Source organism: Lycium barbarum, chromosome 1 (genome assembly GCF_019175385.1).
Source record: "Lycium barbarum isolate Lr01 chromosome 1, ASM1917538v2, whole genome shotgun sequence".
NCBI lineage: Eukaryota > Viridiplantae > Streptophyta > Magnoliopsida > Solanales > Solanaceae > Lycium > Lycium barbarum.
Window position 1 is genome coordinate 157,644,835 of NC_083337.1, and position 72,089 is coordinate 157,716,923.

At 34.2% G+C, this 72,089-nt stretch overlaps 6 protein-coding genes across 6 annotated transcripts; 3 read left to right on the top strand and 3 right to left on the bottom strand.

Annotated features, from left to right (window-relative positions):
* The first annotated feature begins 7,387 nt into the window (after nt 1-7,387).
* Nucleotides 7,388-8,288, top strand: LOC132623395 (uncharacterized). The gene has a single exon (XM_060338177.1). It carries the CDS (start codon nt 7,559-7,561, stop codon nt 8,030-8,032), a length of 474 nt encoding a protein of 157 aa, XP_060194160.1. The 5' UTR covers nt 7,388-7,558; the 3' UTR covers nt 8,033-8,288.
* Nucleotides 8,289-10,393: 2,105 nt separating this feature from the next.
* Nucleotides 10,394-11,158, bottom strand: LOC132623474 (oleosin G-like). The gene has a single exon (XM_060338267.1). The coding sequence runs from the start codon at nt 11,081-11,083 to the stop codon at nt 10,607-10,609; it is 477 nt and encodes a 158-aa protein (XP_060194250.1). The 5' UTR covers nt 11,084-11,158; the 3' UTR covers nt 10,394-10,606.
* Nucleotides 11,159-12,205: 1,047 nt separating this feature from the next.
* Nucleotides 12,206-15,657, bottom strand: LOC132600076 (uncharacterized). The gene is made up of 4 exons (XM_060313204.1): nt 15,141-15,657; nt 14,921-15,042; nt 13,543-13,707; nt 12,206-12,496 (listed from the first exon to the last, which is right to left on the bottom strand). Exons 1-4 carry the CDS (start codon nt 15,360-15,362, stop codon nt 12,376-12,378), a joined length of 630 nt encoding a protein of 209 aa, XP_060169187.1. The 5' UTR covers nt 15,363-15,657; the 3' UTR covers nt 12,206-12,375.
* A 1,056-nt stretch (nt 15,658-16,713) lies between these two features.
* On the bottom strand, nt 16,714-26,581 carry LOC132600084 (protein decapping 5-like). Its single transcript, XM_060313209.1, has 12 exons — nt 26,197-26,581; nt 23,396-23,496; nt 21,569-21,640; nt 20,589-21,485; nt 20,409-20,468; nt 20,255-20,317; nt 20,042-20,107; nt 19,842-19,901; nt 19,496-19,561; nt 18,440-18,640; nt 18,244-18,348; nt 16,714-18,117 (listed from the first exon to the last, which is right to left on the bottom strand). The coding sequence occupies exons 1-12, from the start codon at nt 26,324-26,326 to the stop codon at nt 17,968-17,970; spliced, it is 1,971 nt and encodes a 656-aa protein (XP_060169192.1). The 5' UTR covers nt 26,327-26,581; the 3' UTR covers nt 16,714-17,967.
* Nucleotides 26,582-47,545: 20,964 nt separating this feature from the next.
* LOC132623551 (piriformospora indica-insensitive protein 2-like) lies at nt 47,546-50,146 on the top strand. Its single transcript, XM_060338360.1, has 2 exons — nt 47,546-48,080; nt 48,784-50,146. Exons 1-2 carry the CDS (start codon nt 47,862-47,864, stop codon nt 49,966-49,968), a joined length of 1,404 nt encoding a protein of 467 aa, XP_060194343.1. The 5' UTR covers nt 47,546-47,861; the 3' UTR covers nt 49,969-50,146.
* A 1,214-nt stretch (nt 50,147-51,360) lies between these two features.
* Nucleotides 51,361-53,135, top strand: LOC132623642 (early nodulin-like protein 6). Its single transcript, XM_060338461.1, has 2 exons — nt 51,361-51,966; nt 52,673-53,135. Exons 1-2 carry the CDS (start codon nt 51,780-51,782, stop codon nt 52,990-52,992), a joined length of 507 nt encoding a protein of 168 aa, XP_060194444.1. The 5' UTR covers nt 51,361-51,779; the 3' UTR covers nt 52,993-53,135.
* The last annotated feature ends 18,954 nt before the right edge of the window (nt 53,136-72,089 follow it).

A 72,089-nucleotide genomic window follows, 5' to 3' on the forward strand; every position in this document is an offset into this window, starting at 1 on the left:
TAATAACAATTTCGGTGTTCGGTTCCGGTTCACCGATTCTTCGGTTTTTCGGTTAAACCGAAAATTTACTAAATAATTTTTACAACTCTCAGATCACTCAGCCCACTCCACTCACTTAGGCCCAAATTAATATATGCAAGCTCATCCCTAACATACTTTGCGAAGGTACAGGTTACATTTGTTTAATTCTTATCAAGTCATAAACACAAATACCACTCTGCCTATGATATGGATATACTTGAACTTATGCTTCTGACTAGCTCTTTCTTTTTCCTCAAATGATATTACCTCCTTTTTCATTTTTTTTAATGGTGCGTTCTGTGTTGGTTTTACAATGAATTCCTTGTTTTGCTTCTTTTTTTAAGGCTACTGCCTACTGTTCAGAATAAGAATTGAACGTCTACCTAATCTAGTACTTTGTCCAAAGTTTACAAGGATAGCCCATTTCAAACTAAGATATAAACATTGGATTGAATTGAACTTGTTATGATATATACATCCTGCACTGCAAGCACTATTCCTTTATGCTTTGGCTGAAAAAACTGTTGATTGGTACATTCCTAGCACATTTATCGTGCTGCCTATTTAACTAAAATAGCTCATTTTTAATTAAAAAGAAAATTTATTTTACAAGCAGAAAACCGAATTAAAAAAATCGAAATCGAATCGAACTGAACTTCAAAAAACCAAACCGAACAGAATAAATTTAGTGCGGTGTTCGGTGTCCACTTTCAAAAAATAGAAACCGAAAAAATCGAACCGAACGCCCACCCCTACTTCATTTGGGGTGGTCTTTAATTTTTGTCCTTCAAATTGGTGATAAGGCGAAGGATAAAAAATAAAGACCACCAATTTAAAATTAAAGACTACCTCCAGCGAAGAAGCGAAGGACAATCCTGCAAATTGCCCAAACACCTGTGGGGCCAGTCCACTTGGACTCAGACTCAGCGCAGCACACTTCCCATAGTTATCATTTGCCGGCAACGTTCTTCTAATAATTACGGCCGTAAACCCTTTGATAATAACTAGTTTAGGAACTTTAGCCTAGCTATAATTTTATTACCGAATAGCTCATTTCTAGGCAAAGCTTTAAACCCACTGGCTCACTCTGATCCAAGACGCCTCAGGGCGGGTATCAATTCACATAAATAGCCGTACACCAAAATATAATCAGCAAATGTGTATTAATAAATAATATACATTAAATATACAATTTTTCTATACATAATAATATACTATTTTTTAATTATTTTTCGTATATTTATCTAGCTAATGCAATTATTTTTGGTCGACTGGGCGAATTCGTAACTTGGCCTAATTTAAATTGTAAAAAATTATTTTAGAGTTAAGATATTTTTTGAAAGACATTATGATCAATTATTAATCAAATCAAAGTTGAGTACATCATGAATCAAAGATGGGGAATCTAGTATCCACTTCATAGCATTGAAGCCTGAGCTACAAATAGACACACTGGTTCACTGATCTTTTGACAAAAAACAAAAAGTTAAAAGCAAAGCCACACATGAATTCTTCACAATCATTAATTATAACTTAGAATTAGAATCACTATCTTGATGATATTTGACTACACGTCGTATACTTTAAGAATCATAAAAAGAAAATACTCCAAGAAAGGGAATATAACGCCACAATAATACTCTTGTAACTACTTTATTGTTGGCCCAGTATTAAGCATTATCCATTTATCTGAAGACCAATTATAAACAATTTTGGAAATGATTGGATGGAATGACAGAGACGTGCGGGAAATAGGGGCGGGCATTCGGGCCATTCGGATTGCATATGAAAGTTTTCATTTGGATATTCCAATTTCGGGTTAAAGAAATTACAATTCGAATCGATCCAAAAAAATTTGGATTGAATTGAAATTTTTAAGTTTGATTTTGGATTAATCGATTTGGATATTTTAGATTCCAATTTTGACTTTAATTTTGAGCCTTTAAGACAAACTATAACAATTAATATCCTCAATTCTCTTAATAGTTTGCTCCTTATAATGTATAATTTTCTACAGTTAATAAGGTTGAGGCCACCATGCCTCTAAAATCTTTTGGACCTTTGTAAATTGAACTTATTAGTATTGAGCACATATGATATGAATAGGGGGTGAATATAAGACACAAATTTTTGGTTATCCGAAAGTCCATAGTACTAAATCCGATATCCAATACAAAATCCATAAATTTTAAAAATAAAATCCAAAGTATAATCTATAATCCATAATCCAAACCAAATATCCAAAAAGTTTGGATTTCAATTTGAATTTAAGGTTGGTCCAGACTTTGCCCACCCCTAGCGGGGCTAGGAAGTTATTTGACCAATAAATTTCTTTCCTAAGTTGCCTTCAATTCTTAAGTTGGAGTTTATTGGAAATATTTTAGGCACAAATTTGTTTCTTAAAAAATTTCTGAAGAGTGACGTGTTTGGATAGATATTCTTGTTTAAGTTACAGTAACAAGAAAAGTTTAATTTTGGAAAAGTATTTAGTCGTGGTTTCTGATTAAACAAACGCTTCCGTGAAAATATCACAATAGATTACGCACTCCTAAACAGAGGCCTTGCTTCCCTGTCTATTTGTTACTCATTTAAGTTACGGAAAAGGTCCATATATGCCCGCGGATTATGCGAAATTGCACGCATTTACCCGTCGTTTAAAGGTTAGTCCGCCCATGCCCCTAACGTTACGTTTTGCGTCACCTATGTCCTTGAGTTAACGAAACCTGACAAAAGTATTGCAGGGCAAATTTGTGCAGTTCCGCATAGTATAGGGTCATATTTGATTCACTGAAATTCCTAAATATTATGGCACAAAAACAACAATATGGCACAAAATATCATTGCATTCCAAACTATAAAAAACATCTGCAATTACAATTCATGCATCTACCATTACATTACATCTAAACTATACAACTAAAAGATCAAATGCAATTACATCCATCTTTTAAAGATTATTTTTCACAAACAAGAGCACCATTTTACCTTTTCAAAAGATTTGTTTTACTAATGATAACATCTTCTTCTTTTTTCAATTAGTTAATGACATGGATAGTTCTTTTTAGATATTTTTCGTCTTCCCAGTCCCAATATCTATACGATAATGCATGCAACAACTGCCGCACAAAACATAAACATAAAAAAAATTCATTACAGATCTGCCACAAAAAAATCACAAGGAAAAAGTGATAACTTACATTAGACTTATGACACATGAAAAAACGTCTCCTGCAGTGCTGAAATTTTGATAGCAATAATAGAGTGAATATTACATTTTAGGGATTTATATGGTCTTACATAAAATTTAATGTGGTCTGGCCCTTTCGCAAATTCCACGCATAACATAAATTTAGTAGAATTAGTTGGAGTCCATGATGTGAGATGGAGTGACGAACCCTTCCACAACTATTTGAAGAACTCGAAGCTTCCGACTTTTCATAAACAAGTGAAAGAATAAGAGAGCAAAGTGTGGGTTGCACGATAAGTGTGGAGTTTTAAAATGCAGTACCAAAAAATCGTTGGCTAGCATAAAGTGCACTATAAAAAAAATCTAAGAACTATTGGTACAATAAGAAGTTGTTGCATGCATTATCGTGTAGATATTGGGACTGGGAAGACGAAAAATATCTAGAAAAAACTATCCAGGTCATCAACTAATTGAAAAAAGAAGAAGATATTATCATTAGTAAAACAAATCTTTTGAAAAGGTAAAAATGGTGCTCTTGTTTGTGAAAATAATCTTTAAAAGATGGCTGTAATTGCATTTGATCTTTTAGTTGTATAATTTAGATATAATGTAATGGTGGATACATGAATTGTAATTGCAAATGTTTTTTATGTTTTGGAATGCAGTGATATTTTGTGCCATATTGTTGCTTTTGTGCCATAATATTTAGGAATTTCAGTGGATTAAATATGCTCCTATACTATGCGGAACTGCACAAATTTGCCCTCCAATATTTTTGTCAGGTTTCCGTTAACTCAAGGGCATGGGTGACGCAAAACGTAACGTTAGGGTCATGAGCGGACTGACCTTTAAACGACCGGCAAATGCGTGCAATTTCGCATAGTCCGCGGGCATATATGGACCTTTACCGTTTAATTTATAATATTAATAAGAAAGAAGAATGAGAGAACCAAAGATCACTAATTTAATTTTGTTATTTGAATTCAACTTTGAGTTTCCACAGTCTGAGTCGAACATTTTAAAAGAAAATAAAATAAAATAGAAGCTAAGACCTAAGAGCCAGTAATACCTAAACTTGAGGGATCAAAGCGTACTTGAGCGGACTACGACTATAATCTTATAAAAACTTGCTGTTAGAATGACATCTACATTCTACAAAAATATGACGTTTCTTCAAATTGGATTAGGTGCCAAATTCAACTTCACCATATAAAAAAATCCCATGTTATCAAAAGAATGACGTATATATTTACTGTATGTATTTCTAGGTCAATTGGGAGTTAAAAGCTTGAATAATCACTCAACTTTGCGTAATTGACCATCATACTCGTTCAGCTTTGTTTGTCTTCTAAAGATCACTCTACTTTGAGTTAAAAGCTTAAATGGTCACTCAACTTTGGATAATTACACATCAGAGTCACTCAACTTTATTTTGTCTTTAAAAAATCACTCAACTTTGAGTTAGAAACTTGAATGGTCGCTCAACTTTGGGTAATTGGTCACCATAGTCACTCAACTTTGGATAATTAGACATCAGAGTCACTCAACTTTGTTTTGTCTTTAAAAAATCACTCAACTTTGAGTTAGAAACTTGAATGATCGCTCAACTTTGGGTAATTGGTCACCATAGTCAGTCAACTTTGGTTTATCTTCCAAAAGTCACTCAACTTTGACTAGTTAGCTTCAATGGTCAAAGGTGAGTGACTTTTGGAATACAAATCAACGTTAGGTGATTGAAGTGGTCAATTACCCAAAGTTGAGTGACCATTCAAGCTTCTTACTCGTGAACTAGTGGTTTGCACTTAGTTTACTTCAATATCTTCAAATATTATTTAAATTCTGAAACTATAGAAGTAGCTATTTTTAATACTTTTTACTAGCGTCCAGATATATGAATTTTATTACTAAAAAACTTATGTATAAATTCGCACTAAAATTAGAAAGCAATGGAGATTGCAGTTCTCCACAAGAAAAGGAAATGGAATTGAGATCGGGAATTTGGGGGACAATTGGGATTTTTGGGTGAAATGACAGAGAAGTATCTAATAACCGACAAGGATCGTGATCGAGTGGTAAGTATTACTTCAGCATTAATCAGAGATCTCGGATACGAGCCGAAGTATGGAGTTACCTTTGATAGGGAGTATTTTAGACTTTTTTTTACACGAATTCACATCTAATCGGCACCAATATTGATACCAAACACCAGGTGAAAATACAAATTTATTTATACCGATCACAATACACTCTTGAATATGTAACTTGGTGTCTTATCTTCTCACATAAACTTTAACGGCCTGGGCCCTTATGAATGTGTCGCTGATGCTGATGCCTTAATAATATGGAAGTATTAGAGCACCTATGCAATGATAGACGGGGGGAACAAATACATTTTATATACTCCATTGATGTGCTATTATACTGCCACAAATATGAGACATTATATATCTTGTAAATACTTATTAGTACGAGGTAGGGTTCAATGGTTTTGTAAAAACCGACTTAACCGACCGAATCGAATCGTACCGAACCGATTAGAAATTCTTAATAAAATCGACGGTTTTTATATAAATTTCTAACCGTATCGAAAAATTGGGTAGGTATTTTATTGTATAAAAATAAACCGAAAAAATACTGAACCGTACCGAATATATTTATATGTGTAATATATATTTTATTTATTAAGTTTAAAATTAATAAACCATTAAATTTTTCGCATTGTGCCTTGGATGATGGAAATGATTACAAGTCAGCGACAAGTAATTAACACTAATCCAACTACGAAACCTGTTATGTTACCCCCATTGAAACTAAATTAGTTCTAGCACCTCAAGTAGTAACTAATTATAAGGTATTCCAACAATCTTTAGTAACAAGCTACAAGGTATTAGATATTTTTCCTTTCTTATGATTTAAATTCTTTTATTGGATACCGAATCTTATTAGACTCAGTTCTTGTCTCATTACTTTCAGTTCGTGTGATCTAAATTTTTTGTCTTTATTTAATATTATCGTATCGTACACTACTATAAAATAGTGGAATGGATCTCTAGTCTTGTCGTGATTCATATTTTCTTAATTCTTCACCTTTTAAACAATAAAATGTCTAGAGAGTTCTTGCCAAAGTCTTATACAAGTATGCATGGTATCGTGTACAACTTCTACTTGTGACTTTTATATGATGTTTTTTTAAAAAAATATCGAAAAATTAACCAACCCGTACCGATACAGAAGAAAAACCGAGATGATGGGACTGTTTTGAAAAGTCCAATTTTGGTTATACAAAATGAAATAACCGAAAAATTGGTATGGTATAAATTTTATAAAATAACCACCCGAACCGTACCATTGACACCTCTAGTACGAGGTGTTAATATTAAATTAAGCGATTTAATGTTAACAGTAAATAAAAAAAAAGTAATATTTTTCTGTCTCATTTTATGTGAACACTTTTTTAATTTGTCCAAAAAGAATATTATATTTTTATATTTAAAAAGGATTTAATTTTAACTTCTCATTTTACACTTAAATGAGATGATTTATAATTACACAAACTCTATGACTTGTTGATTAATTTAGACTAAAGTTTCTAAAATATTTTTGTAGTTTTTAAACCTCATGTTTAGTCAAACACCAATACATAAATTGGAACCGGAGTAATAATGCACATCAATTAATCATGATTAAGTCAAATTTTTATATAAAACATGTATTTTGCTCTCATAAATTTGAATGTATAAATACTAAGTGCGAGAAAATTTTACTCTCTAAACTTATAAATATCGTACTCGAAATCCTTTTTTTGTCTTTTTGTTTATAATGTTTTTCGGTGTTGAAGGAATGGAATACGTGTAAAATGTTTTAAATAAAGCAATAAAGTCGCTGGGCTCTTGGTGACCGAGCCGAATTCAGGATTTTGAGAGCAGCAGTTTCTATTTGGTTAATTAATTTAAAAATTTCTTTTGTCAATATTAAAGTAATATCTTATGCTTCGCCAATGTTTCAAAAGTGTTTTGAGTGAATATCTTTTTTTTTTTAATTTCTGAAAAACTATTTTTGTTATGACTTAAAACACTAATTTTTTCTTCAAAAGCTTAACTAAACATTTCAACTTTCTAATATAAATATATACTTTTAAACGCTTTAACTTTCCAAAAACTTGGTCAAACATTCTATTGGTACTTTTTAAAAATTTAAAAGATCAGCACTCTTTTAAGGTATTTCATAAACAAAACAAATTCCATAATCCATCAAATATCCGTAAAACAAGTTAACCATCTATCTTGAGTTAACCACTCTCTCTCTCTTATAAAAAAAAAAATACCCTACACCACTGGGTAGGCGCTACCAATGAAAATGGTTCTCCTAACACCACCCCCTACTCCCGCTCCCGCTCCCGCTACCACCGGCATCTCGTCAAATGGGTTTTACGTAACCTTAATAGGCTCAATGCATTCCTTGTTGGCTTTGTGGAAAAAGAAACCTAATAGCCGAGGTACTACAACCAAAAAATTAGGTGACAATTCATCGCTAGCAAAACCAAAGAAATTTCTGGCGAAGATAAGCAATATTAAAGCGAGGAATAGAAAAAAGGCTAAGAATGAGGAAGAGAAGGAAGTTGAAGATGATGAGGAGTTTGGTGATGAAGGGCTGTGGCAAAGAGAGATTTTGATGGGCGATAAATGTCAGCCGTTGGATTTTTCTGGCGTAATTTACTACGATAGATATGGGAAGCGTTTGCCTGAGGTACCAATAAAATCGCCACGGGCTAGTCCTTTACCTAGTTATCTTTACGCATCATCAAAATATGCAGACCTGAAATAATTAATTAAGGAGTGTGAGTTATTATATCATGCATTTTTTTTGGGGGGGGGGGGGGTGTGGGTTTTATGTGATTAGGAAGTTAGGTTTATTTTTGGTTAGGAGTCAAAGCCACAGAAGATGGAGATGGGTAGCTTGTTAATAATTTGTGTGAATTCTTCATTTAATTAAAGGCTGTTGAATTTGTGGGGACAAATATTTCAGCTATAGTTGATCGATTGTTAACTTAATGTACTTTCTAATATTTCTATTTCTATTTTAATTAAGTTTCTCGATCGCAAAAAAAATAAAAATTGATGCAACTAGAGAGAGTAAAAAAGAGTTGTGAGTCATAGTTCTACTTCTATATAGGTCCACTCCACCAACATTCCATCTTTTCTTCCCTAACTAATGATGACGTAAAGTTTTTGAGCTTTTGGCTAGTAGTTACTGAAAAAATCCAACGAAATGAATTGATCTAAAACAAAATGGGAAGGTAGTGACTAGTGAGTGAGCCTTTATTAAGTTTTGAGCCTTTGGCAAGTAAATACTTCCCTCTGTTCCATATTTGTCATGTTTTATTTTTTGAAAGTTAATTTGATTAATTTTTATAGATAAATTGGATTAGATTAATGTAATAGTTTTAAATTACAATATAGAAATTTAAAAACAACACGAAGAATACTCTAAGCAGGAGTTCTTCTCATACCAATATGATGAAAAATTATATTTCAAAATCCCGGTCTATGTTTTATCTTTAAGAGTCCGATTACTATGACTGTGGAGTTTGGAACTTCCAAGTTTCATGTCAATTAGACGTTTAACTGAAACTAAGTTGGAAAATTAGCAGTTAGAAAATTTAGCAATAGCACAAAACTTCACGGGGAACTACGCGACATAATGTGTTTTCAGTGGAGCATTACGTTATGTTATCATCATGTATGACGTTTTAACTTTTAAGTGGTCCATTCTTTTGGTTTAATCTGTTCCTTGCACAGTAAAAGATGAGGGAAAATAGTTAAAATTGAGAAAGTCACTAATCTCCCATGGATTCCTTTTGTAAGTTTTGTCACATTTAAGATTTTACATTTGGAGTATAAATGTTTTTTTAAAAAAATAAAAATAAAAAAAACTTTTTGAAAGATGCATTGATTATGAAAGATCCAATACCTTTAGCTTAAGGAAAAAATGAATGCTTTCGAAATGTCGAAAGGCCACATTTGTTTCTTGAAAATTATATAGTTCCTATTATTGTATCATGCTTAAAGATTTCGTGATTTAAATGTTTTGTAAATGGAAATGTCGAAAGGCCACATTTGTTTCTTGAAAATTATATAGTTCCTATTATTGTATCATGCTTAAAGATTTCGTGATTTAAATGTTTTGTAAATTCGATTTTTGAATATGTTGGAGTCTGGATAGAAGATAATGAAATTTGGATCATTGAGTATCTTGGAGTCTGGATAGAAGATAATGATCACTATCAACGACATCATCAAGAGTTGAGTCCCTTTCAAAGTTCTCCGTGTGATATATCACCTGTGTTCAATTATATTGTTTATTCAAATAACAGAACCTTATCAAAAGAGATTTTTTATTCAAATAACCGAAATAAAGCAGAAACTTAAAAGATGTACGGAAAACTCGTATCATATGGCTTTAATCCTTGGATAAACTCATAAAAGCATAAAATTTAATTAGTCAACTTTGTAGTACGTAAGCAAGATGTTAATCCTATGGCCTACCCCCAAGAACCTTTATTTAAGAATCTATAATTAGTAACCAGGAAATGTCTACTAATTAAGATAAATTCTTAACTTGTACAGTAGTACGTATGGAATAAATAAAAGAGTGTCATTTTCATATGCGAAATTCAGAATTTCGCTTAAGAGTGCGATTCCCCATCGACTGATCCAACTTTTCCCTTCTTTTTTCGTTTTAAAAAAATCTCTCATCAAATTCTTTTTATCCAAATTTTCTTCTTGTTGGACAAAACATAATACTTACAGATTTACAGTCTGTAGCAGAATCTGTTTGAGAGAAAATCGGAATAGCCGTCGAAACAATCCTTTATTGTTTACATTTTGCTATATGGAAAAATCTGTGTTTATTGATAGTTATTCACTTGTTGACATTTAAAATTTTGTATACCTGTAGGCTGTAACTGAACATCGGTAATCGCTGATCTCAAACCCATTTTTTATAATCCTAAATCGTTACACTCTAGATAGTGAATATATTCTATGGAGCATTTGAATAGATTTCAATCATTACCTTTCCAGTTCGTATCCAACTTATTCAATTTACGAAACTACAAAGCGCGCAACGTACATGGTTAAATTCAATCAAGAATCTTACAAAATATCACACGGCAGCACCCTAACGAAAACAAGAACGTTACAAATATATTTGATCGACAAAAAAAGGGCAATGTTACACTCCAATTAAACAAACAGGTGCATGTGAAAAGCACAAAAAAGAAAAAAAAGTGAATGCGACAGTTTAACACAGGTTTGAATTTTTTTCCTTATAGAGGTGAGGGTTCGATTACGTAATCCTTTACGCATTTTACCTTAGCAAAAAAAACTAAGGTATCAATTAAGCACCAGGAGCTGTATCCTTCATTTTACCATGAAGGTAACCACCATATTCTCTAGCGTAATCTTTCACATGGCTATCAGTATCATCATCTACCATATTCCTGCTTCTCCTGAAGTACCTCTGCACCCAATTTATAGCAGCAAATGCCGACGCGCCGAATCCACACACGGATAAAAATCCAGCAATGCCAATGAAGAGAAGGATACCAATAGGGACCCATAGAGGACTAGATATGATGATCAAAGGGGTCAAAAAAATTAAGCCAAGTATTATAGCCGTGAGAGTGAGGCCAGTGAGGAGAAGCAAGATTCCTCCAGAGATAACAAGGGTTAAGAACCCCATGAGTTGAGTGGAATTAGGGACATGAGGTTGTAGCAGCTTGCGTAGGAATGAGGGGACGTAGCTTGTGTGAATAGGTCTTAGTGGTGGTCTATTTTGAGTACCATTGAAGAAGTTGGGTGGCCGAGCAGCCATTGCAACAGAGGAGAGTTGAGTGGATTTGTTTGGAGAATGGTGGAGAGGTGGTTTAATTTGGAGGAAAAAGATGGGAGTTGAGTGACATGTGTATAGGGAGATTGGTAATTTTCTGCATGTAACATGCATGGCCACACGTGGCCGTGGGGAGGATGGAAGAGGTTTTGAAGTTTATTAGCACTTCTTGATATGCTGTTGGGAAATTTAATTTGGATTCGTTCCTCTAATGTCAGTCATCAGCTTTGGAACGCTGAATTAAGGATGTGTAAATTATAGTAATTCAATTTAGTATTCATACCAAATTAATCATTTACTTTAAGCAACTAGGAGGGATAAAATTAACTCATAAAAACATGACTCGTCCAATTTGTCTAATTAAATTTGGGCGGATTAATGATATATCCTGATATGTTGTATAAAAGGAATTTTTTATTAGCTTTGTTTACTACAAACAATAAGGTTACCAACAAAGAGATTAAAATTAAAATTCGGTAATTAATAGTTGGTGGATTGGGTTACCCAATCCAATATTTAACCCATCTGAACCCAGTTCATCTTAAACTAAATAATCTTTAGGCAGCTCAACAACAAACCCTTTTATTAACTCAAATCATTTAATTTTGGCCATCCAAATTCAAACCAACGTACCTATTTAACTCCCTTGCATAAGAATTGCAAGTGAAAAAGATAATAAATATCAATTAATTATAATTAAGTTTTAATTAAGTGAGAAAGAGTTATGTATAAAATATCTCTTGCATTCATTTGTGATGAAAACACTGTTAGCGAGTAAATTTCTTTCTTATTTCAAGTATTGCTACGCATATCGTTTATAACACGCTTTCAATTTCATTTTACATGATGATATTTGATTCAATATAACACGCTTTCTGCTCCATTTTACGTGATGATATTTGATTCAGCATGCGATATACTTCCATTGTGTTGCCTACATAATACTACTAGTATCTAACATATTACAGAGTTTATGGAAAGAAAAAGACCTCATTGAACACAACTTATTGCATAGTTAATTGTAAAGGAAATATCTTAGATCATTGATAAAACTCAAACGCTTAAACACCTGGCCTCATTGGGCTCATGGTTGGGCAAATTAAATGATACCCCAAACTGACATCCTTTTATTTTTACTTTTTAAAAATTTTGTACAACATTTTCCCCTCTTTTTGTTTAACGTTATCTGGGTCAAACCGGAATGTAGAGTTATTTCTGCCATCACATAATACAATGTGGAAAAAATGCATATATATTCCCTCATTGAAATTACAAAATTATTCTGAATTTAGTTTCTTCTTGACCATCGATCTTCTTGATCTTCCTGATCTCCAAATGATAGAATGACGATCTGGCCAAACTTGGTATGGAATTTTTGGATGAATAACTTCTGGGAAGCTGCATATGTGTCCCACAATTCAATAGTCAGTGGAATATAATCATAACCTTTTGTTATTATTTGCTTTATATTCCACAACAAAAATTGATTGAAGTACTATATATAGGTGACCTGAATTGTACTACCTAGTAGATTACAAATGAGAAATTTCCATGTTCTAATTTTTGGAAGTGCTCTTAATTAAAGAGAAAAGACATAACGAAAGACAGCAGCTTCAATATGGATTTTAACTATGAATAGTTAGTGAGTAGTATCCAGATATGCTGTCAAATTGACGTGTAACAAATTGTTCTTGATACCTTTTGCCTGATATGTAAATCCTATCCTTCACCACTTCTCTATACAGCTGTATATCCTTATTTCACCGCTTCTCTATACAGCTGTATATCCTTACTTCGTTATTTATTCATGTTAACATCATAATAACTGGCAAAACATAGCCAATTGGAATTAAGTTGTATACCTTGAAAATGTAGTTTGTTTTATACTATTACTGTATTTTAATCTATTACATGGAGTCACTTACTATTTTTAGTGTTTTAACTTATATATATATACATCAATAGTGTAAAGAAATTCTACACTATTATGACATTTTTATCTATTGTAGTAGGTAACTTGTCTTATGTCAAGATTATACTTTCACATTAGATACATTATTTTGAGTTACCTAATATTGTAAAAATTTCTTTACATGGTCGGTACATATATATAAGTTAGTCTCCTATTTTATTAGGTTGCAACTATAATTACCTTATAAGTAACGTAATTGTATATTCATTTTTACACTATCAATAGATAGAACTTAAACTCTAGTCCGTTCAGTAAAACGCCCATTTCATTTACTATTTTTGCCTAATTTTTCGAATTTTCTAGCTTAAACTATAGCTACAAACAGGATATTCTACATTATCCTGCTTCTAGAACCCAGAGGAAAGTAGAGATTACCATTTAAAAATTTTGTGGACAGCAGAATATAGTACATGGAGCAGGTAAGAGACTCGGGTCCAGAAATAAAAGAATCATTATGCATAGTATTACGGACCTGAGTGCATCAATTTCAATTTGCGAGAAGTCCATGTTGGTTGAACTATCTTGAAAAGAAATGGTTCTTGTTCTTGTCCTTGTGGTCATTGGCGGTGTTGGTTGCTTGATGGCTAGAACTTTGCAATTCAAATTGCTTGCAATGTGGTTGTGGGTCATGGCCAAACTATGCAACAAATACAAGGAAAACTTATTTTAGTTCCACGATACAAGGTGGAGTATTTATTACCATAAAGTTTATCAGGGACTCCACTGAAATCTGTAGATAAAGAAACATATTAGGGGATTAACCGGCATATTCCATCAACCAACCTTAGTAGATATCAGCATCGTTCATGTACGTACACATAACAAGTAGGTCAACGTAATTTCATTTACAAAACTTATTAGTTCCACTTCCCTTGGTTCGTGTGAAGGACATGAAACATTAATTAGCTGACAATAAGAGAACCAAACAAATGTACGAACCGATAGGGATGGACAGTCTAGCACACACCACATTCAATAGACATCATCAGACGTTAATAATGAAGTTTAAAAAATGGACAAATCCTTATCCAATATATATTTTAAGAGAACGAAGAACTAAACAGAATTAGAATAAATGTAGAACTAAATAGAGTTTAAGGTTGAATGTGCCATAAAAAATAATGCTAGTTCTTGCCAGTTGCCAGTGTGGATGTAACGTGCTATGATAATTTTCTTTATAACTACATCCAAGTCAATATGGCGCACCTTAATTATTTTACCATTTGCTACATGTCACAAACACAAATATCAAATAACTTTGTCCACATAACGTGCTATGATACTTCATTCTTACGGATTTATAATTGGCTGCTAATCCTTGCTAGTAACCTAAGTCAGGTAGATTTAAGCATATAATTACAAGGTCCAGAAACATCACATGCATGCAGTTATCAACCGTGATTCTCTATTCAATATAGACTCTTAACTCAACTCTTAGTAGACTCAAGAGGGGAAAAAAGGTTGGAAGGGGACAATTTTAGCCCCAAAAGTAAGAAAAAATGGCGGTTGACCAACTATATTGTTGTTGCCTGTGGAAAAAATGGCGGTTGACCAACTATATTGTTGTTGCCTGTGGAAAAAATGGCGGTTGACCAACTATATTGTTGTGGCCTGTGGGTCTTTGGTGCTAGAATTTTTCTTATCCTTTCTCAATTATACAGCTGGATCAATTCAATTCACAGAACATTTACTTAATCATTTGATCAACTATTGACAGAAGATTGGAAAAGTAAAAGCAAATGAACCATGATACTAACAAAAGATTAATCTTTCCGAGAAAACAGAATAAAACAGAAGATTACAAACTTGTAACAAATATCCAAGAAAGTAAAGGGGGACATGAAATTTACCTGTAAAGAAAGCTCTGATCATGAAGTCCAGCAACAAGAGTAGAAGCACCAATTTCTCTAACCATGGCAGCAATCTTTCCACCATCTTGATCCCCTTGTGTCACCACTATCTCTGTCTTCATCTGTAACACAACCCTTCTATCATCAATTGGATCAGTAACATACAAAAAAAACTTAGCAACATCGCAGAGAAAATAGAATGAACTCGAAAATAACATACATTGAAAATATTGTTGCAGAGGTCTTGGAAAGAGAGAGCCAATTGGAAACCTTTGACGCGTAAAAGCCTGAGCTTCTTCTTGCTTCTTGATCTTGTGATAGAGAATACGTGGAGAAGAGTAATTATATCTCCATATCTCAGGAGATTGTGAAGAGTCCATTGGAGTGCAGTTCTTGCTATGTCCACATCTTCCACAATTACAACAATTTTCCTTACATCCATATATATTTAACCCCTCCAAGATTCTTTGAATTCCTCTCTGTCTCTGTTTTCTTGGATAAAAATTGAGATTTTTATCAACTTCTAGGGCCAATCATAAGTTTCTTGGTGAGCTACAGAGTTTCTGAAATCTCTCCGGATGATCACAAGTTGAAAGTAGTTACATCACACTCTCTATTTATGATATTTTTGGAATGGTATGTACCTGCAAGGGACCGAGTCTTTCTGCTTGCAAATGGAGAAGGAAGTTTCTTATTAATGTCTAGTATACGGTAACTACAAAGCTGAAACTAGTATCTGGCTAATATTTAAATTCAATTTTGTGACGTGTGATACAAGAGGTCCCATCTTTGATTAAACATGAAACTAGTATCTGGCTAATATTTAAATTCAATTTTGTGACGTGTGATACAAGAGGTCCCATCTTTGATTAAACATGAAACTAGTATCTGGCTAATATTTAAGTCAATTTTGTGACGCGTGATACAAGAGGTCCCATCTTTGATTAAACATTCATTTGCAATATATACTACTTTTTATTAGAATTGTCCTAATGGATTTGGTAAATTTAGATAGTCATAAACGTAATAAAAGTTTCCACTAGTTATAATTCGGAAAATTTTATGTGCTTAATTCGGTTATCAAAAAGGCAAAATTAGCTAAAAAGAATTGCAAGATAAGAAACGCATTAGACGCAAGGGCCACAAATACATTATCTAGCTTAGAAGTTTGGATTTCAATCATGTATGTGATGTCTTAACGGTCCCATAATGCATGATTAACTAGGCGCAGCCAGTACAGTTTTATCATGCAATATAGCTAATAAAAGCTTGGATTGGTCGATAAATCTTCCAAGAATTTTTATTTTTATTTTGGTCCGGTGCCAATCGTCCAAGAATGTTACTACTATAGAAGATCAAGTTAAAGATATTAATCAATTTACACACGTTGTGATATAAATGTTGGGGAAGCGTCATCACGCATTCCGTCCCTTTTAATACTGGAATGGCGACAGAATAGCGGCAACATGATCAGACAAACTATACGTTTATGATTCTCACTCGTTTGTCCTTTTTTTTTTTTTTTGCTACTCTTTGTTTGTATTCATCCTTTGATCGTCTGTGTCCCACATCTGCCCATCACTATATTGCAGAGAACAAACACTTTGAGGAGTCAGTACGATTGACTAAAGATCTACAATTTATTCCTTTCTTCTTTTCCCTCCGTCTCAAATTATTTATCGTGATTATTAAAAATAATTATCTTAAATTATTTGTTGTTTTAAGAGTTTAAAGCACAATTAATTATTTTTCTCCAATTCACCCTTAATAAAATTTTGTCAGTAATAGAGATGACACATGAATAGAGTAAATAATTAATAGAGAGAGATTATAACTTACATTTAAACAAGGGTAAAATAAGTCAAATACTCCTAACTAATATTTCTTAAAGGGCGTGTAAAACAAAAAAGCGACAAATAATTTGACACGGAGGGAGTAGACTCTTATCCCAAAAGGAGGATGTGACTTCTTTTTGCTCTATGGAAGGAGAAGCTAATAGAAGCCACCAGTCTAGAAGAAATATAACCAATTTTCGCAATGGGGATGGGTTCTCTAAGTTGACAAGATGGAATCAAGAGGCAAGTCTAGATGTCTGAACAGAATGTCAATATATGAGTAACTTCAAGGGAATCATACAGCAGTATGATATTCCCTATTACTTTCTGTAAGAGCTGGGAAATATAGATAAATTAAGGGCTGCGCTAACATACTATACTAGTATACTACCATTGACACGACCGTCCCAAATTAGGAGCCTCGGCAGCTTTTAGCATCATTCTGCACTTGATAGTTTTTGGAAGCACCGTAACAAAGAAAATACTGGTTCTTTACTTACTACAACATAAACGAACCAACATAGTTAAAAAATTTAGCACCAGATATTAAGCACCTTGATTCCATTGGTCCAATAGCCCAACTTACAGACTTAGGTTACATCAGCACTCCCCATAAGAACAGTCCAACCTGTGATAAAATTGCAAAAGTGTCACCTGCTTTTACCCTCCATTGCGCCAAGCTCATCACCAAATATACCTCAATTGTTCGTAAGTTGTAACCTGCACAAACAATTCTCAGTTTCTGGAAATGTTCCAAACGTATCCAGCACCGTAGTTGCTGACTATACAGTCCTACTGCAGGTTGACTCTAGCTTACCACACTATCAATTTTTAAAAACTCCCAAAAGCACGATACTGTAAAAAGTTTTCATGTCAATGCTTCGTTATTCACAAAGTTCATGAAAGATTTTATTCAAAACAGCTAGTCTTGCAACTTGTTTCTCCTAGTAGATGAAAGCTGGTTGTGTATCAGGTAACCCTGTGACTGATTACATACTCCTACAATCGCCGGACTCCCAAGTCTTACCATAGCTCATCTTTAAGAAGTTCTGACCCTCGGTGTACAGCAGCACACTCTACCCTTCTGTTATTTATTTATTATACTAACAATAATGTCAAGTTAAACCTGACTAGAAGTTTACTACAACTAGATAACGCCGGGTGACGTCCACTTCCTGAACACCATTCACAGGTACACATAGAAGCTCTTATTTAAGTGACACGACCCCAAACGGTTCTTCCTTGGCCTCGGCCACCACGTGCATTGTCATATCCTCTTCCACGATATGAGCGTTGAGATGCCCCTGACATGCGAGCTCCCTGACCACGACCCCGTTGGTTTTTCTGAATCTCACCAAATGTCTGGAGAACACATCAACAAGTATCTTCAGGAATAAAATTAAAGAACTTCTAAAGCAAAGGTTTTTATTTAAAACCACCCCCCCCCCCCCTTTTTTTTAATAAAGATAAGGCAAATAATTAAATTACCTCAACGTCTTTTTTCCTTTGTTCAGAGAACTTCACTTTTCCAGATTCACGATCAAGTGTATGACAAGAAAGAGAATCAAAGAAGTCGTCCTTACAATAAACAGGCTGTAGAACAAAAAGTTAATTAGCAAATTAAGGGATATCTGGAGAAAATAATTGGTAAGGCAAATATGAACTTTTTCCACCTGAAGCTTACCTTGTAATCATGTTTTGCACTTCCATCCCCAGTTTCATCCTCTGGATCACTGTCATCCATCTCTTTCTCATCCCCGATTCCATCAACTGATTCAGCTTTGTTACTTCTGCCTAGAAATTCCCACACCTCTTTCTTATTGAATTTTTCATTCATTGCCTCAAAATCAAAATCCTCGGAGAATCTTTTAACCACATGGGGATTCTGGAAAAAAACAAAGTATTCTCTGATTACAAAGAATTGTTTTAGTTAACAAACAGGCAAGTTGTTAATCTTGATACTTGAGAACATATATTTCCATCAGACGTAGATCACTCTTCCTATTACCTATGATTCAGAAGGAAAAGGCAAAGTTTGTTAAGTTTTGTGTATCAAAATGGGATTAAAAAGAAAAAATGTCAAAAAGGTTGCATTGCTTGCAGCTTGTTTAAAACCGGCCAACACAATTATCATCACTTAATACTCCCCAAACTATTTAATACCCAAACCAAGTTTCGTCCTGTTGGAAATGCAATTTTATGGCCACATCTGAAGACCTGTGAATTGTAATGCTCAAAGATTTTGCATCCAAGGTAAGGCAGATTTCCGGGACATTAATTTAGCTGACACGCCTCACGGTCATGGATATTTATCTATTTCAATTTATAAAAAAAAAAAAAAAAAAAAAAAAAAAAAAAATAATCACAACACATTAAATGCAATTCCAAGTTCCATGCGTCTAAAAGTACCCATTGTCATTTAGTCATCAGATGACAAGAAAAAGAGTCTCATGTGATAATCCAAACTTTACCATGATAAAAGAACTCGGATACAAAGGCATATTAGACAATAGTACCTCTACAGTGAATTAATGATGAAAGAAATTTCCAAAAATGAGAAGTAGGTTGAACTTTGCAAATACACGAAATAGCACAATCCAAGAATCACAACAACAAGACTTCAATGCCTCGGTGTAACTGAACTAGTATATTTCGAAGGAAATATAGCTACAAGGAATTGACAAGGATGTCATGCCCACACAAGAATTTCAACGAGATCAAGTGCTAAAAGAACAGTTACCTTAGCTCCACGTCCCCGAAATTGACTCCCTATATTGCGATGATTACGTTGAGGAACTCCATTTGGCTGGAATGGTGTGGAAAATAAGTTAAAGAATATGGTAGGCCATAATAAGAAGAATGCAAGTACTCAAGTAGAGAATTTACAGAATCAGAAGGACAAGACCAAAATTTGGCAGTCATCAGAAGAAAGGGGAGAGTGAACTACTAGGGGAAAGTCTTCGCAGTATCGAATTTATCAGTGAATAAACCAATTCCAAAAAGGAACATAACAAAAGCATGAAAGCGATTAGAATTATAAGCATGAAAAGTTTAAAAAGCAATGGAAAACTAGCCAACTGGATTACCACATTTTCTCTGCCCATGCCCATATTACTCTGACGAGAATGTGGAGCAGCTCCAATAAGCTGAAAGCGCAAGAAAAGTAGAAATCACTTCCTTTACTTTCTGGTTAACAGTAAAGATCTGACATAGTTCAATTCTTAACTTAGCCAAAATAAACGAGACAAAAATATATGGATCACATGCTCTAACTAATTAAACTTACCCCATTTCCTCTTCCTGATGCATGTTTCCTGTAACTTTGATGTGTATATACAGCACCTCCATTTGGCTGAAACAGATTATAAGAAGGAAAAAAAAAGGCATATGTCAGAATCCACGCAAAATCGAACTCTCTTTTTCGGGTTAGGGCCTTGTGGGGGTAGGGGACCAAAAGTAAGGAGTTTGTCTAGGTACACAAATAAGTGAATTAGGTTACCATATTTCCTCTGTGTGTGGGGCCTCTACTATTGTGATGAGCGGATAATGTGTCTCGATATGCCTGAATGTACATAAAAACGGCCCATAAGGTAAACATCAACACTATTTAAGGCTCAATTGAGAATAAAGACTACAAGTAATGCATAAATTACCCCATCTCTTCCCCGAGCAAAGTGACTTCTATTGTGATGAGATGACGTAGATCCATGTAACTAGAGAGAAAGAAAGGACAGTGTCAGCACACAAAAGCATACATGAATCTTCAAGTTATTGTATCACAATATAGTAGAGAAGGAATGGAAGTGAGAATGAGGGAGAGCGAGCTTCCATACTGTTTTAGTTGTCGATTTTGGTAATGACTTCAGGGTTTCTTCAGTACTCGCCGATGGCAGTGGTTCTGATACTGTTGCTTGAACAGTGTGTACATCAAAGTTTGGAGTTTGCATTGACCGAGATGATGACGAATCCTTCATTCCTGACTGTACCTCCGGTGTCAAGAGGGATAGTCTAGACAGATTGCTGAGAGATGCACCTTTTGTGTCTACAATAGATGACACAGTTTGCGAGGTTGTTGGGAAAGAATCTGAAGTGCCAATGACGGAATTTGGTTCTTCCGATACTGCAGCCAGAATAGCATTGGCATTAAGTTCTGCTTCCAGAGAAGACACTGTTCTGGGGCAAGAATCCACTGCTACAGTTGGAAGAGCACGGGATGCATTATTTGGTATTGGAATAGATGACAAATTAAAAACCGGTTTAGCAGGCTGCCCAGGATTGGATTGCCCAGATGGAGATGGCGCGGCAGGAAATAAATTTGGGGAAGCATTACTAATAGGCAGTAGCAATGGGTGACGTTGTGCAGCTAAACTAGATCCTCCGGCTAATGCATTCACATTTTGGTGTTGCACTTGCTGCTGAATGGGAAGGGATGCAACCAAACTCTGTGGTGGCGGAGGAAAACGTTGCTGTTGAAAATGAGAAACTCCTCCTGAGGACCCAACTAATCCTGGCCAATAATTAGGCACAGCAGTCCCATTGATATTTACAGGTGGAGGAGGAAGTGACGAGCCCCAAAGGCTAGAACTTGGTGGCAAAGGATTGGGGGGCAGATTCACTTGGAAAGGTGCAACAGGGAGCATGGATGGTGCACTGGTACTAACATCTGCTACTTGTGCAGCACCCGGAGATGCCATGCCCATGGTTGATGGTGTTGGGTTAGGGAAATGAGTCTGAATAGTTAACATTAACAAAGTTAGTTAAATCTGTATGATGCAACAGAAGGATTATCCTCCATATTAAAATCAAAATATACCTGTATTATGGCAGGATCATCAGGAACAACTGAAGTACTTTGAGGGGGTGGTGAAGATATAACCTGCAGATCCTGTGAGACGAGGGAAAAGAAATGGACAAAATCCAGAATGAGTCCATATTTACAGCAGAAACAAAAACCCTTAGATGAATGGGTCAAATATTATTTCAGCTGTACTTGATCAGACATACACTATACAACATTCCAGGAGAAGTCAAATGTAAGACCAGTTCTCCAACTGTTAAAAGCAATCCCCTTTTCCCTCCACATGGCTTCTTTCTTATTACGAGCCATAAAATTGATATTGCTTCAATTAAAGTATTGCAGCAGCAGCATTGTATTTTGCTCTTAATTCATCAGAACAAAATCAGGGTTTGATGAAACAGAAGGAAATATACAGATTCACCAAGATCCATTTAGACATTCTTAGAATTTTGATGTCAAACCTTTAATACCACCCTCTAAACCACTGGATCTGACAACCTGGAAGATTTCTTCATTGTTTAGTATTTTGAGGGTTAGGGAAACATAAGTTCCCTTGTAGCTTGCCTAGAAAAAGGAAAGAGGATGAGAAACCTCGGGACCTCCTATGTCTCATCTTTTTTAAGGAAAGGTACATGATCAATTGATGAGTGTCTAGTGGATGCAAAATGGTAAAAAAGGAATTAACTCCTGTACAGTGTTACTCTTGCATATGATTTCTGTCTTCTATGCATTGGTGACTTGACAACCTCCAAAAAAATAAACGGAACCATCAATAGACACTCCTCACGAATGTATGCATGAGATGATGTACTTCCTCCACAAAAGTAGAAGGATAGGAGAAATGGATAAAGAATGAAGATCAAACAACCATCTTCACTTATTAATACACTAAAAACCACGATCCTAGTTGCTTAACCAAACTTCAAAAAGTATCTGAAGAGCTGGATTGAAAAAACTAGGGTACTAGCTTTTGACCGTATCTGCAAAGACAGACAGGCTAAAGCAGTCTGGATTAAATAAAAGGAACAATGGCAAAATTTGTTGGAATAGCCAAAGCAATACTTCTGCATCGCCCCCCACCTCAAAAGGAAGTACCACCCAACCACCACCAAAAGAAACAAATTTAAGGACCCTGACCACTTGGTCAGTGATGGCAACCAAATTCTTGAAGTTTGTCGCCAATGTTGACTTCAAGGTTGAGTTGACAAGTAATTTGGGGAACAAAATTGCTCCATATCTGTAATGGGTACTTCTGGTAGTGACCACAATCTACTTGGGTATTTCAGTCAATCATAAAACTGAGGTACATTTGAAATAATTTATTGGTCACATTAAAAGGCATATGATGAGGAGAAGTGCTGAAAACCAAGATGGCTACAGAAAGAACTTGAGCGAAAAAATCAATCCACTTCAAACATAGCATACAACGCTTGCATCCTGAGCGAGTGACTGCAAAATGTTTTCTTCGATGACCACCTTTAGAGATTTATGTTAAAGAATATGAACAATGAATCCAGCTCTAGGGATAAACAAGAAGTACGCACAGTTTTATTTCCGAAACCAAGTTCCAGTGAACATCCTTGATGCAGTTTCTCATCTTTCATTGTTATAGAAAGAAAAAGGGATGAAGTGTATTATAGCCAAGTAATCACCAGAATAGCTATAGGTCATCCGAAGTTTTAACTACAATAATCCAATTCCGATCAAAACACTAAGCATACAAATTAAGCAGGTAAGGACATAGGTAGAGCTCAATGACCTAAGTTTTAACTACAATAATCCAGTTCCGATAAAAACACTAAGCATACAAATTAAGCAGGTAAGGACATAAGTAGAGCTCACCTTTATGTCACTACCTCGGAAGAAAATGTACTCATAAATTTTGTCACTGGGAGATATCTGAGGTCCATCCTTCTTTCGTCCTTCTGTCCCATAAGATTTCACTGGACCACAAACAGATGACTCATGTGTCATAAATGAAGAGGCTAAGAGTTCGAGATGAAACAACTAAACTATACCACCAAATATCTAAACATTTTCAATTTAGCCAAACAACTCAATAAATGTCAATACAAAAAGACAATAACAGAAGGGCAAACCATAAAATTCAGGAACTAGAAAAGTCGTCACATTTTTTATGACATGAGGAGACACTAACCACAGGATTCGCTAGTTTCTCCTCGTTAAAAAGGGAAGAGCTTAATCTTAAATACTTGTTGGAGAAGTAATTATCTGCTTTTGAACAAATTCTTCTTGAAATTCAACTTGAGCCTTTATTTTTATATTTTTGATAAAGTAAATTAAACTATAGCCTTTATATCAACTGGAAGGTTGAAAAACTGGACTCAAATAGGTTTCCTTCTGTGCACTTACTCAAGAGACCAGCTGATATTACAGTAATCAAAATCTACAAGGATTCAGCTTCTATTTACTTTATTGTGGCAACCAAAATGGGATTTTGATTCACCCGACACACCTAGATATCAAATCTTGCAACATATCTATCTTTTTGCATAGAACATTTCCCCTCATGTTGCATGTGCATGCATGGATCACTCAAAACTTCAGGGTGCACAAAAGAAAAAAATTCTCAGATGATTACACAAGTGTCCCTCAGCTGTTCGCATTTCCCACTTAAGCCGGAGATACCAAACCATTACCACCACTATTTAACAACTTTTCCTTAGAGTTGGACGTTTTAAAAAGCAACTTATTGCAGCTTTAATGTCAATAAAATCCTTTGCTGTCTTCTTTTTTCTTTTTCGATAATCAAAAGATTTTATTTATACTTCATCAAGACGATGTGATAAATTCTTTGGTACCTTTTCCATTTGATATTCTTATTCTCTCTTCCCTCTGACCATTCTATCTTTTCTCCAGTTTTTACAATTTCTTTCTATTTCCTTGTATGCACTTTTTCCCTTGTTTTCGTTCCTTCCTTAACACTATCGAGACAACATATGAGCGTTGTCTCGCTAATCCTTCCATACTAGTTAGTCATAGTATTGCAGTTTCTTGACCTTAGATTTCAGTTACTATCTGTTGTTTCTTGTATTTCAATTATCGTATTATTTTGTTGTAGCTATTGTTCCTTTTCTCGGACTGCTTTGTCATGCTTTCTTTAGCATTTTGTCATGGCTTCTTCACTCCCGTTATTTCTTTTTCCGAACTGCTTTGAATTGCTTTTCCTTGAGCCAAGGGTCTATCAAAAACAGCCTCTCTACCTCCTAAGGTAGGGGTAAGGTCTGCGTACACTCTACCCGCCCCAGACCCTACTTGTGGGATTACACTAGGTATGTTGTTCTTGTTGATAGATCTAAATCTTTTTCCTTTCACATATCATACTCTAAGCATCCAAATCTGATAACAACACAAATTCGCATGATCACGATGATAATGTTTATCCAAACCATCAGATTTTTATATTTTTATTCCCGCTTAAGCATTCTTTTGATAAGTCAAATAATCAATTTCACTTCACGGTTAATACAACAGCTCAAAGGTTTCCAATTGTTAGCTTTGTTCACCAGAAACTCCGAAAACATAAACATGCACATTCAAACTCTTAACAATACAACAACAACATACACAGTGAAATCCCACAGAATGGGGTCTAGGCAGGGTAGAGTGTACGCAGACCTTACCCCTACCTTGGGAGGTAGAGAGGTTGTTTCAGGTAGACCCTCGGCACGAACAAGCAATTCAAAGTAGTAAAAAAAGCCATGGTAAAATACTTAACAATCACAAACCAAAAACAAAAAAGATGGATGTTTCTCTGTGTTTTTTATATGAATTAAACTTTAACTAGCAACGACTGAAACAAGAAACCAAAGGATGACACGAACTGAAAACAGCATTACAAAAGATCAAAACACAAAGAACAACAACAGCAACAACCACAATTATGCATCAGTCCCAAACAAGCTGTGGGAAAAAAGAAAATGAAACACAACCTCTATCTTTCCGTATGCACACTTGCTCCCTTCATTTTCATTTTCCTCCCTGACACATTCTTTTGTCCTTTTTTAATTACTAACCCTAACAGATTCATCCAGAAAGCCTTACTCCTCTTTTTTCTTTGACAGACCTCTATCTTTTTTCCTTTCAAGTATTAAACTCCAAAAAGCAGAAACTAATAACAACCTAAATAAGCATGATCATGATGACACAGTTTAATTCAAGCTGTATAATTCAATTTCCAGTTCATACAACACGCAAACGGTTTCCAATTGTTCGCATCTTTCACCTAAAACTCTGATAACACAAACATGCACACCAAAACCCTTACACATTCACACACTAACAATTACATAATATTTTTCCAACCATAAAAACTAGAACAGAGTGTGATTAAAACAAAACAGAAACATCACAAAAAAAAAAAGGGATATTTTCAAAAATATACAGCTTTTGAAAATATTTGTGCCACATAGCCCAATATACAACATTATAGGGGAAAAGCATTATCCATAATATATGAACCTTGTATAAAGAGCGTAAAAAGGTGTTTATACACAACTATGAGCTAAATCGGGTGTTTATACACAAAGTATGGGCTACGTGGCGTAAATATTTTCAAAAATAGACATAGAGCGTAATTTTCCCCAAAAAAAAGGGAGAGAAGAGTGTGAGTGTATACATACCGTTACGAAGACCGATGGTGGATTCATGAGCATCAAGATGGAATAGAAAACCTTCATAACGAATATCAGACTTTGTAATCAAACAAATTAGACTCCCAATGTAAGAATCGGCTGCCTTAGAGGCCGCCATTGCTATTACCAAATCGGTGTTGTGTGTTGTTGAAACTGAAACCCTAAATGAATTACTATAGATTTACGATAAACTGAATACGTAAGAAAACGCTTCCCGGTTTATTGATTTCTGGTTCGTCTTTGTGCCTAGTGTTAAACAGTAGAGCTAATCACACCAGAAGTGTATTTTTCCCCTTTTATTTAATACTCCCTTTTTCCCTTCCTTTGTCTTTTTGTGGAATTTTATCTTGCTTCTGCTTCTCATTCACAATATATAATAAGAGGGGTCGTTTGGTGCATGGCATAGGCTGTGATATCGCAGCCCTAATTTTTTATAAGGGTGGGATATCTATTTATCCTGAGATTATTTTATCTCATATCCCAAGAAATGGATAAATTAGTTCTGAGATTATAATCTCAGGATAATTTTGGCTAACTACCAAATGACCACTAAGGATTTTAGGTAAGTCGTAGTATAATATTCCTTTTTTCATATTTTGTACTATATCTTTAATTTCTTTATCTTGCTTTTAGTTCGTTTAAAAAAAATGTCTCTTTTCTTTTTTTGGCAATTCTTTAATTTCAATTTTTCACATGACATATTTAAGACCACCAGATTAAAGGGCATTTTATATATTTTTAATTTAAGTCAACAAGATTTAAAGGTCTTTTCTACTTTCTTAAACTTTGTGCTAAGTCAAAACCAGACAAACAAATTGAGTGGAGCGAGTATTTGATATCCGCTTTGGAGTTCAACTAATCCATATTCACATAGTAAATGATGAAATCAAAAAAATTGTGCGGATTACCCTTCATATGGACTGGTCTTTAATTTTTGTCCCTACTTCTCATTTAATGAAAATTTATGGGTCAAACTACCCTTATGCGTTGGTCTATAAAACCAGAGATTCTGGTTTCGAACTCCAGCAGAGTAAAAAAAAAAAAAATCGTAAGGCAAGGTTTTTATAAGAACTATGTCTATTGGGGGTAAAGTTGTGCCTTAAGGCATAGTTCTGTAGGATAACTTAATTTTTATAGAACTATGCAGGACAAGGCATAGTCTCTACACGAAACAAAAACATACCCAGTATAACCCCACAAGATGGGGTCTAGGGAGGGTAGAGTGTATGCACACTTTACCCTTATATTGGGAGGTAAGGAGGTTGTTTCCGATAGACCCACGGTTCAAGAGAAGGTGCCAAAACAACAATAATAGTAATAGCAACATATAATAAGATAAATAGAATAAAAGAAAGAAAGAAACAATCAAGTTATAATAGAAATCTAAAAAATTAAGCGAGAGAACACAGATAATAATACTTCTAGTACGGAAAAGAAATCCTTGTGCCCCCTACTAGCCCTCCACCCTGATACTCGACCTCTATGCCTCTTATTAAGGGTCATGTCCTCGGTAAGCTGAAGTTGCGTCATATCCTTCCGAATCACCTCTCCAAGGACTTCTTTGGCCTACCCCTCCCTCTCCTCAGGCCCACCACTGCCAGCCTCGTACACCTCCTCGCTGGCGCGTCAACGCATCTCCTCTGCATATATGGCCGAACCATCTCAACCTTCCTTCTCGCGTCCACCATAGGGGCCACACCCACCTTGTCCCGCTCACTTCATTCAGGATCATATCTCACCTGGTATGCCGCACATACATCTCAGTATCCGCATCTTTGCCGCATTCATCTTCTGGACATGAGCTTTCTTAACTGGCCAACACTCCATCCCATACAATATAGTTAGTCTAACCACCACTTTGTAAAACTTACCCTTAAGTTCAGGCGATACCTTCTTGTCGCACAACACACTTGATGCGAGTTTCAATTTCATTCATCCCGCCCCAATACGATGAGTGATATCGTCATTAATCTCACCATTCCCTTGGATGATCGACCTCAGGTACTTGAAACTTCTTTCTTGAAGATGACCTGAGTATCAAGCCACATGTCCTCGTCCTCTACATGTATCACATCACCTAACTTGCAGTTTAAGTACTCTGTCTTAGTTCTGCTCAACCTGAAACATTTCGACTCCGAGTCTATCTCCAAACCTCCAACCTTGCGTAACACCGCTTCGCGTCTCGTCAGTCAGCACATTGTCATTTGCAAATAACATGCACCATGGCAACTCTCCTTGAATGTGACGCGTCAGTGCATTCATCGCCAAAGCAAACAAAAACGGGCTAAGAGCAGATCCCTAATGCAAACCTATCATGACTGGGAAGTGTCATGAGTCACCTCCAACTATCCTCACACGGGTCTTGGCTCCATCATACATGTCCTTAATCACTTTAACGTATGCTACAGGAACACCTCTAGTTTTAAGACTTCTCCATAGCACCTCCCTTTGGGACTTTATCGTATGCCTTTTCTAGGTCAACGAACCCCATGTGCAAGTCTCTGTTATTCTCCCTATACTGCTCCACCAACCTCCTCACAAGGTGAATGGCTTCTGTAGTCGAACGCCCCGGCATAAATTCGAACCGGTTCTCCGAACTTAATTTTTATGTAGTTTCTATGTAACTTAATTTCTACATAACTATATCGAACAAGGCATACTACAGAACTATGTCTTAAGGCATAGCTTTGCCGGAATAGACATAGTTTCTATGACAACCTTGCCTTGCAATTTTTTATTTTTTTACTCTGCTGGGTTCAAACCCAGAATGTTAGGATATTTTCGGCCATTTTTTTTATTACTTAAAGTGCCGAAAGGGCAAAAATTAAAGACCAGCGATTTGAGGGGAAAAAATTAAAGACCCCCCTCCCCCCTCCGCCCCCCCCCCCCCCCCCCCCCCCCCCCCGGCATTGTGCGAATGACCCTGACGAAAATTTTAATTTTTGGCCATTAAATGGGTTGATCTTTAATTTTTGTCATTCAACAATTGAACTAATAGCCAGTGAGGCATAAATTCTTTAGTTATGTGGGGCATAACTTGTGAGATATTATAATATAAAAGTATAAATTTATGCCCCGCAAAAAAATTATTTGTTATGAGGGACAAAAATTAAATACCAACATAAAATAGGGGTATAGAAAATTTCATTTTGAATTTAAAGTGTCCCGGCCACCTATTAAAGGAGATTTCATTCTGGTGGTTCGAATTTCAAATCTCTTATTAAGATTGTCAGAGTACTTAATTAACTGTTTATCATAACTTTTGGTGATTAAATTCGAAGTAATATTCGAAAGCCTAAATTCCATTAATGCCAAAAATAAGAGAATTTGGAACTCTTGTAATTTAGTTTGCGAACAAATTGCAAATGACCTATATTTTAAAATCAATTTAATTTGAGATCAAGTTATACACGAATTAATTTTTAAAAGATATAATACAATACGGGTAATCACAGAATTATTGGATTTGTTATTAACTGCCTACGTTTATGTTTTGAGCTGCGTAATAGTTAAAGAATATTGATCAACAAAGTGTTAATTAAAGATGTTTTAATTAAACTAAATGAAATTTTCAGTTATTCAAAGAGAAGAAAGCCTAATTCAGCTAAAGATAACTAGTAGATTTGTTGATGTGCAAGGAGAAATGAAGCAACATTCATTCATTTCATTCTAGAGAGGAGAAGAAAATAAGAAAGAACAACAAAACTCTTTTTCTTCTCCTTTATTTTCCATCACTTAAATAATTCCTATTTTACCCTCTCATTAATTTCACCGCCACCATGGCTGCCGTCGCCGGAGTAGATTTGTTGATGTGCAAGGAGAAATGAAGCAAGAATTATTAACTGTATCAATTTAAAATACACTAGCTATTCAGGAGTACTTAAATCTAGTTCGCTCCCATGACAAAATTTATAGGGAAAATAACACTATATGACAATTTGAGGAAAATATTTACCCGGATTAATTCATGTTTATTTTTTCACCCGACCTAGCCATCAGCAGCGGCTATGGAGAAGAAGGAAGCGACAAGGTAATTGGGTACGCCATCGTCGGTGACTGTTTTAGCATGCAGCGAGATGAGAAGCAGCGGCGTCGCCGATTTGGACACTGTTGCCTTTGCCGTCGCCGGTGACTGTGCACTTTGCCGTCGCCGGTGACTGTGCACTTTCTGCTTATTGATAAAGAAATCTTGTTGTCGCCGGTGGCTGCGCCGTCGTCGTCACCATATCTATGGTTTCGGTAAAGTGTTTATAAACACCTCTTATACTCTATTATACACTTTTATACGGAAGAAGTGTGTATAAACACCTTTTATACATTATGTATAAACCCCTCTTGTCTATAAACACCTCTTGTATAAGTTTGTATAACATTGTATGCTAGCGTAAAAGTGTGTATAAACACCTCTTATACATTATTATACACCTTTATACAAGGTTGATAAATTGTCAACAGTAGGTGTATAAAGTTGTATATTGTTGTATAATGTTGCATACAGTGAAAAAGTGGCTATGCGGGTGTAATTTAAAAATATGGCTACGCAAATGTAATTTTGTATGCTGATTGTACATTACTGAAATTTTCCCAAGTTTATATGTGTCACGGCAATTATGGATCTGGGTCGGGTCGGGGTAAAAATATTATGGGTCCTGATTTTTTTAAAGGAAAAAGAGTAATTTTTAATTTAAAAAGAAGTTAAATGATTTTTAATTCGAAAAAAAAAAGTCTCTTAATGAAAAAGGTAAATATGCACTATTTGTGTAACAACGAGGGTATATATAAACTACTTTTAAATAAGGGTATATTTGCTCTAAATCGCAAAGTTGAGGGACATATTTGCCTTTTTCCAAATTTTAAAAGATATAATACAATACTTAATAATCAAAAAATTATTGAATTTGTTATTGAATGTCCAGTTTTCCATTATTAAAGATGGTTTAGTTAAACTAAATGAAATTCTCATTAACTAAACGAGGAATGAGTCTAATTCAGCTAAAGATGACTGGAGTAGTAGATTTGTTGATGAATGAGCTCACAGAAACTTCTGCTTAACTTTTTTTTTTTTTCAACCGAAAGCTTCATCAATTAATTCATTAAAGACATGATATGTCCAAAGGAGCGTACAACATCATGGATGATCCAACTCAAAAATGTTTTTTCCTAGGAAAATCAATATATGCAACAAAGAAATTGAAAATTTAGCTAAGTTATGAGCAACAACGTTAAACTGTCTAGGAATATATACAAACACAACGTGCTCTAGACATGCAGACGTATTTCAAATATCTTCACACGCAACATACATGTCCCACATAGCCTTCACAGTTCTCTTCAAGATATCGACTAAACTTTTCGCATCAGAGAAAAGATAAAGTTTTCTCCATCCATTTCTACTTAACCTGATGAATGAAGAAATACTACTTCCTTTAATTATTTTTTTTCAGTTCATTATATTTACCTAATATTTACATCTTTCAACATAAATGAAAATTATCTTCCAGCATAAGTCAAAGACAAAATGTCGCTATTATTTCTCAGAAAAGAAAAAAATACCTAGCTATCCATTAGTCGATCCATCCAAATTTAGAGAATTGAATGTTGAGTCGCATAAGATAGATTAGGACCAAGAGCTAAACTTGCCAAAAGTATACACTGTACACATGGGCCGCTTATGGTGGGTACCTACTTTTGTTATGTTGATTAGTATATGATTAAATGCAAATATTTATATGCCAACGCTCCTCGAATGATAATATTCTTTTTTGGTTAAACAGATACGTCTTATTACTTTACTGGATATAAGGGAGAATCTCCCATTTTTGTAGTCTTCACATGATTTTTTTTTTCTCCATTTTATCTCAAATTAAAGCTTTAATTACCTTAAAAGTTATCACATATTTCGGTAAATTTGAACAACTATATGGGTTTTTTAATACTACAAAGAGTGATGATGTGTAATGTAACACCTCGTATCTTAGAACTCATGTTAGACTCGTAACGTTAGAGTTTTAGAGAAAAATTTGAAAGTTTGTACGTATTACGAAAGTGGTTGACCAGCCTAATTCGAGCACCCGTAACTCCTTGATTAGTTGATAATTTGAGAAAACTTAAAACATGAAAGTTGTAGCCCTTTGGAATAGCTTTCCAACGGTATCTTATGGAGCTCAAACGGAGCTCTGTGCTAAGAGTTATGCCTGTTTTACTATCACTGGTGGGAGCAGAATTTTCAGATTTTGGGTTACGTTTTTTAGCCTTTTCCTACTCTAATTGGGACTTCTTATTTTATTATTGTATGAAGTAAAAAAACGTCCCTAACACTACTCTAAACCCTAAGAGACTATTCTTTTTCTCTCTACCTCCATCCCTAAAGAACCTAAACACTTCAATCTAGCAAGAAACTCATTCTTGCAATCAAGAAAAATCAAGAAACCTTCAAGAATTTGGTTTGGCAATCTAGTTTCCTAAGGTTTCCTCCAAGGTAAATATTTTAATCAAGAACCTTTGTATTCTACAAGATTTATCATTTATAAAGACTAGAATAAATCCATCAATCCCGTTACCCTATAAAAATCAAGAGTTGTAAAAAGTTGGAGAAAACTCTAGTATTTTTCTGTTGAGTTTCATGGCGACCAGTCATATTAATTTGGTGTTTCCCGATAATCTAATCGTTAGATCATGCCCAAATTTTAACTAAGTGTTCATAACAAATAAGTCTAAAATATGAACGGTGGAGATTGGATTTGGAGGTCCGGAGCAGTACCCTTTGAGCCACGAACAATAGCTACAAAAATCAATGAAAATCCTCTCAAGGTTTCCAAATTCAAAGCTTTTGGAATTCTTCTTCAAAGATTCAGACTTTTCTTCAAGTTTTGGAGCGATTAAGGTATGTAGAGTTACTATCTACGTGTGGGAACATCATTTTTCTTCCCCACGCTTCATAATCCATAAATTATGATTCTCTACTAAAACTAGGGTTTCTACACCATGTTCATGACAACCCTAGGTCCATGTCCATGATTATATTATGTATGAATTGCTATTATTCTATCATTGTGTTCTTAATAACTCCATATGATTATTGAGAATCAATTCGTAATCTATGAAAACCTATATCTTATATTCCATGGGTTCTTGCATGCATGTTTTTAAATAAAAATGATTATTTCATGAATATCCTACATGTCTACAAGTTTTCATGCAACTATATTATATAATTACTTTCATGCTATGATACAAGATACATGCATACTAAATACAAGTTATTTCATGAAACTATGTTTACAAGTTATTTCATGAAACCATGTTTACAAGTTATTTCGTGAAATCATGATTACAAGACAAGTACAAGTTAATTCACGAAAATCATGGGCTTCTTAGCCAACTATATTATGTTCATGTTTTTGGGAGTTGCATGAATTACCGAGAAGGCTCAGATAGCCTGAAACTACGTAGCCACCGTAGGACAAGGATCGCTCCGCCCAGTTAGGACGATACCTTAATTTTTACACTGAATGGATCCATCAGGCACGTTACCACCTTATACCCTGGCAAGGTATAGGGGCTCTGCTGGTTCGGCGAGGTACCAGACTCCACGTATCCACGTGGTGATATCATGTGTCGGTTTATGAAATGCTCTCCCTACTTATCATGTTTTACTTATGTTATATATATATGTACCCATGCTCATGCTCATGCTCAGGTTTTCAGTTTCAGTTCTTATCATGTTATTCTATGTCCCATGTTATTTCTTTCAGTTGCTTTACATACCAGTACATTCAATGTGCTGGCGTCCCCTTTTATTTCCCGGGGGCCTGCATTTCACGATGCAGGTACTGATATACAGGACGACACATCTGCTCAGTAGGACAACATTCGTATCAGCTTATTGGTGAACCCCATCTCATTCGAGGTTTAGTCAACTTTTGTTTTATGATTAGTTATGCATCCAAAGTATGCTGGGGGCCTTGTCCCAGTAAGTATGTTTTCCAGTCAGACTCATGATAGAGGTTTCATAGACTAGACAAGTCAGTTATGTTATGTTAGACATTCGGAGTCGTATAGCCATTTTGGCTCATTCATGTTATTTCCGCACTCATGTTTAAACAAGTATTTTTATTAAGTATTATGACTTACTACGTTTATAAAGGTTCATCATGCATTCACGTTATATTCCGCTCATGTTATGCCTCATGATGATTCAGCAAGCCATGTGGTTCGCTCGATCACATGCAGTAAGGCACCGAGTGCCGTGTTTCGCCCAGGCCATGGTTCGGGGCGTGACATGTAAACTGTGATAGTGACACTACAAAAATCTATTTTTCAACCAAATTTAAATATTTTTTATCCATTTTACCCCTAATTGAAGCTTTGATTACCATGCAAGTTTTCGCCTATTTTGGTAAATTTGAATAACTATATAGACTTTTTTAATGCTACAAGGAGTGAGGATGTGGAAACGGTGATAGTAACACTATAAAAAAAACTATTTATTCAACCAAATTTAGAATTGATCAAAAAGTTTGTTGTCTTTCTTTTATATGGAAAGAATTATTAAACTTATTTCAAATTATTTTATTCCTATAAAAATTTATTATAGACAAGTAAGAAAATCATCGTGACATTCTCTTTCTACCTTAATACATACTTAATTATTAAATTAAAAATTATCTTTTATATATAACTAAAAATATTTGAAAAAAGTAATTACATACACGTTTAATATATTACAATATAGATTTTTACTTAGTACTATATATGAGTGAGGATGACAAATCTCAGGGCTTAAAAAGGAATTTATGCCTTACACGTGGCTGCTGACTACTGTAATTTAATTTTCCTTGCATTGCCAATCTCTTATTTGCAGTGGGCCCACGTCCAATTCTACTTTAGCTTTCTATTTAGGGTAAAGGTATAAATATATTTCTTAACTTTGCGATTTAAAATAAATATATTCTTCGTTATAAAAGTGGAGTATATACACCTTTACTATTATAAAATGATGCAAATATACCCCTGTCGTTACATAATGGGGCATATATACTCTTTTCGTTGACGTGATTTTTTTTAAAAATTATTTAGGTTTATTTTTAATTAAGAAAAATGCCACGTGACTTTAACAAAAAAAGCCTACCCATTTTTTTTTTTTTTTGAGTAGATATACTTTTCTAAAGCCACATAGTAATTTTTTTTTGGTGATCGGGGCTGGTTCATTTAAAAAAATTGGTAGACTTATTTTTTTAAAGTCACGGAGATATTTTTTTAAACGAACCAAACCCGACACACCAGGAAAAAAAATTACCATGTGGCTTTAGAAAAATATGTCTACTCAAAAAAAAAAAAAAAATAGGTAGAATTTTTTAAAAGTCACGTGACATTTTTTTAATTAAAAAATAACCTAAATGATTTTTTTTAAAAAAATCCCGTCAGCGAAAAGGGTATATTTGCACCATTTTGTAACAACAGGGGTATAAATAAACCACTTTTGTTACCGGGATATATCTTCTCTAAATCGCAAAGTTGAGGGGTATATTTGTACCTTTTCCCTTCTATTTATTACCCTTGTTTTCCATTTTATTACCTTAATATCGTTACATATTTTTGTAAATAAGCCCATCTTTACGTGCCTTTCTATAAGGCTTAAAAACAATTTTAATCTTTCACAAATTTGCTGCAGTCTTATTCATTTACTCAAGTACTCTCTTCGTCTCAATTTATGTGGCACCGTTCGACTTGGCACAAAATTTTAAAAAGAAATGAAGACTTTTGAAATGTGCAGTCTAAATTAAAGCTTACACATTTGTGTGTTATAAATCATTTCATTCAGGGTAAAAAAAGAAATTTTAAGTAAATTGTTTCTAATTATAGAAATATGACATTTTTTTGGGAATATAATAAAAAGGCGATGGTACCACAAAAATTAGAACAGAGGGAGTATAAGTTTGCTTGGGATTATGTTGGGTTTTTAATTTTATATCTAATCTAAAATAAATATTTTTTATATAACTAAAATGGTTGTATTTTAAAAAAATATATCAATTTTTGCATAACCAATAACTCATATTAATATAGTATTAATTATGAATAATTTAGTGAAGAAACTTCTTACTTTCTAGGGGTGAGTAATTTTTTAAGGGGTGTACCCAAGCTAAAAAACACCTATAATATCGACCAAATGATACCTTTTAAATTTTGTCCTTATATATTACTTATCGGGTAACCTTGAAGCAAAATTTTCTTTTTAAACAAAAGCATTTATTAGGTCATACTTATATTATTTAAACATGTCCTGTGTTCTCTCAATATTCTTCTCTCTATTTGTTTAAAACTCCAAAATTTTGCTTCTTCAATAAGCGCATATGTACTTGCAAATACAGAAGGTAAAAATTATTGAATAGTGCCGTAGAGTGTTGAAAGTTGAAAATGAACGTAGCATTATCATTCATGATTCGATTGTCTTTAAAATCTCCTGTTTGATTAACTAAGAATTATTCTTCTGTCTTTAATGAAGAACTAAACTGTTTTTTGAGGTCATTTTAATGAATTTAGGTTATTTCTTAAATTTCGTCTAAAACTAAGGTTAAAAATCACATTTAATAAGCATAAAGTTGTGACACATATAATAATGAGTGAATAATTAATAAATATCAAAAGAAATCTATTTCTCTATACCTTATCACGTTAGTTTATAGAATATTGAATCACTTGCGTCGCTTTGGTATTTGCTAATTTTCCTACTAAACTTACTTCCTCATAATAATTTTTTCTTTAAAAGTTATCCAATTGGATGAAGAACCTTTAATAATTATGAAAACTTATCAACAAGATATGATATAACCTGCAATTATATTAAATAAATTATGTAATAGAAAAATGTGCCACAAATTATAGTACTTATTTAGTAAAAATTACTTACTATTTTATATTTTAAGTTTGAGCCCGAGCTTAGCAATGCCCCTGGTATTGAGTTTGGCCCCGGGCTTACATGGATAAGAAAAGTTATTCAATGCCCCTGATATTGCACGTATTGAATATATATTACGATTCAAATTGCGACCTCTTGATTATTGGATTGTTGTTAACCGAAAAGAATTGGATCACTCGAGATATAAAAAATTTCTTCTCGTAGGTGTGTAGTTGTTGGAATTATTTTTTTAAAAGAAGAATATCTTCATCCATCCCCTAAAAAGTTTTAGAACAAGAAGAAAGAATGATTTGCACAAGTATATTACCTCTTAGTAGGGGTGTACATGGACCGGGTTGGTTCGGATTTTTTAAACACCAAACCAAACTAATTGCGTCGGGTTTTTGAATTTATACATCAAACCAAACTAATAAAATTCGGGTTTTTCAATCTCGGGTTTTTTAGGTTATTCAGTTTTCTCGAGTTTTTCGATTTTTTTTTTGTTTTGGAATAGTCTTGATACAAAACATATAACTTTTACTACAAATATTTCTTTAGTCCCAGTAAGATACAACTATATAATTAAGGTGTTGCATAAGAAAATAACACAAAATGTGAGAAGAGTGATGACATTGTATTAAAATATTCAACAAAAGATAATAAAATCAGTTAAAATAAATATTGCTAATTAATAAGCCATAAAGAAAATGACCATAATCTAAAAATACTAAGTCATGCTAAAATAAGTACGGCTAATAAGTATTAATTACGTGACAAGAAAAAAAACTTAAGCTATGTATTTTCACTCTCTAAACCAATTATGCAAAACTAAAGAATAGATATCCAACATTATTGTCATTCCTAGTGGTAAATTGAATTTCTCTTGTTAGTATTAGCGTTGACTTGGTTTTGGTTTGGACTTTATATGAGTTACTAATATTCATAGGATATAAAACTTATTGACATTCAAAATTCTAAGTTCAAGCTTGAATAATATGATAATAGATAAAAAAAACTACGCAAAAATTTAAGAAATATTTATAAATTACATTACAAATAAATATTTTTATGTATAAAATATTTTAAAAATTGAAACATGTAATGTTGGGTTGGTTTGGTTCAGTTTGACTTTTTTTAGTTAAAACCAAATCAAACCAATTATTGTCGAGTTTTTTTTTTCAACACCGAACCAAGTCAAACCATACCACTAGTTGGATTTTTTCTCGATTTGACTCAATTTATCAATTTGATGCGGTTTGTCGGTTTATTCTGTACACCCCTACCTCTTAGTGTATCCATAGAGCTTTGGGGAACTTACCATGAAGAAGTGTTCTGTTCAGCGTATGCTTCCATTTCCCCTTCATCTATTTACTTTTTAAGTTAGGCTTAATATATAGATGACCCCTTAAACTTGTCAGTAAATTTCATTTGAACACTTAAACTAAAGCTTATTCTAATTAAGCACGTAAATACATAATAAAGTGTTCTTATTAGACAATTATTGTTTAAAATCCCGGAAGAAAGGTTGGAGTTTGAATTGTCATAGTTCAAAAGTTCAGGATTTTTTTTTTTGGAGTTTGAACTAATAAAGATTCAGACATTATGAATTTTTCCTAGAGTGTGAACTACAAATTTGAAACTCCGGATTTTTTTTGAACTTCAGCACATTGTACTAGAGTTTCATTTGTCAAATCTTCGAACTTTAACACCCTGTGTTGGAGTTTTTCCGTATTTTAGTTAAGATTTATAGAGTATTTGTATGATTCTATCCAAATGTCATTCCGTCACAATAAATATTAGTTTTTAATTATTTTTTAAATGATGACAAAATATTAACTAGTGATCCAAAAATTTGTCATCGGGGCTAATTTTCATTTTTTTTTTTGCGCGGATTTCTCTTCTTTTGGGCTGGTCTTTAAATTTTGCCCTTCATATTTATGATCTTTAAATCTTGTCCCTCATATTTGTGGTCTTTAAATCTTGTCCCTCATATTTGTAGTCTTTAAGTTTTGCCCTTCGCTTGGAAAGGTGGGTGAATATTTGAGGTTCTGGGTTCGAACCCCCGCTCAGGCATAAAATAAAAAAAAATGGCAAGGCAGGGCTGAGGGACGTGTATGCCGGATCCGACATATATTACTTAAGGAAAAACTAAAGTTATGCCGGATCCGGCATAACTAAAAGTCTGCCCTTATGGGGCTAACTTTTAATTAAGGCATAACCAAAGGTATGCCCCATAAAACAGAACTTTTCCTTAAGGCATAGACTTTGCCTTATAAGACAAACTTTTAGTTATGCCTTAAGGAAAAATTCCGTCTTATGGGGTATACTTTTAGTTATGTCTTATGGGGCATACTCTTAGTTAAGGCATAACTAAAAGTATGCCCTCATAAGACGAAACTTTTCCTTAATGCATAACTAAGAGTTTGCCTTGAAAAGTTAAAAAAATAAAATATATGCCTCAAGGCAAAGTCTGCCCCTTCCGGCAGACTTTTAGTTATATAACTAAAAGTCTGCCGGAAGGGGCAGAGCGAAATTCAAATTCTGCCTTGCGATTTTTTTAAATTTTTTTGAATAAGCTGAGGTTCGAACCCAAAATTCATAGATTTTAGGCAGACCAAGTGTAAAAATTAAAGGCCATCAATTTGAAGGACAAAAGTTAAAGACGACCCCAAAAGAAGGACGATTCTGCGATTTTACGATTAGCCGAGGTTCACTTTTGGCAAAAAGTCGAGATAGAAAAGAATACACGGCCCAATACTATAGCACTGGAAAGGAACTGCTAGTTACCATTTTGGACTTGCCACTTGTTTGGTCATTTCCTGATAAAGTTAGCAAAAACATGGGCTCAAAGCCCATCTTTTCTTCATAGGTCGGTAGTCTTCTTAGAGCCTGTTTGGATGGGCTTATGTCTATAAGCTGTTTATAAGCTAAAAAAAATAAATTGAGGTAATTTAATTTTTTTTTTTTGGTTTATAAGCTGCTTTGGATAAGCTAAGTCAAATGGACTCAATTATTTTTTTGAGCTTATTTTAAGCACAAAATAACTTTAAGCTGGCTAGCCAAACACTCAAAAAAAGCTGAAAACAGCTTATAAGCCAATCCAAACGGGCTCTTAATTGGGTTATCTTATGCCACTCTGTGGTCCACAAAGCTTTTGGCATGCAGTAGGTTCTTCTCATAGGTGTTGACTTTTGTAGTTCCATTGCAAGTAATGAAGCTGTAAATACAAGCAAGCACTCTCTACTTTAAACCAAACAAGTAGAGCACAGTACCTCTATGATCTACTAACACCAATGCCAGCACGCTAAAGTGAAAAAAAAAATAACTTATTCATATAAACAATAAAACGTCTTTACACTATTGAACATATTGTACTAACAAGCAAAATGTCTTATTTTTCTAGATTATTAATCCTACTTTTTATGGACAACTACTTATAAATACTTTTTTGGTAACGTGATACGTGATAGTGTAAGTTCTTATACTGGTCCGAGAAAGAACCTTTAATTCTAGACAATAGTATTGCAGATTGCTCAATTATTTAGGGTAATTACTTATCTTTATCGAGTGTTTACATCAAACAAAGTAATTTAACCTTACTAGTTAAAAATTATAGTAAGAATTCATATCATTTAACCGATAAATGTGTATAAAACACATATCTTACATTTATTGATTTGACGCGACAATTTTTTATCATAATTTAATACTCTATATTATTGGCCTCCTCTAGAATGCAGTATAGCCCCAAAGCTTCGCCAGTGCTACTATTGTGTATAATGTATATATAGCATCAGGCTTTAGCCCAAACCTAATCTGCAATAATACAATGTACCTAATCATTAGTATATACAATCGCCCTTCATTTATCATAGTAGGAGAGCTACTTTAAACATTGGAGTGAAATGGAAAGCGTAGTAACAGTGAGAAAAAGAAGATATATAGGATAATTAGTCTATAATGTTTAATGATAAAATAAGAAAGGAAGGAAAAGTATAATCAAATTATCTGAACTTATCATCAAGGGTTGTGATAGATAAAATCCTTTTACCCTTAATTAGGTCTCAGGTTCGAAATCTGGACATGAAAACAATCTTGATAGGGAGTGTTTCCATTTTTAATGAACCTTAGGTGACGTAAATTTAAATTAGTCGCAAGTCAAAAGCAGGTAACTTAAACCGGATGACCCACGAAAAATATCATCCTAACGTGCATCACAAGAAAGCAATAGTTCGTCTCTCTGCATTCTGCATGGAAGATGGTCCAAAATCCAATGACGTTAAGCTGGTCCCCTTCAAAACCATAACCCCATCTCAAAGCACAGCACTTCATTAACCATAAAATATTCAAATTCTTGTAAACCCCACAAAATAAATCCACAAACCTATACTCATTAATTGTGTATATAAATGTTGGCACTAATAAAAATTGTCAACAGATGCACCAAGATCACAAGACTATATATTTAAGCCCCCGAAATTAGTTCAAGTGACAAAGATTGAAGGCCTTGTGACGGGTACATGAGTTCGGAACTTTTTTAACCCAAAAAATAACTTTTGGAACCAAACTAACCCTTAAAAAAAAAAAATCAAACTAGGCTTCACGCACAGATTCTGTGCGCGAAATCCTCTTTCCCCCGACCCCAACCTTTATTCTTTGAAAATCAAACTCAAAATTAAGCTTTGTTCCGTACTTTGACCGAAGATTAGTCACGTTTCAAAACACCGGAATATAAATATTTTATATAGAACTTAATATTTTTTTAGCGTAAAATAATGTCGGCTCATTACATCAAGTATACATATATGTTTGGATCATCGTTTTAGGGGTTGTAAAGTGCCTCGAAGTAAGTTTGAAAACTTGATATCTTTAAGTTTTTTTTCGTACTTTGACCGAAGATTAGTCACGTTTCAAAATGTCAGAATATAAATATTTTATATAGAACTTAATATTTTTTTAGCATACAATAATATCGGCTCATTACATCAAGTATACATATACATTTGGATCGTCGTTTTAGAGATTGTAAAGTGCTCCGAAGTAAGTTTAAAACTTATTATATTTAGGTTTAAGTGTCATATTTTATAGGGTTTTGATTAATCTCTTTTGTTTTACTCCCAAAGCTATGAAGGTACTTTTCAGGTTCAAGAAAGATGGAAAAGAAAAAATTACTCTGCTTTGTATTAGGTTATTTTTTTCTTTTCTGTTTTTCTTTTTTTATTTTTTTATTTTGTTATTGTATTGTGTAATCCACACCTTTTGAATGTGCAAAAATAAATATAATATTTAAAATAATTCATCCAATACGAGAGGTTCATAATAATTGAAAAATATTTTATTCCATTAGCAACGAAATACATCATTAAATTACAATAGATTTAAAAAAAAAATCAAGTTCTAGACACTCTTCTACTTCCAGATGTGCTGCCACCACGAGAGTTTTGCCCACATGAACGCTTATCATGCCCAAATTGCTTACATATCGAGCACTTGCGAGAGTAAGTCTTTTTTGCTAACATCCATTTGATTGGGATAACGGGTTAGTTTGTTTTTTCCCAATTTACGGACATGCTTCTTGTTTGCAACCATAGAAAACGGCGCGACTGGACAATAAGTTTGATTACCAAGAGGATGGAAGTGACCGGAATATGCTTTAAGGTAATTTACGACCTTATATTCTCCCGCCACATAATCAGTTACATTTCTGGCCAGTCTCTCAAAGCACTTGATTGCATGAGAACATGACATGTGGTACGAAGTCATCAATTTGAATTAGTTTGGCATGTTTTTAATTTGCTTTTATTGTTAAAGTCTAGTATTAATTGACAATTTAACAAAGAAACACAAATAAATTAGTACTGTTATAGCCCGTATTTTGCACGTTTGGATATTTCAAAGTCGTCGTGGAAAGTTAAAGGCGAGACCATTTTCAAAAAATTTTTTGTGCACAAGTTAGTTATGAATATCATTTATGAATATTATTGGACGGAAATATTGAGAAAAGTTAAGGGCAAAAAGGAGAAATTTCAAAATGGTACATGGTAATATTGAGGAAAGTCGAGGGGCAAAATGGGAATTTCACAAGGCATTCAAGAAAGTTCTTGAGGGACCAAAGTGTACATGGTAAGATATAAGGTCATCTTTTATTCTAAGAAAAATTCAAAAAAAAAAAGGGGAATTCTCTAGAGAAAGAAAGGATGGCCAAGTGTCCACATTCTTACTTAAGGGGCCTAAGTGTATATATAAAGAAGTGGTGGCTAAAATGAAACAAGTAAGTCATCTTTTATTTAAGAGAATTCAAGAAAAAGGATGAAAGCTCTAGAAGAAGAAAAAAAAAATGAATAAAGAGAGCATGTGCTTCTCACATGCTTGAAGAAGCCAAGTATATATATAGATAGGAGAGGTCATCTTTTTAAATCAAGAAGTTGTAGAGAAAGGAAAAAAAAAATATAGAAGAAGAAGAAAGAGGAGGGGCCAATTCGGCCAAGAAGGAGGAGAAAGAGAAGACCAAAAATCTTGCCCCAAAAATTTATTTCTCATAGTATTTCTACTAATTCAAATATGCTCTCCAACATGGTATAATTGTTGAAGCAAGAGAATTATTCTTTGGTGCAAAACTCCAACCTTAGCTAAGTTGAGAAGTTGTGAAGGAAAGGTAAGAATTCATCTCCTTAATTGTGTTATGAATGGTTTGGTATGTTGTAGTATGTGGGAAAGAATAGAATTCATAAGAAAATATGGATGTTGAAATTGTAGCCGAGCATGGTGTGTGTGTGGCCTTGTATGTGTTGTTGAATGTAAGTATAATGAACTAAATTTATGTAGTAGGTTGGTTGTTGTTGTAATGCATGAAAAAAAAATGAAAATCCATGGAAATATGCATGATGTAGTTGTTGCCGACTAAGGGGTTGTTTTGGTAGCTATGGTAAATTGATTTTATTTGATATTCTAGTTGTTGTTAATGTGGATTCTATGATGAAAATGATGGTTTGGTAGTTTGAAATGAAGTCGTCGACGTGTAGATTGTTGATGTGGTTCTTGAAGTTAAAGGTAAGAAATGTGTTATTGATGTTTCATTTAATTTGGAAGGTTGCGGATTATGTTGTGGTAGTTGGTTGGAATCTAAACAAAACGCCGTTGAATTATGTGAAACGAGTTATTAATGTTAGAAGGTGTTTTGAGTAAAATTATTGAAATTGTTGGTATGATTGTTGGCATTGTGTTGATAGTTTGGCCGGGTTGAATTCCCGGATTGTTGTTGATTGAAATTGGCCAAGATAGATTCTTGGGGACGATGTATTTACAGGGGAAATGCTGCCGAAATTTCGGCAGACAAATGTTACTTTAAAATCCCACTTCTAAATGCTCTAATTAAGGTTTGGTAAATGTGACCAATTTGTAGATTTTGGTGAATTTGGAGCTTGAGTTTGGAGAAGCAAAAGGAGCGGAAAAGGTATGTAAGGCTTCACCCTTCCTTCTTTGGCATGTCTTAGACATAATAGGTCGAATACGAGCCTCGGAGACAACTCTATTCTCCGGAATCCGCGCCTAAAGTTTTCCTTTTTTCATTCAGTAGAATTGAATTAAAAAGTGTGCAAAATGTTGGAAGAATTTCCTAAACCTCTAGAACTCGCATAAATAGGACCCGACTACCCTAAAACCCTCACAAGTAACGCCATGACGTGTAACATATGTAAATTTGGTACGCCGCCTCATTTGATCCGAGGTGGGCCCACTGGTTCCCGGATTTACCTTATTGTTCCGCTTGACTTACTTTGAAGCTGAATCCAAAAGAAACCTTCGATCCTTATTCCATTACCAAATGACAAGTACTGTACCTATCCCAACGAGAATACTTCCATGACGATAATGATAACGATGATGTCAGAAAAGAGAATATGCCTATGATAAGTACGACAAGAATGATTCCACGACTAAGAGTCTTGAGCTAAAAATCCAATGTGAATATGAAAGTGTTATACTAGTTCTTGAACCTTAATTTTATTCCATAGCTATGACACTAGTTTCTAAAAGACTTCAAAGCATATGAATTGACGGATATAATGCCCATGATTTCATTCTATGCTCTCTCTTAAGGCTATTTTCCGTTGGTAGTCTCGCCTTAAAATACTCGTTCCTTCAAGGTGAGACAAAGTGACCATGATTATTCCATAACGTAATCGGAGGTCACCGACCTTACGTCACTCCGATGGACACATGACTTTCTTTGGGCTCTCATGCATGCCAATTGTATGACATATGTATATGAATGTGAATATGTATATGTATATGTATATGTATATGGGGAAAGGGGAAGGGCCACTGTTATATCACCACCTGATTCAGCTGGATTTCATCCCGGACGCGGGATGCCCGGACGCGGGATATGGGAGAGCCGGATACGGCGTCTGTATATGTGATATATATATAATATGTTGGGACACTGTTGGGGAGTGGGGTGGGAGAGCCGATGTACTCGGCGTCTGTGAATGTAAATAAAGGACACCATTTTCTGAAATGTTCTGTTTTCTGTACATGTAAATAAGAAGCACCGTTTTTCTGAAAAAGAAACTAAGCATGCATGGCATCCGCAGAAAGGCATTCATATGTACAGGTTACTTCTGTTCCAAGATAAGCTCCATATGTCTATTCCGTTATTATTCATACTGCATATTCCTTTATTATGTCACTGTTCATGCCTTATATACCCAGTACATTACTCGTACTGACCCCTCTTCTTCGGGGGCTGCGTTTCATGCCGCGCAGGTACTCCCAGATGATTAGAAGACCTTACTAAAGATGTTCCAGCGGAGATGGCGAATTCCATTTGTCCCGGAGAATTGCCAAGTCCAAGTATATGCTATGATGTTCTGTTCTATGTTAGAGACTTTGCAGACAAAGCAATGGGTATTGGGTTGTCAGTCTGTAAGCGGCTCCAGCAGCCGATATGCTATTATGTTTTATGTCACGAGTCTTACATGATGTAAGAGCTTACTTATGAAAAGAAAAAAAAAATATTGGAGAGCTTACTATGTATTTCTTTCTTTACTGATTCAAGGGTTTCTATACGTAACAAGAGTCAGCGGGTTCGCCCGGCTCCAGATATGGGGTCGAGTGCCCATCACACCCTAGTAAAGTCGAGGTGTGACAAGTACATAGAGGGTGCGGATTACATTATAGGGGAAAAGGTACAACTAGTAAAAAAACATAATCCATAGAAATATTAAACTTAATAAACAAAATACATATAAATAATAAACAACAACAAGATAACACAAATAATCTTCCACAATTTAAGTTTTTCTTTTAAAGCTATTTTCTCGTGTTGAACGTCTTTAAGGTTAGCCTTGAGCAAAATTCATTTTTTTGGGGAACAGGTGAGCAAGACCTCCAAAAGTTCAATTTTTTCTTCAGCTTCCACAAACTTAAATTGACAGTCCAACTTAGTGGTATCTCTAGAGATACGTTGAGTCGCGATATCTCTATCAAAAAGTGGATTTTTAAACTTCGCCACCACCGTTTTATCTACGTGAATACTATCTTCCCACCGAAAGTGTTTGCAACCGCCCATATCCTATAAACATTACAGAAAAATCAGTTTTTTAAAGTAAAACATGTGGATAACGTGAAAAAAAAAACACTAAAAAAATGTAAAAACACTTACTTTGGGAACTTTACAACGCCAAAAACGGTGACCCAGATTATCTTGGGTCTTTGATGTTTTTAGTTTACAGTAATAACCGCATTCACAAATATCAGTTGTATAGCAAACTTTGAAGTTTTAAAACTTTGAGACATGTTTTTGGGAGTGCAAAAGTGTGTTGAAAGGATGAAAATGGAGGAAATGAAAGAGAAGAGTATGCTGGAAATGGGAGGTTTCTGGTGGGTTTTTGTTATGCCATTCTGTGCGTGAAAGGACCAAAGTTTAAATGTACACTTTGGCCTTTTCACGCACAGATTCTGTGCGTGAAGCCTAGTTTTTTTTTTTTTTTTCTTTAAAGGGTTAGTTTGGTTCCAAACGTTATTTTCTGGGTTAAAAAAGTTACGGGCTCGATAGTACATAGGTTGAAGTTCTGCGCCATTCGAATTAAGTCTGATATTTAAGTGAAGAAAGATAAACCCACGAACTCATTATCCCTGAATAAAACTGTAATTGGTCCTAAAAGTTGGTCCCAAATTAATTTCTCGATGATTAAACAAAAAAGACAGACAACAGAAGCAGCAATATCACAAGACTATATTGCATGGGGTAGCCATTTGATTTGCCTAACCAGATTTTAAAGCTGCCTTTTACTGCTGGCTGCTAGCTCTGCTATTTTAGTAATTGTAATTACTATTGCGACTATTACCATTTATATCTTTTTAGCCTCGATAGACGTTTCTTATTGTACTTGGCTGCAAGGCTTTGGAGATCTTCTCTCTTTTGTTGTTATTCTACTTTTTTCTTCTCTGCTTTACTGCCGTAGCAATAAATAAACACAAAACAGGACAGTTTCATATCCTCTGTGCTCCATTCTCTCTAACTGCTTTTTTCCCTTTATATTTATTAGCAGATTCAGAGATTCCCAGACTGAACCTTTTTCTTTATTCTCTTGGTTTCTGTATGTCTTTCATGAATATCCACAATTAACTTTCTTCTTGTGTTCTTTTGTACTATGCAAACAGAGGTTCCCTTCCAGTCTTCAACTTCCAAAATTTGCTCTTGCACTATTCTGTTTCTTGTTTGCTAATTCTTGTCTATTCTGAAGTATCAATGAAAAATAACTTGTTTACCAGACTTCACATTATGTTTCTTCAGTTTATTCTTGTTGGGGTCTACATTATTTTGTGCAATGGTGCATCAGATGCTTCTATAGCTCCAATGGAGAAATATGAGAAAGAGGCATTGTACTCTGCCATTCAAGGTTTTGTTGGAAATGAGTGGAATGGTTCATTTCTTTATCCTGATCCTTGTGGCTGGACAACAATAGAGGTACTAATCTTATGATTTCATTTGCTAGTTCTAGTATGTTTTACCATCCTTTCTTTGTTTTTTTTGTTTGTTTGTTTGTTTGGAATTGGAAATCAAAAAACAGTAATGCTAGTTCAGACAACACTAGTTAAACAAAAAGTGTTGCTCCAGCATGCACTCAGTAGAGTATGTTACAAAGCCATGCATGGATTTTTTTCATCAACTCTTTCCATAAAATTGTTAGTTAAAGTGACAAGGAATTCCCAAATTCTTATTTCATTTCTGGATTTGCGATCAGTGTGATGTGAGTGTATGTCAGAGAGAGACATCATTAAGGAGCTATCCAATTTCTAAGACACTTTCCTATTAGTACCATCTACCACAGTAATTGCAAAATTTATCACTTTTTTATAATGACTTCCCTTATCTTGATGTAAAATTGTATTCATTTCTAGAATTAAGTAGTCTCCACTTCCTAATACTGTAACACATCTCACTCATCTTCTGAAATTATTTTCCGCAAGCGACTAATTCACCTGAAACATGACTTATGGCATAAATACATGTTATTAATCTATTTTCCAAGTTAACCATGAAAAGTCACTTGCTCTTGTTGGTTAACTTAAGTCTAAAATAGAGTAAAAATTCTTTACATTGTAACATAAATTCTAATTTAATTACTTTTATCAGCTCCATGAACTCTTGTTTTAATTATAATACACAGGGAGTATCATGTGATTTCTCCAATGGCTTCTGGCACATAACGGATTTAACTATCGGAGACCTATACGACAACTCCCTTCACTGCTCCCCAGCTGCAGAATTCACAAAACACTTGTTTGACCTTAAGCATCTAAAAAGACTTTCTTTCTCAAATTGCTTCCTCTCAGATCTGAACAAACAAATTACAATTCCCATATCAAATTGGGATAGTCTCGCGAACAGCCTGGAATCGTTAGAGTTTCGATCAAATGCTGGTCTTACTGGTACAATTCCCACAAGTTTTGGCTACCTTAAGAATCTTCAATCTTTGGTGCTGCTTGAAAATGGACTCGAAGGAGAAATACCAGAAGTGTTAGGCAATTTAAGTAAATTAAAGCGCCTAGTCTTGGCAGACAACAATTTTGTTGGTCCTATTCCTAATAGTATAGGAAGATTGATAAATCTTTTGATACTTGACACCAGCAGGAATTTTCTATCTGGTGCATTACCTGTGACTATTGGTGATTTGACTTCGCTTATAAAGCTTGACTTGAGCAACAATATGTTACACGGAAAATTGCCTAGAGAAATTGGAGGACTAAAGAGTCTAACACTGTTAGATCTCAGCCACAACAATTTTTCCGGGGAGTTGCCAGAGGCATTTCAAGAAATGGATTCCTTAGAAGAACTTGTTTTATCCGACAATCCGATATCTGATTATGTTACAAGAATTCAATGGGGGAACATGAAAAACTTGGAAATGTTGGATCTTTCAAACATGGGATTGACAGGGAATATACCAAATTCCATGACAGAAATGAAAAGGTTGAGATTTCTCAGCCTCAGCAATAACATTCTTTCAGGAATTATTCCATCAAAATTTGAGACGATACCAACTATTAATGCTTTGTACTTGGATGGAAATGATTTCATAGGGAAACTTGAATTTTCACCAAGGTTCTATGCAAAATTAAGGAGTCGTTTTCGAGCTTCAGGCAATACGAATCTGTGCTCGTCCCTCGAGTTAAGGCACGTTCCAGAAGGAGTAAAACAATGTGAACAAGAAAGCATAAAGAATGAATATCTGAATCAGAATCCTTACCTTATAGCTTCTTTGGGGCAACCAGACAACGTTGTTAGTCGTTTTACATTTTGTTCTGTTGTATGGATGATACTTATGTCTCTTCTATGGATCATATTTTTATGAATAATTATCTTGCTTCATTCTATGAGAAAGAATTTGGTTCGTTCTTGCCTATTTTGCTCTGCCTGTAGACCACAGCTTTCTACTAGAATTTTAAGTTGTTTGAAGAGAAACCTTGATCTGCATGGATTCTTCACAATGAGTATAATGGAGCAATAATTGTTAACCAAAAATATAAAGCAAGTTGGTTATTTTTGTCCTTCTTTTAGTTATGATTTTGAAAACCACAGGATTAACATATTAATGATCAATTTGTAAAAGGAAACGACCCTATCAAGAAGACCGTTTATACATTGCCTAATGAAATGAAACAAAAATATGAAGAAAATTGTATTATGGTCTAGGACCTGGGCCTAGCTTTCTGGATCAACTCTCATTGGAGAAAGTTTCTCCGTTGGCGAGGTTTTACCCATAGGGCCAACGTTTTTTTTTTTTTTTTTTAATCTCCCTGGCACTTGGTCCGTCTAGAGCCTTCCGAACCTTTCGGACCATCTTTTCTAGCTAGATAGTGAGCGATCACTCAACAATCGATCACTCAACAATGAACACTAATGAAAAGCAATCCGAAGTAAATAAAATTAGATTTTCGGGTTGCTATCTTGGTTGGCAAAAGAGGGGCTCTATTGTTAAGTCGGATAAGGAATAAGATGACTTGTTCGCTTTGGCATGATTATTTCCATTAGTAATAGTAGACTATAGGCAAAATGGTATGCCCCAAACTATTGAAAATAAAGCAGTTACGCCTTTCATTTGCTTTGTGGTACTTGGTTACTGATAAGGAGATAATTGCTCTATTTCCAATAGTTTAGGGACATATCTACTCCACTTGGCTAACAGTAAGGGGTATTTATGTTAAAAAGAAAAACAAACATAAGGCATAATTGCTACTAGTCTACATTTGTAATAGTTCAACCAATTTTTCACCCTTTCTTTTTTGGCAAGATTTTTTTTAACCCTTTTACTAGCGAGCTTCTAAAATCAGCTTATTTTGAAAAACATTTTTTTTAAAAGTGCTTTTTAAAAAAGTACTTTTTGTGAGAAGCCGTTTGTTTTTGACTAATTAATTTAAAAAACACTTTTAAGCTGCACTTAGCGTTTGACCAAGTTTTTAAAAAGTGTTTTTAACTGTATTTTTCTCAAAATTGCTTTTCAAAAAAGTACTTATTGGGAAAAACTATTTTTTTTAGCTGAAAAACTGTTTCTACTGCTCCCCAAAAGTACTTATTTTCTCCCAAAAGTTCAGCGAAACACCTCACTTTTTTTTTTTTTTAAAATAAACACTTTTTGAAAAAAATAAATTTTGCCAAACAGGCTATACCTCTCTAAAAAATACAATTGACTTTTTGAAGTCAATCAGGAACCGGGCATCATTTCCCATCAAAACCCTCCAAACGAAAATGACTAAAGAAACGAGCTTTTTCTCTTTCTGCCGCCAATATCTTACCCCTGTTTTTCACCAATTAGAATCAACAGAATCAAAGATTAATGATGAGTATCCCAGATAGATAATGATCACATCTTCAAAAATATTTAAACTAATCAGATGCTCAGCGATTTCCGGTAAAAGATTTGATAAACAGTTACAACTAATTAACATAGAAGTTCCCCTAAACTGATGCCAACATGCACCCCACAATTCTCCATCTTTCTCTCCTTATATGATGGTACACTCCACCACGATATCACTGCCATTAACCAACTCCTTTTTAAGTAATCAAAACCACTCAGATATGCATTTCCATTGCCTCATTATAACTTAAACAGAGCATTCACAGAGCTCCCTTCTTTCAAATCCAAAAAAAAGAACTATTTTCATGGCTTCTTCTAAAGTTTTTCTCTGCTTAGTCTATTTCTTCCTTTGTTCACTTAATTTCTTCACGGTTCTTGCCACTGAATTTAATGTTGGTGGTGACAAAGGATGGGTTGTCCCTACAGTAAAAGATGATCAAGTGTATAACCAGTGGGCTGGAAAGAATAGGTTTAAGATTAACGACACCTTAAGTAAGTTCTCTTTTACCTTGAGCATTAGTCCTTGTATCTCTTCATGCTCAAAGGCATCCAAAATTTAATTTAGTCATCATAATAGTACTATAAAGTATATCACACCCAAGTTATATACATCAATTAGCGCTGTATAGAAGTTTTACACTATCGTATAACCAATTACAGCATGCTACTAATTTATTAGGTTATCATATCAAAAAGTTTCATGTTATTGTAGATCAATTCATAGCCTATTTGGCCAAGCTTCTAAGAAGCCAATGGTGCTTGTATTTTTGTTTAAAAAATGCTTATTTTAGAAAGTTGAGGTATTTGGCCAAGCTTTAGAAGAAAAAAAGTATTTTTGAATAGTAATAGACGTTTTTCCAGAAACCGAAAAAGAGGTGATTTTCCCTTTAAACACTTTTGAAACCTTGACCAAACACAAATTATTACTCTAAATTGTCAAAAGTGCTTTCATATTGATTAGCCAAACGCAAATCGCTACTCTCCAAAAATATATATTTTTTTTGAAAAATTTCTAGTACAACACACTTTTCAAAATAAGCGTATTTTGAAAGTTTGACCAGCCATGCTATTAACCCGATAATATAAAATTCTTTATTTTATCCGTGCATATAACATAAACTCATCTACTACGTCCATCCCTGATGTTGTTGCATGATTTTTACTGTTGTTTCCATCCATAAATCTGTGATGTACTCAGGGTTTGAGTATAAGAAAGATTCAGTTCTGGTGGTGACCAAAGAGGAGTACGAGAAATGCAAGTCAAGTCATCCAATTTTCTTCTCCAATAATGGAAAGTCTATCTATAAATTGGAGCAACCTGGATTGTACTACTTCATTAGTGGTGTATCAGGACACTGTGAGAGGGGTTTGAAAATGATAATCAAAGTTTTAGAACCAGCAGCCCCTCCTCAATCTGCTAATCACACTTCCACACCAACTGTTGCTGGTGCTAACGTGGCTAATGTTATAAATGGAATGGTGTTTGTGGCGATGTTATTTGTAGGTATTTTTATGTAGTTTATGAATCTTGAATATTTTTGGTTTTTTCTCATTAGGTACTTGGAGGTGTGCATCTTTTACTAGTGATTATGAACTCATGGAACTTGTTTTTTTGGGCTTTAGTGTTGAAATTATTTATTTTAGGGGTAATCGTGGTTTTATTGGTGTATTGCCTTTTGTTATTTTTTAAGCTTCATTGACACGAGTCAATGGATTGTACTTCCTAGTCCTGCACTGGTAATTTAACTTATCATTGTTAAGTGATTTGATAAATGAAAAAATATACATTAATTACACAGGTTAAGTGATAAAAGTGTGTGTAGCACATATCATTGGTAAAAACATTTGGTGGCTTCCCACCATGTTACCCCGTACATAGCGGAATTGATAACTTGACAAATAAGACAAATTTAGTCTTTTATAGCAGGTTAAACTTCACTAATTTAGCAAATATTCATTTTGCACTGCACTGTCAGTGCATATTGAGTCAAGTCCTTACGGTTAGTACGTACTGCCAATCTGGATTTTTGTAACTAAGTGATCTAATTAATTCATATGCAGAAAGAGACCTGAGAAAAAAGGGTCTAATTAAGCGGAATTGATATAGTATTACCTAGTAATGTCAAGACAAAAACTCTTACCTATATGGGAAATTTCAAATGCGCTAATCCTGGATTGGATTATGTTTCAACAATCAATCCTCTCTACACATCCAGATAATTGGAGCATAACCCAACAACCTATAGCTGCAAATTTTGTCTATTATCTCATAGTGTCTCATATCGCGTCCACTTTCCTTCCATAAGGGTTGCTCTCACTGAATCCATGCGGGATTCCTTCAACTTTACGCTTTTTCTTCCAGAACTGACGCATATCTATTCGAGTCCGGAACCCAAATTACCCAATAAAAGAGAAGTTGAACCAAAATATCCCAACAAAAAAATTTGACACCAAACTATCCTTAACGCAGCAAATTGCTGCGTTATTGTACTTAACTGTAACAGCACGGTTAAGTCCAATAACGCAACAAATAACTGCGTTATATAACCGTCTTAAAAAACCCATTGGGTTCCTCCACTGGTCCCCCACTTCCACATAAACAAATTTATAAACCGCCATTAAAGGGCGTAAGAGCTCGGGGTCCCACATCAAAAAACGCGATTTTCGATTCAAATTTCGTTTGGAAAGTAAAGATTCTCGGTATATTCAAGTAAAGGAATAAGATTTGAAGGTTGAATTTCGAAAAAAGGCGACGTACAACTTGATTCAAACAACCCTACAACAAGCTTCGATCAAGCTATTTTACTATGAACTTTCTAATTATTTTGTTAAATACATTATAATCCTAAGCATGATTAACGTTTCGTAGTCTCGAATTTTGAAAAATGGATTGTTCTTTTGCATTGCTCGTTTAGAGCCTGCCATTGTTTTTTTTTTTTTTCTTTTTTCTTGTTAATTTATTAGTTGTTAATTGATTATTAATTGTTTAATTAGAAAAAATATAGTAATCTCCTATTATTTGTTAATTATGCCATTGTTAATTTATTTATTTGTGAAATTGTTTATCCCATGTTAATTGTTAATATGCTGATTAGTTATCTAATTTTATGCGTTAATTATATAATTAATTATTAACTAGGTAGTTAATATAATTTCTCATTAAATAAATTAGTTCGTTATTACTTTAATTATAGTTAGGAGAATAATCAGTTATCAATTGATAATTAGTAATTAGTTAGTTAATATAATTTTTCGCACGGTAAACAAGCATCAGTAATAAAATTTCACTAAAGGATTAGTTAGTTAATATAATTGATAAAGGATCATTAAGTTAACATAATTTTCCGTTAAATAAATTAGCTATTAAATTATAATTAGATGCAATTATTCATAAAAATATAATACAACATAATTCTCATAATCCACAAACTTTGAATAAAGAAGGACAAACTAAATCCTTAGTTTTGGATTGAACATCATTAATATAATTTCCCTATAAATGATTAGTTAGTTAAGATAACTTTCCGATAAAGGATTAGCTGATTAACATAATTTTCTCTAATTTCAAGAATAATGAAAGATTTAGTTTGTACAGATACGACACCTCCATGGACTCCAACGTTCACCCGGGCCCCGATGATAGATCAATACTTGCTCTGCAAGATTATCATAGGTCCGAGCAATTATGGTGTGATGTTATACAGATGGAGACGTTGCTCTGTCCCCACAGGCTGGATATGGCGTGAACTCTTTTACACGAGCGCCCCTTACCTCCCAGTGTCTTAGAGGCTGTATCTGTCATTGTGTCTCCGTTGGTCGGGTACAACATGATTGGGCGCTTGTGACGGCCATGGTTGAGCGGTGGAGGCCGGAAACACACATCTTTCATCTCCGCACTGGTGAAGCCACAATCGCGCTTTAGGATGTTGAGGTCATGTTTGGATTGCCGGTAGATAGAGACCCATTATGCAGTCGGGCTAAGCCTCTTCCTAGCAGTACATAGACGATGGAGTTGACTAGGTTCACCCATTTCATGCCTGTGGGGCCCACCACTGTCCCAGGACAGAGTCGAGTGAGGATTAGTGCCCTCTGCCAGTATTTGCATTACTTTCCTCCTGCTCACGACAGCACTGATCAGGTGGTTGTTGATTGTCATGCCCGTTTGTATCTGCTCATTATATTCGGAGGCATCCTGTTCCCGAACACATGGGGTGCCTATGTCAGCTTACGGTATTTGATCTTCTTGGAACATCTGGACTGCTTGGGAGACTACAGCTGGGCCGGTGCTGTTTTGGCGTATCTCTACCGATGTCTATGCCGAGCGTCTATTGGCGATAGTAGCGATGTGTATGAATTTTTTGCTCTTCTCCAGGTAATACTTTAAGTTTGTGTTCCTTTATTCTAAATATACCTCTTGAAACAACAACTGAAAAATCACATTTTTTAATATCGCTTTCAGTTATGGTTGTGAGATAGGATGTTGCCTTTTCAACCCATAACTAGGCATGACCTCCCGAATGAGATACCCTATGCGGGGAGGTGGACGGCAGGGTTTGATCGGGATATGGATATTCACCACAGTATTCTTCCATTCCGGGACCAGCTTGATCGCATGACGGACGATGCGGTAAAATTGTTTAATTTTACATTATTACTTTAATTATTTTATTTTCTACTTGTTGATCACTAATTTGTAGCTATATTTTATGCAACTATTTTTATGGACGTCGTACACTAGTTTTTTGGATGGATTGCAGGCCTTTTGCAGGGCTGGTCAAGCCATGTGGATGTCGCGGTGTCTATTGATACACCTGGACATCGTTGAGGACCACATGCCCGACCGCGTCTTACAACAGTTGCATCGACAGAATATACTCCCCTGTTCGTTGTGAGCTTCGCAGCTACGAGCGGGACGATCGATCGACCATCGATGATACATTTCTGACTTTCATGAGTGTCCAGCTCCAGCGTTGGGAGAACAGGTTGGGGAGTTTAGCGGAGGTTGGTCATGCGACTTCCATCAGGGATTACATGTACTGGTACCAGCAGATCACACGCCGCTTAATTGGTAACCTCGCTTTACGTCCCCCGAGGGATATAGGATACGCAACACTCACGGCGTAGTATGAGGCGTTGGTAAGTTTTTCGCACTTGGATTGATTTAATAGTATTAATTATTACTTGGTGACCGTACAATAACTGCACATATTAAGCTTAGACTATATATCTAACCCCGATGAGGCGGGGCTTGCTGGGGAGGTTGTGCGGATATCCGAGGACGGTATCCGGCATGCAGGAGATATTAGGCGTATGCATGATCCTGTTCTAGAGGGTCAGTATCAGACGAAGCAAAGAGGAGGACGCCGTAGAGGCGGACGGGGAGTACAACTAGGCAGAGAAGGTGGTGATATAGGAGGAAGTGGTGCTGCCAGAGGACGTGGTGGTAGAGGACACTATCGGGTAGATGAGCCCGATAAGGCCGCTCCCATTCCAATCCAATAGCAGCCGTTCGAGCCCAACCGCAGTTCAGCTGACTGTCGACTTCATCTCGACCGTCGACACATGCTTTTATGTCGGCACGGCTATTTGCGGATATACACGTGTTTTCATCTCAGCAGAGCCAGAATAGGTACCTCGGGATACGTGATGACATTGATTGGGTTGATTTTAATGCATCAATACGTGAGTAGCGGCCAGTGAGAAATCTAGACGGTCCCATGTTTCTTGATTTCTCAGAGTTTCTTATCTCGGTTAGTATTTAAAATACTTATTTAAAACATTAAAGTGCTTATTTTAAATATATATGGTACTTATTATTTTGTAATTTTTCATATTTTAGGATTCGCCGATAGTAGGTCCATCAGAGTTACCCACTCAAGCGTTTTCTCATAAGCTTGCCCAACCACAAGTAAATTTTTTAGTAAAACTTAATTTTATTCAATATAAGTTGAATATTACTTTAATTTTTTTAACATTTATTTGGACCTCGAACAACACACCACTCCAGCTTCAGCCTCTCAACATCCGATCCATGAGACTACTTTAGATTCTGCACCAGACCCACCTCAGGAGCACCTTTCGGGAGCTTACTCTGCCACCCGTCAATACACAGGTTTTATTTTTTAATAAATGTTAATGTATTCAATATAAATAAAAATTGGTACTAATTTTTAAATATTTTTCAGTGTCATCCTTCAGCGTCTGCGGTCCTGTCTCCCGACGAGGGTGATTATGTTGAGGTCGCGTCTCCCGATGTGGATCAACCCATCATACAAGACATTCCGAGCGTACCAGCGGCACGAGATCCCAAGAAAAAACACGTTATATCCATCAGACAAGATTTTCCAAGCGTATCAGCGGTACGAAATCCCAAGAAAAAACACGTTATACTCAAGGGCGCAAGGGGAAAGGGAAGAGCGGATGATCATGGCTTAGAGCACCCTATTATTAAGAGGAGAAAGGGGGATGAAGACAATGGTGAGGGTGGTGGGGATGGTATTAGCCTTAGGCCTCAGGATAGTCTCAAGCATACCACATGTGGGACCCATCCACGATAGTATATATGCAATTAAGTTCTACAGTTTAAGAAAATAATATATTTTTTGCGTATATATTTATATTTTACTATATTATATAAGGGCCAATCCAACTTTTTTGTAGTACTTAGTTGGGAATTTTAGTTACATTACAACTAAGCCTTACCAACTAAGAGGTTCTTTCTTCCAAATTTGCCCCCATATCTGTCTTTTATTACTTCATTTACTATAAGGTGTTATATAAAGATTAAACACTTTCAAGTCTTTTTTGGTAATACAAAATCCCTTAGACTAACTTTTTTGAAGATGATGTAACATGTACTTTAACTTTTTCATATGCCATATTTTTACTCCTACTATATTTCTTTATTACTTAGCGTGCCACACTCAATTTTGATAAATTTAGAAAATTTCAAGCTCCTCTTGAAACACTTATAAGAAATTGTGAACTGTGATGATGTCAATAATAATAAAAAAAATCAGTACGTGTAACTTGAATGGAAAAATGCACCACATTTGCAGTTATCGTAATTTAAACATGTATTGCACACAAGAATAGAATTTAATTGTCCGATGAGAAATTTTAAAAATTTAACAGATAAAATTGATCTTCGTTTGAATTAGATATTGTTACCTAACTTGTTTATTTTTATCTAAATTATTTGTTAACAATATTGAAATTTGAATCTTTTCATCACTGTGTTGTGTTGGTTTGTACGTTGATTATCTATATCGTTCATGTTTAACAAAATTAACTTTTTTTCGGATATTATTTGGTATATTCTAATATTTTATTTTTTAAAAATGCATGCGTACTTTAATATTACATAGTTTCTAAAATGCTAACATAATGAACAATGTATGTTGTAGCTTATACTCCATTCATCTACAAAAAAATAGTGTCAGGCGTGCTACGCTCAGTGGCGAAACCAGGATTTTCACTAAGGGGGTTCAAATATGAAAAAGTAAACACACAAAGAAGCCAAAGGGGGTTCAACGTCTAATATATATACATAAAAAATAATTTTAACCATATATAAACAGTATAATTTTTCGCTGAAAGGGGTTCGGATGAACCCCCTTGACCCTTCCTCCTTCCACCTCTGGCTACGCGGTATGAATTCATAATATATTTCTTAATATAAATTTACACTTTAAAAATTACATAAAAAGAAACTATAATCCAAACTTCATGGAGTAGTTAAAAATGTTGAGAAAATCTTTGAAAATATGTGGTTAATGAAATAATTTTTTAGTTTTTCAAGCAGTAGTAATGTCAAACAACTTATGATAAAAGGGAGTAAGTTTTTTGTTTTGTTTTGAGTATCGTTTTTTTTTTGTGGTTGGGGGTGGGAGGGGGGGGGGGGGGTGTGTGAAAAAATGTTAGACATTGTTTGTTAGCATAGTGAAACATGGTTTAATGAATCATGCAGTATTGAAGCTTCATTTATGTTTGAGAAAATAATCAAAATATACATTTTATAAAATAATGTTCCACTTAAACTAACAAAAGGAAAAAATGTCATTTTCTCATTACATAACTTTAGAAAGTAAAAGGAAAGTTTAATTATATTGAGAAAAAGAATTAATTTTCTTCATATTTTCAACATGCTTTGTATAATTTAAATGAATTGACATCTACACATAAACTTAAAAGTTATCTTTGTTTTATAAGTAACCTCATCAAAATCTCAGTAAAGAATAAATGTAGCATATAACTGATGTCTCTAGAACCAAATTATTTTTCTTCTTTTTGGAAGAAAACGTTATAGTTCATAATGGATGTTGTTAATCACGCATATGCTCTAACTAATTTGGATTTCAAGATATTATCAAAATCTAAAATTTAAATAAAATTCAATAAATAACAAAAAATAAGAGACTTTATGTCATGTAAATGTTTGAAGGTAAAAAGAAAGTCTAAAGTAAGGACAAAAGAAATCTATGCTCAATATTTAAATACTTTTTTTCAATTTAAATATTAAGTCTTTTGTTTAAAAAGTTTACAAAGACTGTCGAACTAATTTTTCAATAACTTACTATAAAAAAAAAAGCAAAAAAAAATAATTATAAGTAATTAAAAATGTAACTTTTAATCTTAGCCCTGACCAAATGCTACTAGTATAAATATTATCGTTTATAACTAACTCGTGCGACATCCTAAATTAATCATTAAAAAAAATCGTAACATATTCGAAATAGTTACGCATTAATTTAAAAATAACACGCTTAAATTTAAACCTAAATTTTTTAAAACTTAAAGCTAATGATAGTAAGTTTTCAAACAAAAACTTACTTCGAGCACTTTTCAACTACTAAAACAACGACCTGATCTTTTGCGTATCCTTGATGTATTGAGCCTATATTATTAAGGGGAAATTTCATAAATATACGATTGGGTCACTTACATTGCAAAAAAATAGCCCAAAACTTACATTGCAAAGCTTTAACCCAAAACTCCCATCTTCTCCTCTCTCTCTCCACTGACTCCTTCTTTTTCGTTTTTTTTTATTTTTTTTTTTATGTTGGAGTTCGCCAGTGCCTCGTTTTTTTTTTCTTTTTTGTTATTATTTTTTTTTCTTTTTTTTTAATAGTATTATAATTCATATACGCATATACACCCATATACACTCATATACAATATTATACAACATTATAATCCATATATTCATAAACAATATTATGCACTCATATACAATATTATACAAAAATTATAATCCATATACCCATATAAATTCATATACACCTATATGCAAATATTATACACCCATATACAATATTATAACCCTTATATCCATATATACCCCTATACACCCGTATGCAATATTATACACCCATATACATTCATATACAATATTATACGCCCATATACAATATTATAACTCATATATGCATATACATCCATATACACTCATATACAATATTATACAATATAATACACCATATACAATATTATAACTCATATATCCATATACACCCATATACAATATTATACACCCATATACACTCATATACACCCATATATAGTCATAGCCGGAGTTTCGTTCTCCGGCGTGTACACCCATATACACCGACATACATTATTATACACCCATATACAGTCATCGCCGGAGTTCCGTTCTCCGGCGAACTCCAACACCACCACTAGAACCAACTGTTCAAACATCAAAGATCGGCATGACAGAGGGAGAGGGGAAATAAACAAAAAATTTTAAAAAAATTAAGATCCGGCGTGACAGAGGGAGATGGAAAATTAAAAAAATAAAAATAAAAAACAAAAAAAAATAATAAAAAAATTAAAAAAAAGGAGTCAGTGGCGAACTCCAAAAAAAAAAATTAAAATTAAAAAAAAAAAAGAGGCAGTGGTGAACTCCAAAAAAAAAAAAAAAAACAAAAAAAAAAAAAAAAGAAGGAGGCAGTGGAGAGAGAGGGGGAGAAAGAAGGGAATGGGTCATTTTTGACAAGTAATTTTTGTTTAAATTGAAGATGGGCTACTGTGGGCAAGAAACTCAAATATGGGCTAAATTTGGTAGCATTGGTACCCCAATTGATACTGAGTGTAATTATCTCTATTATTAATCACACCAAAAAACAAATAGGGTTCTGTATAAAATATTGACGTTCCGGAGTCTCGAAGCATAATTAATCTATGATCAAAGTACGGAAAAAAGTGTGAAAACTTCAACGAAAGAGAGTAACTAACCCCCCAAAAAAATTATTAATGCCAAATAATGCAGCAAATTGCTGCGTTAAATGACATCATTAACGCAGAAAATTCCTACGTTAAAGGTAATTTGGTATCAAATTCTTTTATTGGGGTATTTTGGTTCAACTTCTATGTTATTGAGTCATTTAGGTTCCAGACTCTATCTATTCAGGTAAGTTTATTATTAAAAATGTAAATATATGTGTTTTGGCCATAGACATCAGATAGAAGTACATAGTTGTGATTTGTGACCAGATAAGCAATCTCCATTTACAACTGGTCTGAGCATCAACGAAGTAACTGAAGCAAATAAAATACTCAAAGGAATAATATAAGCACACATGAAAGACTCAACAATGGTTATATAGAAGAAATTTATCAAACCAAAGAGAGAAGGTAGGAGACTTTACTTAATAACTTAAAACTCTTGAATCTTACTATAATGAAAATATGTGACATAGCATACTTATTTATAATACTAGAAACCAAAATAGATTAGGATTACAAAAACCTATTCCAATATGGATTTGATAAATAAATCCTAACTAGACATGAATTGAATAAACTGAATCCTAAACAACTTAGGTTTCCTACTCTTGGTTTATTTCCAACATATCCTCCCTTAAACCAAGATCTTCAAACTTGACCATGCCTAGCATCTCCTTCAACTTTATGAACAACTCCAGTTTTAGCGGCTTTGTGAAAATATCACCAACTTGTTCTTCAGTCTTGCAATAATCAACAACTATCTTCTTATCTTGAACCAAATCACGAATGAAGTGATATTTAATGTCAATGTGTTTCGTGCAGCCATGAAAAACTGGATTCTTTGTTAACTCAATCGCAGACTTGCCATCACAAAATATTTTTGTAGGACTATCTTGCTTGTATTGAAGAAATCTAAGCATTCTTCTCAACCATATTGCTTGTGTAGCACTACTTGTTGCAGTCATGTACTCTGCTTCAGCTGTTGACAAAGCAACAACAAGTTGCTTTTTTGAAGACCAAGAAAATACACCAGACCCCAAATAAAATGCATATCCAGAAGTACTTTTTCTTTGCATCATATCACTAGTAGTGGTGTTCATGGTTCGGTTTGGGCCGGTTATTGATTAAAACCATAACCAAACCAATTTAGTCTGTTTTTAAATGTCTAAAACCATAACCAAACCAAATAAAATAATAACCATCAGTTTGTTTAATGTCGGTTTGGTACGGTTTGATTCGATTTTTCGGTTTATGACTAGCAGACTTATCAGTAACACATTAAAAAGTTGAAAAAGACATATCTTTTTTTTTTTGTTCAAAAGATAACTTTTATTTATAGTTTAAGGTGAAAAATACATCATAGAAAATTTTCACTATTAGTGATAGTGTAGTACTCAAGTTACCCAAAGTTGTTAAACTATTACATATAGAGCTAAAAACTTAGTAGTGGCTGCACCATTTTTGTCATCTTAATACACATATCTGGAAATAGAGTAGAGCATAGGAGCTTTTAGATGTTGTTACAAACATACATATTAATTAAACATAAATACTACCTAAAATAAAATTTAAAATATATGAAATAAAAAAACTTTGTGTAATGATCCCAAACTTTGGGGCAGTACTTGCATTTTGCCCTCAATTCTCCCATTTTATTAAAAAAAACTTTGTGTAATGATCCCAAACTTCAGATGGTTTTCTATCACTATCCCCAATGCTAGGGTCTCGACTACAAGGAGTTGTTCTTTTCTGCTTTTTAGGAGGATTACCCACGGAAGAAGTATTAGGACATTACCATGCGCTTGAGTTGGAGCAAATGTTAATGTTGTCATACCCCATTTTAACCGGGTTAAAGTAGAAGTACGACATATTGGTGATTCCTATTTTTTGTTTATGTTAAGGAGTCGCCACCTAATTATTTATGGTGAATTAGGACACCTAAAATTTATTAAAGTTATGTTTAAAGTTAACTCTGTTTAAGGTCAACGAAACTTGAGATTCTAGGTAAGGGTTCAATTAGTCTAAAGGGAAGGTATTAAGCATCCTTTAAGACCCATTAACAATGGTTAACCGACCGGACTTATGTTAATTAATTAAGGCTAAAAATGTAGATGTAATATTTAAAAAAATATCTTGTAAGTATTGTTAAAGTTATAGATAGAAATATAGTAATGCTATTTAAAATAGGACTTGTAAAAAATAATAATTTGCGTAAAAAAGAGTTTAGTTGTAAATAAACTGAAGAAAGCGCAAGATGGTGCAATGCTTTATAAATATTGGAGAAAATAAGTTACGCTGACTAACAAATTAAAACAGTGTTTGTAAGATTAATTTAATAAACGTTTAAAGGTTTTATAGAAAAAATATTAGTTCAATACAAACCGCGTAAAGGTTGTTAACAAATACTTGTTTCGAATGTTAGGAAGAAGCTAAAGTGAAGCAGTTATCCACGAAAACTAGTCTGTTTTTCTTATTTCTCAAAATAAGCTAACGTCGATGTGTAACGTTTTATGATGCTCTGGGAGCATATCTGTCTTTCTAACTAACAAGTGCCAAACTTACGAGGGCAATTAAACTTCGTTTAATTTAAGACCTATATTTGCTAATTAAGACATCCTAATATAAATAGGCTCGGTTAAAATAAGCAGTTAAATATTTATCACAATCACACAGCTAGATAAAATATCAGTCACACCAAACACATAACAAGCATAAAAAAAAATGAAAATTAGATGACTAAAGCCACATTTGGCTACCATAAGAGAGTAAAGTTTTCAGTGATCCGCCGTTTGGCTAATCACTCTTTATTTTCTGTTTGGATGGAGATCGAGAGAACGAGAGCTGAATGATTGAGTAAATACACGTTCCAGCCTTTGCGGGGTGACGTCGAGTCTTAAAGTAAGACTCTTCGACTCCGGTGTGTCATGCAAAAGAAAAAGAAAAGAAAAGAAAATGATTAGTAACGATGGTTTAAGCCATACCATAAATCAATGTTGTAGCTATTGGAAGATCCTTAAATCGTGAGAGGTAATCAACTCAAACAAAAAGACATATCTTGCATATTTTATACCATACAATTAATCAAATGGGCTGAACTACAATCAACAATACTTCATACATGTATACCACTCAATCCATGTAGCAATCAACGATAATAAGTTTCTTGTAGCAAATTCATTATAGGAAAATCATGAACTACCCATGAAATGTGAAGAAACAATGTTAGATAGAACGGCAACTAGTTGAAAATACTTTATTGAGCTTGAAGACAAATACGTGAAAGATTCAAAGCTCAGATTTCAAAAAGCAAGGGCCTGGGAGTGAGATTTGAAGTAAAATCTCGTTAAGGTCAAAACAAAACATCTCTGGTTCAACATAGCCATCTCTTTGAGAACAGAAATAACACTTTTGGACCTTAAAAAAAACTATTCTAAAATAGCTTTTAGTTTTAAAACATTTAACATGCATGAGAAAGAACTAATTTTAGAAAATAAAAGCAGATTACTACAAAAGGGGTTATTGACTTGAAAAAGGGGAAAATCTAGAGAAGACCAAAGCTATTATTTTGAAATCTGAGTACAAGTTAACAATTGCCTTCTATTTTTGAACTGATTCTGCACCAACACGCTAGGAAATGCAGTTCTCTACTCCTAGTTTAAGCATTTAAAGAATTAGAGAGACTAACATTTCTTATTCAGACTGGACTGAAACCAAAGCTAAGCCACATAAACTTGAAAATAGGGAGAACTCCATAGAACGTTAAACCAAAAGGAAAATTACTAAACTAATGATTGAACCTATCCATTGCCTGGAATGAATTTGAAACACAAGTTGAATTTAAGATGGGAGGGGATAGTGCTAAAGTTAACCATACAGTGAGCTCTACCAACATGGTTTCCCACATCCTTAAAGAGAAACAAGGATACATTATAACTCAACAAAGCATATTTTTTTCTTTTCTCAATGATCAATCAAACAGGCAATCAGTTAACTTCGGACCTACTTAACTTTGGTCCTACTGATCCATGACCTCTGTTATTCCAAAGTGCAGATCAAGATTTCTGAGATCAAATAATTAAGCGACACTAGTAATTGCAGAAACAACCATGACAACAGCTTTGCTCACTACGATTGAATCCAAACAAATAGGAATCCCAATGTTAAACATGCTAAAACAAGTATAGAAAAGTAGAATTGAAAGAAATGGAAAGAAGAGGAAAATTACTAAACTAGTAACCTGATTCACTTATAATGAAATAGTTAGCCCCAAACTGATAACTAGACTCTAATGGACATATGGAAAAGAATACTAAAAGCCGTACATGATTCATATTTCTCAATTCGCATACCAAAACTGCGTAATTCTAAGATGCTCATAAAATCAAATCAAATCAACCAAACCATGTTGAGCTTTAAACAAGTAGCAAACAAAACTAAAAATAATTGAAACTGCCAGATAGTACAAAACTGGAAACAAATAGGAAATGCAAAACACTACATCCAAATAAGGCTGAACAGCAAGGGGGGGGGGGGGGGGGGGGGAGAATTACTTTTGTTCAAATAACGCATCGTTTGAGAATCCTAAAGGATATGGTCTCTTTTTATTACACTCCGACGTGTTCAGCAAAATAGCGTATATTATACATTATTGGTGAAGCAGTTTCCTTATAAAATGCTAACAACATGTTACATACAAAACATATTTCCACAAGTCATAACTATTCTTTAAACAAATAAAGAAAGAACACCAATCTATTAAGCTACTAAACTGGAAATTAAACCCGAATAAAACATGTACCTCTAAATATCCTAACTACTAAACCGAAACTAAACTAACTAAATAAGAACACACATAAGACTACCATGCTAGTGAATTGAAAATAAACCAACTGCGACAACAAACATGTATGGACACACAAACACTCGTCAAATTACTAGACTGAAACTAAAACAACTGAAAGGGAGTTATTCACCTTTTTCGAGTGCAGCGAAGTGGGGCTTCGATCTTCGATCTACCCTCGAAAACAGAATGATACTAGGACCCGAAAGTTTTCTCGTGTGAGAAAATGTTTAAGAACAGATAAGGATTTGTCAAATGGTATGAAACTTTAAAGTAAGCTACTGATTCCCCAAAAAAATTTCTCTGAAAACGTTGAGTAATCCCCGGCTATCGTTCACCGGGAAAAGTAAAATCATGTGTGGAAGATACTTGGGTTTTTCTTTCGATCCCCCTTTGCTCAGGAAAATCCGCTTTTTATAGGAAAATATGAGGAGAAAGAGGAGCGTATGAGAGAGAGGAGCGGGGAACAGAGGAGACAGAGGTGTGGGGGACAAGGGGAAGTGGAGAGGAGCGGGTGAAGAGGTAGGTGGGGCGGTGGAGAAGAGAGAGAGAGAGAGGGAAAAGAAAGAGAAAGAGGAGGGTGGTGGATGGAGGAAAAAGATGAAACCTTAGGGTTTCATTTTTTGTTAAAAGGATAGTTGGGCCGGGTCGGGTAAAAACTGGAATTGGGCTGGACCGGGTAGGGGATCATTAGGCTGGTTTAGTTTTAATCAAGTGGGCTGGTCATTGTATTTGTATTTTGGGCCATTAATTTGGCTGAAAATTGTTGATCCTTCCTCCTTTATTTAATTATTGTTGGGCTTCTAATTTAATAACTAGTACAATATATACTATGTGGAGACAATTAATAATTAATATGTAAAAAAAAAAAAGATTTAACAAAGTGTTGTCTTGTAATTAGTTTAACGAGTCCAAACCCGAAAATGAAATGATGACGAATCATTTAAAATTTGTGATAAAGTAAATGCTCGTAATGTTGAAAATAAAAGTAGCGATATTAATAGTAGTAGCAATAAAAAAAATAAAAAAAATGAAGTATTTAGCTCGTCAGTAAATTTAGAAGCTCAAGAAATAAATTGAAATAAAGGAGGGACAAAATTGGGTGTCAACAAATGTTACTGAAGTATCTTCTATAGGAACCTCCAAATCTACAACCTTTGTCCTTTTCATATGAAAAATATTAGAAGTTTAGAACCCATTCGAACAAGAAAAAAGAAAGGTATAAATTCGAAAGAAAAAAACAACAACCTAAAATCAAATGGCGGACAAAGAAAGGCTAAAAATTTAGGTTAAAGACATTAGACTCTAATGTGAGCTTCTGTTAGTAGGTTTACACTTAACACTTAAAAGAGTTAAAAGACTTAAAGACATGGGCTTGGACATATTCTTAAAAATATGGGCCTTAAATAATCATGTGAATAAGTAGACCAAAAATCAAATTAATGCTTAAAAGGTATAAAATATTTATAATTATTTATGAAAAACTAATATTATACATATAAATAATTATAAAATTTATGTATATAATTTATCGGTTTGGTTCGGTTATTTATTCAGTTATTTTTTAATAGAACCATAACCAAACCAAATATTATCGGTTTTTAAAATTTAAAACCAAATCAAACCAAACCAAATGAAATGTCGATTTTTTTATTCGGTTTGATTAAATTTTCGGTTTGGTTTTAGTTTTAACCAAAACCGTGAACAACCCTAATCACTAGCCCTATCATTGTCTGTAAATCCAACAAGACTACTATCATTAGTCTTTGAATAAAATATGCCATTAATGTGCGTACCTTGGACATATCTCAAAATTTTGTTAGCTGATTTCAAGTGGGATTGACGAGGCGACTCCATAAATTTGTTAATTAATCCAACTCCATAAGTAATGTCAAGTCTTGTAGAAGTTAAATACCTTAGACTCCCTACCAATTTTCTAAAATATGTAGCATCAATAAAATTGCGGGTGTTGTCTTTAGTCAGCTTCAATTTCTCTTCAACAGGATTCAAAGTTAATTTGACTTGCCCCATGTTAAACACCTTCAAAATATCATAAGCATATTTCTTTTTCTTCTTGTACCCTTTAATAACTAGTCTTGAGTTAAAATCAAATGCTTCTTCAATTGATTTATACTTGGTCTGGCGCGCCCATTCAACTCTAGTTAACCTTTCAATAGGTGGTAGAGTATTATTTTCATGCTCCTCAAAATATAAAATCTCGAATAATGGCTCAAAATTGATTGCAATCTTCAATATTCATAATCATGCACGTCAATTGTGGATCTGGACCCTTAATTATTTTTGCTTCAATTTTGGGTAGATCATCAAAAACTTGCTCTTGGTGAACTCTTTTGCTTCTTTCATCACCAGATTCATCTTCAATACCTTCAAATAATTTTTCCTGTGTGATAATGGTGGGTACTTCTATTCCTGTTTCAATCGCCCCACCTTGTATAGACCAATCATGTCTATTACATATCTCATTACTTAAAACACTAGTAGCATCTACCGAAAGAGCATCACTCCCAACTAAATTATCCTTTTTAGCTATCCCACAAAACATTGACAAATCATTTTGAACATTATTGAATTATGCGTTGCAATCAAAGACATCTATACCACAACAAATATTACCTCTACCTTCTCTTCTTTTCTCCATAATTTCTGAATATTGGCATTCTTCCTTTATTTCTGCCAGATTCGATAACTCTTCTTTTTCTTTTGGTTCCTCCTTTGTTTGCAATGCCTCTTCCACTATCTCATATGTTTGTTGATTCAGGGACATCTCATATGTCACCAATTCATCTTCTAGAACATCAAGTCTCAAAATATTAAGATACTGGGTAGCCTCAAGAGCTGTTTTCTTGGTGTGAAACTCTAATCTTAGAGACTGCAATATCTTTTCAACAACTTTAACTTCTTCTAATATTTCTCCATTGGCCTTCATATTATTAACAGTTTCTGTAATTCTTGTAAAAAATTCTTTGACAGATTCTATTGGTTTCATCTGGGCCAACTCATACTGTCTCTAAAGCTCTTGAAGTTTCTCTCTCTTCACGTCTTCAACACGTCTATGTGATTTTACCAAAATTGTCCAAGCCTCTTTTGCTGATGTTGCATACAAATATTCGTTATATACATGCAATTCGACCTTGCTTTCAAGGTAGAAGCGTGCTTTATAATTCAATTGTTTATTTTTCTCCAATTGTTTAGCTGCTTCACCAGTTAATGTTGTACCTTCTGGAGCTTCCACGAACCTTTTATCAATAATGGACCATCGTCCAACAATTTTGAAAAAATTCTTCATCTGTTGATACCAACTTTCAAAATTATTTTTACCATCAAACACAAAAAAGGGACAATCTGGTAAATATGAAATATTCATATATTTTTTTATATATGTCCGATCTCACACGAGGCTTTGGTCGGATCTCACACAGGCTCTGATACCATTTTGAAGCAAATAAAATACTCAAAGGAATAATATAAGCACACGTGAAAGACTCAACAATGGCTATATAGAAGAAATTTATCAAACTAAAGAAAGAAGATAGGAGGCTTTACTTAATAACTTAAAACTCTTGAATCTCACTATAATGAAAATATGTGACATAGCATCCCTATTTATAATACTAAAAACCAAAATAGACTAGGACTAGAAAAACTTATTCCAATATGGATTTGATAAATAAATCCTAACTAGAAATGAATTGAATAAACTAAATCCTAAACACCTTATGTTTCCTACTCTTGGTTTATTTTCAACAGTAACGAACTAGGAGTATGATAAAACGCCATTGATTGAGTTGGCCCCAACAGGTAGTCTGCGGGAAAGTCATTTTCTCATCAGCAAAAAATAAAAACAATTCATCTATACATAAACAACCTCTCTATCTCTCAAGGTAGAGATAAGGTCTGCGTACACTCTACCGTCTCCAAACTCACTTGTGAAACTATATTGGTATGTTATTGGTGTATCTATACAGAAAAACTTGATGGAATATCATTTTCTTTTATGCATTTAACAGTGACAAGAGATAAGAGTACCATTACTCTCAAATTTACTCCGAAAATCTGAATGAATCACTTGACAACTCTGATTATATATTTACCTAAAGAAAGAAAATGAAATGAGTTACGCAATAAAGGGAAGATCGTAAATCAACCAGTTATCACGCAAGTTGTCACTTTTAGTAATTTCTCATATTCAACTTCAACATATGTATGATTTTTCCTCTCTCCAACTCAACTAAAACTAGTACAGTACCACTTAATTTCTTTTTACATGAAGCACAAAGAAGCCCCAGAGACAAAGTACAGGCTGAATAGTGGGTATTGAAAGCAACTATCAATACGCTTCAATCCAAGATTATTTGGGGTCGGCTATATGAACTCTCTATACCCATTATGCTCTCCATTCAGGCCCATATCACCGCTGCTCAATAATTTGTATTCAGGATAAATTAAAGGCTCTCTAGAGAGGATACTTGCAAAAACTTATCTCTTCAAGTTAATACAACTAAAATACCAAATTTGCCAATATCAATACCAATTGCATCATCTGCTGAAAAGAATTACTCCTCCCGTTTTAATTTATTTGTCTTAGTTTGACTAGGCACAAACTGAAATGCGGGTATTTGAGAATGAAAAATCGGTCTGTAATTAACAATTAGCATCATATCAAAATTTCCTATCACATCTTCTCTAGTATACTACATAATTAAGGCACTAAAAAAGGTTTACTTTTTTGGCATTTAGCATTGCTTATTCATAATGAAGTCTTCCTCTTCTGTAACGGACAAATTAGGGTTTTTTTTTGTTAGGATTTATCCTGAAATTCCTATCTTATTTGAAATATATAAAATTGTGTTTTATTTCAAAAAGATTTCTTGGTACATGGTTTTCTTGATGGAAAATGACTCTTCCACGACTATCTTTTTTCTCGGAGGATAAGTTTTAGAATTTTCTAAATAGAAATCTTTTTTTCTCATACAAAAATATAATACCAACCACAATGTAGTCGTTAAAAAGTTTTGTTTATGGGAGATTTTTCTCTCAATAATTTTATGCTTATATATTAGTTTTTCATATGTATATCAATCAATCAAACTGTATTAGAATATTATGATCTTTTAATATTATTTTTTTTTGCCGTTTGATTTATCATCATTTGAGGTTTGCAACTATTAGCTTCCTCGTGACACCCTATTCTCTATCTCCGCCATGGTTACGATTTAGCAGTTCCATTCCTCTGCGGTTGAAGGTTTTAGCATAAACAGAGCCCCATTTTCTAGAGGATTCTGAGAGTTTGACCAAAATTGTCCAAACATTTGAACGAAATTAACATATATGTCCTTCAAGTTTTCAAAGTGGACAAAAAGCTCCCTCACATATAGTACTTATGTGATATTAATTATTAAGAAATACGGAGTCTCTACACTTATTGTATATTTGGCTACTGCTTCACGTAACTTTTCTAGAATTACATATTCACTAATCTCTCAAACTAAATCTACACTAATTGTATGATCTTTGTGTTGGAGAA

Excerpts from the sequence above, each read along its gene's own strand:
- LOC132623474 (XM_060338267.1), bottom strand. The coding sequence starts at position 11,083 with ATGGCTGCTCGGCCACCCAACTTCTTCAATGGTACTCAAAATAGACCA.
- LOC132600084 (XM_060313209.1), bottom strand. The coding sequence starts at position 26,326 with ATGGCGGCCTCTAAGGCAGCCGATTCTTACATTGGGAGTCTAATTTGT. Across the intron at positions 21,486-21,568 it reads ATGATCCTGCCATAATACAG|ACTCATTTCCCTAACCCAAC; the intron begins GTATATTTTGAT and ends TTAACTATTCAG. Across the intron at positions 18,641-19,495 it reads TTCGGGGACGTGGAGCTAAG|AATCCCCATGTGGTTAAAAG; the intron begins GTAACTGTTCTT and ends GTTTTTTTCCAG.
- LOC132600076 (XM_060313204.1), bottom strand. The coding sequence starts at position 15,362 with ATGGATGTAAGGAAAATTGTTGTAATTGTGGAAGATGTGGACATAGCA. Across the intron at positions 15,043-15,140 it reads TCTGCAACAATATTTTCAAT|ATGAAGACAGAGATAGTGGT; the intron begins GTATGTTATTTT and ends GTTGTGTTACAG. Across the intron at positions 12,497-13,542 it reads ATTGAAATTGATGCACTCAG|CTTCCCAGAAGTTATTCATC; the intron begins GTCCGTAATACT and ends ACACATATGCAG.
- LOC132623642 (XM_060338461.1), top strand. The coding sequence starts at position 51,780 with ATGGCTTCTTCTAAAGTTTTTCTCTGCTTAGTCTATTTCTTCCTTTGT. Across the intron at positions 51,967-52,672 it reads TAAGATTAACGACACCTTAA|GGTTTGAGTATAAGAAAGAT; the intron begins GTAAGTTCTCTT and ends TGATGTACTCAG.
- LOC132623395 (XM_060338177.1), top strand. The coding sequence starts at position 7,559 with ATGAAAATGGTTCTCCTAACACCACCCCCTACTCCCGCTCCCGCTCCC.
- LOC132623551 (XM_060338360.1), top strand. The coding sequence starts at position 47,862 with ATGAAAAATAACTTGTTTACCAGACTTCACATTATGTTTCTTCAGTTT. Across the intron at positions 48,081-48,783 it reads GTGGCTGGACAACAATAGAG|GGAGTATCATGTGATTTCTC; the intron begins GTACTAATCTTA and ends TATAATACACAG.